Raw genomic sequence first — 57,947 nt, forward strand, 5'->3', positions numbered from 1 at the left:
CCCTACCCACCCCAGCAACATACACACCCCTTCTCCTCCGCACTTTTCGGATATTCCAAGCTGCCCCTTGTTGTAAAGGCCATGTATATGTACTAGTTGACTTCTTGGGGAAAGGGGGGGGGGGTGCTGTGATGAGCATTGGGAGAGGGGTGACAGGGGAAGGGGGATAGCTGAGGCGGCGGTTCGTGTAGATTGTAAAAGGTTCACTTGCAAATGGATATCTGTTTACAATTCCAATTCAGGCAAATGCATGTAGCAATCCAAATCTGAATTTGGTGGCAAGGGTAGGGGCGGGGCCTAGTTGGGTGGGGGGGGGGGCTGGGCATCTTTTAAGTAATGGATGCTCTTCAATCAGAAGCCAATGGATAGGGGCATTATTATTCATTGAGGCCTGCTAACACATTGTTTTTGCCGACCTTGATTTTACCGACAAAGCCAAGTTATTGGTGGGTGGTAACACCTCACCCTCAACCCCAAGCAATGCCCCGGGGGTGGGGGAAGGGGAGGCTGTGAAAAGGATGTATGTGTTATTTCGTAAGTGTTCACTTGCAAATTATTTATTTCCCTTTGTTTCGTTACGCAAATAACATTCACGATCTAAATTCGGTTGTAAGGCGGAATGGGCGGGGCCTAGCACTCATCCACTGGCCTAACAGTGATATCACATGTTTGTGAAGATGGGATAGATTCAGGAAAAACTTGTGCCAGTATATCGTAATGGTAATCATTATTTTGGAAATAGATTTTTCAGTTATATGATTTTAGGCTTTGCATGGTGGGGTATCGGTATCGTTTCGGTTTGCAGTAACTTTTTTAACTAACTTTTTCCTACCTCATGCCCCGATCCCCGGCGAGCTGGTTGCAAACAGCTATATCCTCACGATGGACGGGTCGGTTCACTGGGTTCTGGGTGCAAATTCAGACACAAATCCACCGATAATCATCAAAGAATAAGGTTTAGTTTTCAAATATAGCGTTGTCGTTGGGTGACTGTTAGTAGGGCCTGAGTTATGACTTCGGCTCTACTGTGTGGAATGATCGCGTAATGCCAGAAACGTCACCTGATGTTTGACGGGACTATTTGTCCGATCAAAAATAGTTCGCAAATCATATGGCGTATTGCATGTACGCGTATTGATATTGGCACTTGTCATGCTTACCGAACCTATCATTATGAAGTTAATATTAACAGGTAGAAATAAAGTTCAGCAGTGCATTATGGTTCACCCAGTTTGTGTCTCCTTTAGTTGTTTACTTCCTGGATATTGATATTGAGTACGGTATTGCTATCGGCTGTTTAGGGCAAACATTCCCCCCCCCCCTGTCATTATTATTCCGAGTTAACATGAAAGACCTTGAAATGGAAATGTTTATTTAATCATTAAAATGTAATTATATGTTCCATTTAACTTTATTTTTAGGGCTCTTTTGATGTCTCTACGTTTTTCCTGCTTTGCCAATAATTCTTAATTTACAATTTGTATATAGAGAAGCGTCCTAAGCTGAACAGTGCGTTCCTAAAGTTACACCACATTCTAACCGCATTCTAACCAATCCAAATATTTATATTTCAAGTACACCTTCCGATTTTTTTGCTCAAATTTCTTGAGCATCCTGGCGTATAACCATCATTTCCCTTTGTTGCGTAATCTCTACATTATACATGTATCAGTTTTTACATCCAAAATGACAATCCGTGTGATTTAAATCATTACGGATTTCAACAAAGTCTAGTATATTATTGGTAGGGGTACATTGCATTCCACGAAGATCCTCACAAACAAGAAGATTTACTCACTAATATACAATCAATATTGTTTATTAAAGTAAAAAAACGCTGGCCGATTTCAGCCCGATCAGCAGCTAGGTGTCGATAACGCCTGTAGAGTAGGCCTCTTTCAAATAACTAAGTTTAGATTTGTTTGCTCACGAAAGTCAATAAAAAAATAAATAAAACTATGTCTATCTTTATGTAAGACAGACGGCATTTTTGTTATCTTAGTCCCTTTGACCCGGGGAGAGATTTTCATGATTATTCGACTTATTTGGAGTTCATTGCTCTAAAGTATGCGCAGACCAAGGAGCGAAGTCTATCGTTATCAAGAGCTTGTTGTCGATGACGCCTTTGATGTATTTGAAAAGACCTATAGTTTGCTTACCGGTAAATGTCAATAAAAACTATCAAATAGAATTAAACGCGATGCTCGCTCATACAATCTGTAGGTATTGGGGAGGGGAGGGGGAGTAAAATACTAATTATGCATTTGTTTAGACGATTCAAAGACTTGAAGGGAAAGGGGGAGTGTAGTGGTTGACCATCAATGATAGGGGAGGCTTGAGGGAGGAATATTGTTTGAATTTTCCCTCAGATCAACGCATCCGTGAGCTCTGTCTTAGGCCTAACCCTAATAGTACCAGTTATTGTTCTCATCTTATTACAAGGAAGGCTCTGTTGGTCCTGGAAGTGCAATGACCGATGTTTGCCCTATGCCATGCTAGTAGGAATATTCAAACTAAGTTCGTATGTCAAATTGGAGCCAAGAAAGCGTTTTGTAATTATGGTCCTTTAGGTATTAGGCCGTGTCACTGTTAGCACCTCTGGATGTATTTGCACATCAAGATGGATGTATTCGCTAATAAAGGTTGAAATTTAAGCCGAAAGCAAATACTATCATTCATTTTAAATAATACAATCATATAAGCACCAAAATACACGATGAAACAATTATATCGATAGATTGAGGAGAACACCAGACCAATTACGAATGGGCAGCACCTTATCGACAATATCATCGGTAGTGGAGGAGTCAACAATTCCATTAATACAATGAATTATTTAAATAAAGAAACCAACTGATATTTTATCAACTTACAATCGTTCCCGGGGTAAGGAATCGTCAGCACACACAGTGAAGTAACGGGTTGAAACAGTTGGGTGAACAGGGGTTTACGGTGGCATTCTGGGGTGCTGTACAAATAGCAAATAAATAATCATACCACATTGATACATAGATCAACGATATAAATAACACCATAATATTACTATAACTGTATCCCAATAAGAATACATACTTTGTATTTCCATGAACCGGGGTGAAGGCCTATAAAATAAGGGCGTTGGCTCTAAGGAATGATAGACATTTCGGCGTAAACTAAAATACATGTATCCATGATTATCGAGCCAGACACTAGTAGTATAGAATACGGATGAATGCTTACGGTGAATTAAATGTTCAGAAATTAACATGATATAAATTCAAGTAGAAATACTTACAAATAGTTGGCTACAGAAACGTGTTGTGAGTTGATCGGGAGTGTGGAGGCAACTGATTCGAATCTCCCGCACGCCGTGGTGGCGCGAGCAAAGATATTACGTATTTGCATACCAGAGATGCCTAAGCAGGGTTGGTCGGGTACTGAGTAGATTGAACTTATGTACAAAGGGCCCCATTTAAAATAAGGGAAATAGTTACTCGAAGGGAGAAAATAAATGACGGAATAAAGACATAGCGGTGACGATAACAGGCTTATATTGCATGCTTCCGTCCGAGCAAGGTCGCGTGTACATAATCCATATCGTTTACAATCCTTAAACAATGTTTCGAAATTTGGTGAGAATGCCATGCCCTTTTTGTATTCATTTTTTTACAGGTTTTCCCATATGATTTAGTACATTTTGCTGCCTACTTTCAAAGATTAAACGCCTACGTGATTTGCGGGTTTGACGCAGTAAAAAAATGACCCTGGAGGACGGGCAAGAAATTGCAAGATGAATGACGAGATGAGAAGTCAGCCCTTCAAGGAATCCTTGCCACGAATCTTCTCCTGACACTTCAGCAGGTGGGTCAACTGCAAACAGCTCCTTGTAGTTCAACGCCTGATTGTTTCTAACCTGCGAAATATTTTGAATCGACCTCACGCGTAGAGGCCATCTTAGAGGGCGTCTTTTGTTCTGTAATCTAGTAGCAATGAATGCACGAAAGGTTGACTCATGCATATCCCAGCAAAACGAATGCATTGCCCTCCAAGATGGCTGCTGTGTATAATGTCTATAAAGAAGGAGCGATATACATGTAGTTCCAGTGATGGAATGGGGGCGCTCTTTTTGTAGTCTATTGCAAACTTTACACAGCAGCCAGCATTGTAGCAGCCAGCGATTAGTGTACTGCTGAATAAGGTAAAATGAAAAACAAACTGAAAACGCAATAATGTTGCAAAATAGTACCATACTGCACTAGTGGTAAGATGTAATGTACTAGAGATAATTTAGAATGTCACCATCATTGCCAGTTGTCAAACTGATCTTCGAGACAATGGAATTGACAAATCTTGACATCGTATTACTGGTAATAAACAGTAAACAAATAAAACATATTTCAAATAAGTCTTGAAGATGTTTAATAAAACAGGATACCAGACTAAATACACATTCACATTAAGCTCTTTACATACATGTCACATGACATGTCACATTCAGACCTAAAAAAACTCTTCTTGTTTCAATTGATTAATTATTCTTTCAGGAGGAGCATAGATTAACCTCTGACAATTGTGTTTCACAATACATGTAGTGGATATTTACGCAAAATGTTATTAATTTGTCATAAAGTTTCACTTGCTCAGAACAGCGCTGTGTGAGTCATTATAGTTATGACTGAAAAATGCAAATGACGAGTTGTTGAGCTGTACGCTGGAATTTTGAACAGATTCTTGGGACTAAGCCAACAAATGTTGAAATCTTCATGATATGTATTTCATGTGGTTGCCTTGGATGTGTTCAGGAATGTTCAGCGTTTTGTCTCTGGCAATCCTCAGGTGACTCGTTAGAGTTGAGAGAAAATGAGGAAGGAAATTCAAGTCTAAAAGCAAGAAAGGGATGAGAGAGAACAGTTCTTGGCAGAAACCACGTGATGCAGCTGTGGCATTTGCCCTTGACGGGAATCGAACCGAATGGTTGTGCGATGGGAGTACCCGGCCACCACCTCAAATGTCCAGACATATACATTTAATACAAACAGCCACGATTCAGAGTCATTAAGCCTCAAAGAAACCCTAGTTGGATGTGAACCCCGCCGAAACAGACAAGAAACAAGAAGAGGTCAAGCGGATAGAAAGATTGAGTAAAACGAGCATCGAAGGAAAACAACAAAGTAGCCATGGTTGGATTTGAACCCTGGCGAAGATGAAAGGAAAGGGAAGTACGTGGCACTATAAGGCTGAGTCATTCCACACTGCAAAGATGTGAACCGGGTACCGATTGTGTAGATGCAAGCAAGCACTGCAATGCCAAGCTACGTTCGTAGACATGCTGAGGTGGAAGGCAAGGGGCGTGAATTCACGAAGTCCTGGGATATGAACAAGGTACAAGAGGACAGTGGCAGACCATGAACCAAGTTACTAAGCTTACAGTCAATCTTGGATGACATACGTATTTTATCTTTCCCCTGTAAGTTTGTTTGGGTATTTTTTGCTCGGTATTTTTTGTTAGTGTTCCATCGTAATTAACACCAATACACTCAATATTGCGCCAAATCCGCTGAACAAAATGTCTGATACGTGATGTACTTCACTTAATGTTAGTTTGCAATACCTGTCAACAGGGGCGGATCCAGGTATATTTGCGGGTGGGGGGGTCATGCCCTTCACATTTTTTTTATGTCCGACTGTTGCAGATAGGCAGACATATATGTATTTGTAATTATATTACTATAATTGTTATATTTTTCTGTTTGTGTGTTAGAGCAGGGAGGGGTTTCAACCTCCCACCCCGGGATCCGCGCCTATCTCATCGTGTATTTAACGGAATTTGTGTCTTTTTATACTTCCCTATGTTGTGATTTACATAGAACTATAATGACGATGACGACATGTAATGATGAAGGCAACAATACTAATTTGGAGATTCGAGCGAAATAGTCCAAAGGCCCAATTGGCAATGTTGGTGATGTAACTGGTACGAAAATCAAAAACTTAATTTTATTTGTTTGTATCATTTAATTACAATAATTTGACATTTGGAAGATTTTCCTTGACCAGCTGCTTGACACGCTCTGCATCGTGACCTTTGAAGTTAAGCGATAACGCGTATATTTTAGGCAGATTCCTGAGATGAGCAGTTAGAGTCTGCACTCCAACCACACTGAATGCATTGTCACGAACATCAAGAAGCCCCAAACCATGCCCGGCAGGGAGTATGCTGATCAGGTCAGGGATGTCATCATCATTCAGTCCACATGAGGCTAATACCAACATCAGCAGGGATGGAGGAACAAGAGGGGCTACACAAGCCAGATGGCCGTGAAGGTTGGTATGGGACACACATACGTTTGTCAACCTATCACAACCAGCCAGTGCATTCACTAGTCTAATGACGTCATCATACGTTCTATCCCACAGTGCGACTCTCTTAATGATCTGCTTGCATACACGAGACAGGGATCCTAACACACGCTCACCAAGGTGAGAATCCTCATCAATCTGCATTTGAAGCATTATTTGATCACGAAGCCTATCGTCCACCACTACGGCTGTTTGCATCTCCTCGTCTTGTTTATCCGACACGTTGTACTCGACAGACACCCGAAATCTCCTGATTGACCTGATGTTATCAATCGGTAGTATCTCCCCCAGCAGCTTCAGACATTCAAGCAATCTGCAGGTGATCCTTAAATTAATGCATACTGTAGTGTTATCATGCAGTAGTCTATCAATACCCCTCATCGACGTCAATTCTTCATGCGATCTGCAGCGGACAGTTAAGTTATTAAGTTCTACTAGTGGCTGACAGAGACACTGCAAGTAATAGCGCATTGCTAACACATCCTCCTGACTATCACATTCCGCTTCAGTTGGTTGGTCTAGCTTATCAGCCAGTTTGCCACAACCAGACTCCATCAACATCAGGCGCGTCAGATTTTGCTGTTTTTCAACGTGCTCCAGCACTAAAAACTCGTCACGATATTTCCGCTCTATACGTTGTTTTTGTACGTGCTCCAGGATGATCCAAGTAGCCGGAGACTCCGATGATATGCCGCATGCAAACCGAAGCAGATATTCCATTGCACGGACATTGCCTGGATTAATCTGCTGCAACCTCTCATGAAACTCCTTTTTGTTTGCGTGATGCAAATTGGCAAAGTAGTATGCTGCGAAGTACTCTTGCATAGACTTGTGTACGAAAGCTACTACCTGCATCTTCAGCAAGCCACTCGTGAAACTTTCTTGTTGAAGGAAACCTAATCGACACCCATCCTTCAAGGATTTCTCATCAAATTCTTTTGAGGAGAAAACGAGCCTTTCCCCCTTGGGGTCTAGCAACCCAGCAAGAGCGACTGGTCCCAGTCCACGAACGGCTGATTTCATCAGTGCCACCTGATCCTCGCCTTCATTGCAACAGCGACTAACTAGAACATCAGCAAACTGTGTGTAAAGTGCCGTTAATTGATCAGGCAGTTTTGACAGGTTATCCCAAATTATGCACAGGAAGAGTACAAGGATTGGGATCTGGGCCAATGTGCGCATCAATGAGCTGGATGTCACATGTGAAATTAATAATTCACCATTTTTGGCGTCACCTTTTGAAGCAAAGTAGGATGTTATGTATTTCTTTGCAGTGTCGAGTGTGAAACCCAAAGTTTTAACGTGGGTGTAACGTGGGTATCCCTTGATGGCAAAGTCAATCATGTGTGGCCGAGTTGATACTAAGACAGTACTGCGTCTCAGCACCTTGTTATGCAAGATGTCCTTGACCCCATAGCCACCTTCCGGGGCCGGAGAATTGAGAACATGGGATGGAATCTCATCCAATCCGTCCAATATGAAAGCTGTATCCGCTTCGTTATCATCAATAACTTTCTTCAAAACTGCCTTCTCAATGCCAGGTAGAATCTGGACGATTATGGCCTCAAGGACGCAACTTGTCCTTTGCATTTGGCTCAACTTTATTGGAAACACAAGTTTGAACTTTGCCATCACGGAATTTGGATCAGTGCTCGCATTCGCAACTCTCAATAAAAGAGTAGACTTGCCAAATCCCGCCCTTCCTGAAAGAAGCACCTTGAGCTTTGTTATTATAACGTCAAGCATTTCTTCAAAAGAGTCAAGGGGCTTTGTTCTAGCTTTACCTAAATTCCGTGTCCCCTCCGGTAAATGAATGGGTTCTTGTGTTGTCTCATTACCTTCTACGTTTTGAGTGAGTTCTAGTTCAGAAATCTGGTCCATTTTCAAGGTTCTGGAAGGATCCAAGGGGTGTGCAGGGATGGTGCGTGTTTGGTCCTTGTTGTACTCCATAACAAGCTGCTTGATATTTGTCAGATCAGTACGCGGTGCGAATTCACCAGTAAGCCCTGCAACGAGTAAGAATGAACAGATAATGCAGAATGTACGTAGCCTGGCCAAATTTCTTACTTGAGAAGTCATTCTTCCCCAAACAGCGGTAACAGTTTAGCTGGGATTTGGATGATGATAATAAGTTGAACAGTGCTTACATGCTTTTTTGAGATGTTTGCAAAACAAGCACATTTTGGTGACCCTTTGGGCTCGTTTTTAGCAATACAAAAATATTTACTTTTCAACAAAACATCGAAAAAAATCCGTCAAACTTTGGATACGGCCGGACTAATCACGTTACAATTTTTTGTGCGGAACGACTATATGGTTCTCGCGGGTCAGGCCGGTTCTTTCCACCATATCAGAATGCAATAGGGATGTTTTATACGGGGTTCGTGAAGTCAATTTGCCGACTGTATTGCGATCAAAATATGTTTAATACGGGGAAAATTAAAGTTCAATGCAGTCCGTCTTGGCGCATCCAAAAGTGCCTTTTGTTTTATTCTCACAATTTTAAAAACAACAGTGCATTGAAATCGGACAACAATATTTGTCTCTATTACTTTTCTGTCAATTCAACAAATATAAAGGCATACAAATAAACAGATACAGAATTTGATGGACGGGACGCGAAAACGAAAATAAGATATACACAATTGACAATCAAACAACAATGAGGAAAAATTTCGATATCACGCAAAGGATAAAAAAACTGCTTCAAAAGAAAAGTTCAATAATAAACTAGAAGAGGTAAAAAGTGATGTGTAATTTCTTTTAACATGTAGCTTGAGGTTTCCCACTGTGTGAAGTTGATTGCAATAAACGAAGATGAAACCAAAACTGCACAAACTGCACGATGGACTGGATTTGAAAAATCGTTTACTACAGAAATACTTGACTGCCATTTTGTTGAAGAAAACTTAATATTTATATACCTATTATGAGTAAATTTCGTATTCCTACGGAAATTGAATTAGAATTTTCAATCAGTTCGTAGTACGTACGTTAATTAGTTCGTAAGTTTAGCAATCATGGTTGATATGATACAAACAAACCAGACTTACCTTGAAGGCACGTAACGATGTCATTTCTGTCGATCCTGGCCAATGCTGCAAACAACACGTCCATCTGACCTCCAATGGTGGGCTGCCTTCGTCGCCATGCTACGAGCATCAGGAATCTCTGATTGTAAACATTGCCTGGGCTGTCGGCCTCGAAAGTTGAGATGTCTGCGGATGTGAAGCCAAGGTGTATTGCAAGATCCTTCCAATCGTGACCAAGCCTCCGAGCGACATCGGAGAGAGTCGGCTCTGATACTTCCACTACAAGAACAAAAATATATTACTCCGAACTGTATTCATATTTGCGCGTGAAGAGCCCAAAATACAATGTACCCTAGACATAATTTCCCAGGTATGAAAAACGACACTATCTGTGTCGAAATGACCTAGCAAAATGTTATTTTTTTATCCGGAAAAGTGTTAGGTCAATTCGGATGCAGATAACGGGTCAGTCTAACCAGGGAGTTTTTAGAGTGTGAAAACAAAGATGACGGAATATTGATTACAATGAAACGAGTGAAGAATGACGAATTTTTAACGTACAACTTGTAGACGTCCTGGTGGAAGTACCAGCATCATCAGCAGGCTGAGTGCCAACCTCCTCCCTTGATGTAACTCCAGATATTTTGGGGATCTGACTTGTAGCCGGCCTGGTAGAAGTACCAGCATCATCAGCAGGCTGAGTGCCAACCTCCTCCCTTGATGTAACTCCAGATATTTTGGGGATCTGACTTGTAGACGGCCTGGTAGAAGTACCAGCATCATCAGCAGGCTGAGTGCCAACCTCCTCCCTTGATGTAACTCCAGATATTTTGGGGATCTGACTTGTAGACGGCCTGGTAGAAGTACCAGCATCATCAGCAGGCTGAGTGCCAACCTCCTCCCTTGATGTAACTCTAAATATTTTGGGGATCTGACTTGTAGACGGCCTGGTAGAAGTACCAGCGTCATCAGCAGGCTGAGTGCCAACGGCCTGTCGTGATGTTTTGACGGGCCTGTCAGAATCTTGTTGATGTGAAGACGTTCGCTTCATTTTGTGAAGTCAGTGTGACATTTCGCTCTTTATAATATGTGGCCCAATTCGACGATAATTATCTGGAAAACAACAAATATGCAATGGCTTTAGTTATCAGTGGACGCAGATTGTATTCGGAGAGTAATGGCTGGGCTGACACTGTTTTTTTCCATGTTCTTTGTATCCTTATTAGTTTAAAAAAAAACACCTGTTACTCCCATTCACGTTTGTAATTGGCCAGGCACGACTCAGGAAGGGATCACGATAAGATTGACAGTCTCCCCTTAACCCACATCTCTGCGAAACTACCTGATAAGAACAATCACAATGTATCGACGGGCATGTGTTTCTGTTTTATTCCATGATCATTAGAAAACGATCGTCAAATGTGGTTTCTTATGTACCATCTAGTTTGTTTCGTAAGGAGGGATACGAAAAGGGTTGGGAATTTATGCTTCCCTAACTTCTTAACTTTATAAAAGATCATAACAGTAGTTATGACGTGATGTTCATCTAGACCCGTTCCTAATGTTCTGTCTTTACAAGTTTGATAGTCCGTTCGGCTGGAGGCCAAAAACTCTCTAGTTTTCGAGATAGGCGATCTGGTTCGCCGAATTTTATAAAACGTTCCAGACATGTGGATTATGATGTACCGTATTAAAAACAAAACAAAAAACGTTGCTCCCCGATCAACAGTTTGTTTGGAAATGATAAAATCTTGGATAAAAACGCCAAAATTCTGAATGGAAAAAAACCCTTTTAGCACGTAACGAGTCTTTCCTTGATGATACTTCTTGCATATTGCATGCATTTTCTAGATTTGGGTTAATATTTCTCATCAGGATACCAAAATATTGTCATTACAGTTTTGTCCAACTTGCAATTATCAAGTTTTAAGATCGAGGTTATCTATTGTCTACATTAAGATGTATACGTAAGGTTAAACCACAGATCAGAATACTTGTGTGAACTCTTATCTCAGGGTAACATCTTTCATTTCTGCTCCCACTTTTTTATCTGATAAATTGTAGCGTGTTATTACAAAACCACTCAAAAAGGACAATTTTCAAGAGTTCTCATACATATTCTTAAGTTGATTTTTTTGGACTACACTTTATAAAAAAAGTAACTCATAAAATTAAAGACGGCAAATACTGTTTTGGTATGTTTCATATTCCAAGCACATTGTGCTTCATAGTAATCACCAAAGTAGTCACCAAACATGTCAAAAGTATCATCAAATTGAAGGACCACCTTTCTGTTTGCAACTATTTTAAGAAGAGACAATTAATTTCTATTTCCCTACTTTAAAGCTTTTAGTGGCATCATTACAACTGTAATCTGTTTCAGCTGTGCATGCAAGCATTGGGTTCAAGTTCCTGAAAACATCTCACCGTTTTTATTATTTTGAATATTGTTTTAAGAATCGATTAATGTTTTGTTGTAGCTTCATCCATTCCGTGAAAACAACCAATAAACCCTAACGGCCCATCCCCTGTTTTTTGTTTCAGGCATAACATTATTTAAAGATGTTTCAGAAGTTCAGATGATTTATCAGATGCCACGCACTTCTATATGTATTGTTGAAAAGATGTTACCCTGAGATAAGAGTTCACTAAAAAATTTGATTTAGGGTTCAACCATACCAATCGACTTTTATGTAGATAAATACATAGCATTCGATCTTAAAACTTGATCATTTCAAGTTGAAAAATCTGTAACATAGATATTTTGGCATTGTGATGGGAAATAATAGCACAAATCTAGAATATAATATGACAGAATTACCTAGCAAGCACTCATTGGCCGAGTTCGGACGGTTTTGTTCTTGACACGAGTATAATTGCAAAACCTCGACGGGTAGGCTAGGCGGTGTGTGATCCTGTTCCGAGTGCAGCGTTCGTGGATCGTGTTTCCGCCGTTTGAGCGCGAGAACAATAAAAACGCCCGAACTCGGACGGCCATTGCGTGCGAAAAGGTTTCTGGCTATGTCAACAGAAGGCGCTGTTTCTTAGGGTTTTTTTCTCATGCAGAATTTTTGGCGTTTTATCCCAGAATTTCTCATTCCCAAACCAACATTGGATCAGGGAACAATTTTTTTTAATATGGTACATCTTGAAATCATGTCTGTGAAGTTTCATGAAATTTGGCGAACCAGACCGCCTGACAAGCAAAATAAAAAGGCCTCGTACCACGGACTTTTAGTTCAACAAAAGTTCTTCAGTGCATACAATAACAGGCGAGTTGGAACCCACATGTACAATCATCTGTAGCAAATACTGTACCATTGCATGCATAGCAGCTGAGGTCAACTTACAGGTCAAAATTGTGAATTATTAACCACGGCAGTATGTCAATGAGTTGGATCAAAGCTAATTAAGTTTGTCTGTTAAGTGTTGTTCACACTGGTATGAAAGTCCATTTGAACGCTACAGCAACGCAGTCCTGCAGTATATACAGCGGGCCAAGTGCGCTAGGCCCGCGTACGCAACGCCACCCCATTCAACAGGATTAGTATTTCGCTATTGTATTTAGCAGTGTAATAAGCCTCTTATATACTTCACGTAACCAAAAGATTTATATTACCTAAAACACATCTTTACAAAACGTAACACACATATGTACGAACAAACAATATTTATTGTAAAAAACGGTGTGAGATTAAAATTCACGAGTATAATACTAAGGTAATAAATATGAACTTGGCTTGTTTTAAACAAGTACGTTTAAACCCAGCTTGTGTCGGGACGCTGATAATGGTCCCTGCCGGTTCCATTCATAAATATCTCTGGGTCAAAATGTCCCATCATATTTACTTTTTGGTCATAAAGCCAAAAACAAGTATTTATTTTTTTTTTTTTAGATTTTCCAAAGATGTTGTTGAACACTTTTCCTTCATGTCTTTTGAAACTCCCTCTAGCTATGTTATACGTGCCTCTCAATGTCAGTAGTCCAAATTTGTTTAAAACCAACTCGCCGGTGTTTAATCAACCGTTTAAACCACCCACGTGACGAGCTCTTTGCCAATAGGAATGTGTTAACTGTCTAAGGTATTTATGAATGAATATGAAATGTTCGTAAATCAAACGATCGTACACAAAAAATGCCCCCCCCCCAAAAAAAAAAAAAAAAACAACAACACACACACACACACGCACACACACCCACACTTGTTTCACATGACTAGTGTGGACTTTCCATCGCTTTCGTGTAGTTAAGAAAAACCAGTGAAAAAACTCATTTTTCTCAAACTGTGAAAACTCTTTCAACCCAATTTTTTTTCTATGATTCCCTTTAGTGTTTCTCTTCATTCTGCTACGGATAAACCTAACCCAAAAATGCCTCTAAACCTGTTTTCCAGAAATGGGGAAACACTGTGTGGACGTGGGGTAAGTCCACACAACGTCGGTGCTACCTACATTATGTGGACGTCTTTTGTTCGGAAGTCCACACTGCGTATGTAAGACAAACTCACTCCTTTTGTTGTCTGTCCTCAGGCGTAATGCCATGCAGGAACACACCCACACACCCCCACACACACAGACTTGTTTCACATACCTAGTGTGGACTTTCCTTTCTTTTCGTGTAGTTAAGGAACACCAGTGGAAAAACTCATTTTTCTCAAACTGTGAAAACTCTTACAACCCAATTTGTTTTCAATGATTCCCTTTAGTGTTTCTCTTCATTCTGCTACGGATAAACCTAACCCCAAAATGCCTCTAAACCTGTTTTCCAGAAATGGGGAAACACTGTGTGGACGTGGCCAAGTCCACACTTCGTCGCTGCTACCTACATTATGTGGACGTCTTTTGTTCGGAAGTCCACACTGCGTATGTAAGACAAGCTCATTCCTACCTACCTACCCTATTTTCGAATGCCATGTAATCGGAAGCAGCATTCTGTCATTATGTTTAAGGGAATAAATGTGTGTTCAGGAGGTATTAAAACACTCTGTTTAATACCGGTGGGACTCTGGTGACAATTACCTGAGGCGAAAATAAATACCTTTTCGGTCAAAAAAATCCAAATCTGTTCGGTCCAAAAATCAAAACCAGTCAGAAATTAGACGTTGCCAACCATTTTGTTCAACAATTTTACTTCATCTTTTACGAAACACCCCTCTGACTATAATATGGAATGCCTCTCTACAACTCGTTACCTTATAAGAACATTGGCGTGCGCGTCGCGCGTACTGCGCGATGTCGCGCAAAACCATAGATATAGAATAAAAAGACGCAGCTGGACTGGTGTAGTGTAACTTTCGGATTATGAAATACTGATTCACTGGTATTATTGCGCATACATATACGTGAGGAATGTGAACATTCAACCAATGAAACCATAAAAGGCACCAGATTTTATGGGGTTTCAAATTTCATGTGAAACTGGAAAAGTGTTTAAGACCAGCAGCTAGCCATGACTTTATCATCCGATTAAGACCGGCCACGTGACGGGCTCTCGACCAATAGGAATGCGTAAACTGTCTTAGGTATGTATGAATCCGAGTTAATCATTATAGTCCAGCGGATATGTGACAAAATATCGATGAATTGTGCACCGATGTTTATATTCATGCGAGAAAATGTTTTAGATGTGGAGCCATCGCAAATTAGACCGACTATTATTTTTGGCCTAAAAATCATTAGTTAACCCCCAAACACATTGAAAGGGAAAATGAAAGATGATGTGTAAATAAGCTTTAATTTGATGTGTGTCTCGAGTATTTTCCTGAATTCCTGAAATGGGAGATTTATGATTGGGGCTTATGACACTTTTTTACTGGTCTGCAACCTGACGTGTGACTTGTGCGGAAGGGGGGGGGGGGTCGTCAAGACTGGCAATTGTCTTCACAAGAACATTTGTCAAAAACGGGCCTTCAGAACACAAAAATCTCAGTCTTTACCATCGTGAAGACGATTATAAAGCAATGAATTAAACGTTGATTAGGACAAACAAACCTTGTTTCGTAAAAAGGGCCACATTTCACACTGCTAAAAGTGATTGTTCTTATAATTTATTGTGTCATTCCTTGGAAAATCCACTGAGTGGAAAGCCAAGTTCAGGTTTCTTTATTTTTTCTCCTGGAAAAAACGTCGCTTTAAAAAAAAACATTTTTGGCAGTGTATTACTTTCAGCATGCATTAGTACTTTCGTTTCTCTACACACAAAATTTAATATGTACGATCTGTGACTTTCATTTCGTTTCAGAAGTGTACACTAGAGATTTAGTAGTTCGGTTTGAATGGCAATCGAGGTTTGTGCATAAAATAGCCACACAGACACACACAAACGAACAGTGTTTGTCGAGGGAATATCATTTCTAAAGCTCAAGCCCAAAGGCATTGCCATGCTATTGAGTCAAGGCGTAGTGCAGCAACAATGATTCTTTTCTTATGTTAAGAGCCTGTATAGGAAATCATTGATACGTGTCAAACGACAACTTCCATACGGTTAAGGCAATGGTACAGTCTGGAGTTGCCGTGAAGCCGCCATTTTGAAAGCTTGCATGGCCATATTTTAAACTACATTAGGCCTACGGGTGGTGTACACCAGTAAATAAATAGGCCCAAAATGGCCTATGCCGACCAAATCACGATTTTAGGGTTGGTGGAAATGAAAGGCCTTAGCTCTGAAATGATCTTGGAACTTGTATTTCTGGAAAAATTGGGATGAATTTGGACACAAATTAAAGTATCTCTAATTTGCAAGAAAGTGTCGGAATATTTTTCCTTCAAAATGGCGATACTGGTTTCAGGACTTCTTATCCACGAGGCGACGTTAGTTTGAAGTGGAAAATCAGCCCAAATGAAGTCATTGTTTACCCCCAAATGGAAAAGAAAGTGAAAGATGGTAAACAAGCTTTAATTTGATGCACTACCTTGATCACCAGTGATAGTAATGAGCATTTCCTCGATCTAGTTTGAGGTGTAGGCATTTTTCATTGGTGCCTATATTTACTAGTCTGCACACCCATATACAGACGAGTACATGATATAGAATCAGGGCTTTGCTTACGTGGTCACCCTGAAAGCCTTAAATAAGTAATACTTTTAGGGGATGTGGAATAAATAATTTCTTTGAACTTATTTAAGCACGAGAAGACCAGGCTCGTAGGAAGCTCAAAATCATTGGCCAGACTCATCGGAGTATTTGGCGAAATCTCTCCCATATGAAACGGTACTTCAGCCACTATCTCAAGGGCGACCTAGTCCGAAAATGTTGGTCTCAATACTGTGTATGAGAGTCCCAAAGCTACTGACAACATGCAATGCAAGAAAATATACTGGCATCTGAAACAACCAGGCCAATAACTCTTCAGTACTACATCAATCAACTGTGCCAAACAAATATATAGGATGTGAGGTACTAGTCTCTATTTCTACACATTTCACCATAGTCAGTCACCGGACTATATATAACAACGAATGAAAAAGTCAGTCTTTTTTTTTAAACAGTTGGACCATGGATGGACATAGATAAGTCTAGTCTTTAGCCTCATTTTGAAATCCCTTGACTTCCCTCTCATGTGCAAAATATTGAAGAAAACTCTCCTTTGAAATTGAGTTGAGTTTTCTAACTTGGTTGGTGAACTGCTGAGGACCTTTTCTTTGCCCAGTGAAAATTTCGGAGAATTGTGCTGGCTAAAGAGTGAGTAAATACGTTGCATTGCTTTTATTTTGCATGTTTTTGAGCACTCAAATTCCCAGTCTGGGTGCATCCCCTGAACATTAAACATACTCGTACAACAGACGTGTGCAGGTACAGGGGTAATTTGATTGATCGTACAACTGTGTACTTTGCTTTATGCTCAGATAAATACATTACCGACTCGGATAAATACATTACCGAAGAAAAACAGTTGACGGAATACAGTCAGCTCCACACGAAGTACAAATGTACCTTGTGAGAAAAGTCCATGTACCTGGCGGATTTCAGGAACTTTCTCTCCAGATTACAATATGCGTGCTAAGAAGTGATGTGCTAGATCTGGAATCGGGATCAGGGTAGATACAAAAAGAAAACATCTGTGACATGGTCCGGCTTGAAGATTGTTTGTGAGTACTGTACCGGGTTCCTACGCCGATTATTCCGTTCCGTTGTTATAGCCAGTACGAACCAATATGCAACACTGGCCCGAGTTTGGCAGGCAGGCAAGCAACTTGTGACGGTGTGCCAACGCCCAGCGGCCCACGCATGCGCAATACACCAGTTCACAATGAAGTCAATTCCATACCCGCCTGCGCATTGATTGGCACATGCTGATTTCCCTTGACCTCGTGCGCACGGCACGAAATCAATTTTATACATGTTTATTGTTTGCCCCCTAAAACCACTAAGAGCACAAAACATACATATCACGAGTTCAGGGACTTTTCAAAAGACAGATGGTACAAATTTTGGAGAAATTGTGAGAAAATGACAACACTGTTTGGACCCCAGTGCTTCGCTTTTTTCCCCTTGGGCCAATTGATGCGCATGCGTGCATGAATTTGAATGTATGAAGGAAGATATCTATTGACAGTGTAGTACTCGTACCCGTGCTGAGCTTATGTCGAAAAAGCGCACTCGTTGTTTGGGGCAATAACCCAAGAAAGACCAGTATTAATTAACATTTCTTATAAACTCAATTTGATGAAAAACCGCCAAACAATTAAAATGCAATGGCAAAAACAATATCGTGTTTTAAACGCGAAAAAACCCACCAAATCCTAATGAAATTCAATTTTCCAGGAACGAAAGCTTCACATTTTTCTTGCAACGAAAGAAATGGCTGTTTTACTGAATAGGTTGTTCGTTTGTTACAGTACTTTGCAAGAGCGTTTTACTCGCATACTGCTTTCATCGAAAATGGGCGCGTCGGACCAAAATATTGGTGGCGCACTGCCGGAGACAATCCGGCCTAACGGTCTTCTTCAATTTTCTGTCAATAGAGGGCGCCCCACATCAATAGTGTTGCAAACAACAGTACTGACGAAACATCATTCCGGATGCATCACTCGGAGAAGAAAAACAGACAGAAAACGAGTTGTGAAGTCAAACTTGCTATTTTTAATACACATTATTTTAACAAAATGTCAAAAGGGGTTGGGTGGCAAATGTCTTCCACACATCCTCAAAAAATGATAAATTGAGAATATGCTAGAGAAAGGATGGGGGGATGTGCTTTGTCCCCCCGAAAAAAAAAAAAAAATAAATAAATACTGGCGACACCATTGCATGGCCTCGCTATTGAACAGAAAGAACACGTTTGTTTGGGCAATAACTCAACATACAGCAAATGTATTGAAATTGAGAATTCGTCCATTAATGTGTCATGATGTGTTACATTGGGATTTAATGTCATGAGAAACTGCAAAACGAAAATAGTGTTTAAAAAGCGAAAATACAATCTGAATGCAAGTTAACGTTCAGGGAACAATAACACATTCGTTTTGGCAAAAACCCGATATACACCAGTTGTATTAAGTTGAAATATCTTGCAGTTATCGGTTGATGTGTTAGGAGATTCAATTTCGTTAGAAACGTTTTCAAATACAATGACCAAAACATTTTTTTTTTGAGTCACCTTAATAGAAGGGAGGAGGGGTCGTTATTTCCAACCTGGAAGTGCAATGACCGATGTTGTCCATATTCCATGCTAGTAGGAATATTCAAACCAAGTTCGTATGTCAAATTGGAGCAAAGAAAGCATTTTGTAATTATGGTCATGTAGTTATTAAGCTATGAAGGTTAAAGCTAAAGCAGAAGGCAAATACAAACATTCATATTAAATAATACAATCATATCAGCTCCAATATACATGATGAAACAATTATATCGATAGATTTAGAGGGAACATCAGACCAATTACGAATGGGCAGCACCTTATCGACAATATCTTCGGTAGTGCAGGAGTCAACTATTCATTTAATACAATTAATCTAATGAATTATTTAAATAAAGAAACCAACTGGTATCACATCAACTTACAATTGTTCCCGGGGTAAGGAATCGTCAGCACACACAGTCAGGTAACGGGTTGAAACAGTTGGGTGTACAGGGGTTTACGGCGGCATTCTGGGGTGCTGTACAAATGATATAAATCAATATACATACAACATTTATACATAGTTCAACGATATAAATAACACCATAATATTACTATACTGTATCCCAAATAAGAATTTGTACTTTGTATGTCCATATACCGGGGTGAAGGCCAATAAAATAAGGGTATTGGCTCTAAGGAATGATAGACATTTCGGCGTAAACTAAAATCCATGTATCCATGATTATCGAGCCAGACACTAGTAGTATAGAATACGGATGAATGCTTACGGTGAATTAAATGTTCAGAAATCAACGTGATATAAAATAAAGTAAAAATACTTACAAATAGTTGGCTACAGAAATGTGTAGTGAGTTGATCGGGAGCGTGGAGGCAACTGATTCGAATCTCCCGCACGCCGGGGTGGCGCGAGCAAAGATATTACGTAACTGCATACCAGAGATGCCTAAGCGGGGTTGGTCGGGGGACTGACTAGATTAAACTTATGTAATAAGGGCTCTATTTAAAATAAGGAAAATAGTTACTCGAAGGGAGATGATAAATAACGGAATAAATACACAGCGGTGACGATAACAGGCCTAAATTGCATGCTTCCGTCCGAGCAAGGTCGCGTGTACATAATCCATATCGTTTACAATCCTTAAACAATGTTTCGAAATTTGTCGAGAATGTCATGCCCTTTTTTTATTCATTTTTTTTTTACAGGTTTTCCCCAATGATTTAGTACATTTTGCAGCCTACTTTCACAAATTTAACGCCTAAGTTATTTGCGGGCCGGACGCAGTAAAAAAATGACCCTGTAGGAGGAAAAAGAAATTGCAAGATGAATGACGAGATGAGAAGTCAGCCCTTCAAGGAATTCTCGCCACGAATCTTCTCCTGACACTTCAGCAGGTGGTTCAACTGCAAACAGCTCCTCGTAGTTAAAAGCCCGATTGTTTCTAGACCGTGAAATATTTTGAATCGACCTCACGCGTAGCGGCCATCTTAGAGGGCGTCTTTTGCTCTGTAATCTAGTAGCAATGAATGCATGAAAGGTTGACTCATGCATATCCCAGCAAAACAAATGCATTGCCCTCCAAGATGGCTGCTGTGTATAATGTCTATAAAGAAGGAGCGATATACATGTAGTTCCAGTGCTGAAATGGGGGCGCTCTTATTGTAGCCTATTGCAAGCATTGTGTTCAAGGCCTACTGTAGGGCAGCAGTGCAAGGTTAACTACTAACGCTTAGTATTCTGTACACAAAGGGGCGGGGACATCGCTCCAGTGGGGGTTGCAGGAGATATACGGTCAAACTTCACAGAAGGCAATGGATTTACTAGAGAAAGAATTGACCTGAACTTGCACCGACTGATCATGCAGGAACTGCCGTATTAGGCAGGTTTAAAGAGATTTCAGCATGGGTTAGAGCCCACCACACAACAATACAAAGGAAATGCGTCAAAACAAGCTGTGGTGTAAAACAGAATATTTGACGATCAAAACTTTGGCTTGATATTATAAGTCTTTTATTTTAACAAAGAAAATATTACAAACCAAGATATACAATATCTCTGATATCATTTATTTTTGTTCACTATGTCCGAAATAATCCAGCTGCAAGTTTATACAAAAGTTACCAAAATAGAGAAGTCCATAGGTTAAATTTCAGGGTAAACATTACAAGAAACTAACCGTTTTGATATGTAAATATGTATTGCCTATTTGCTAGTGTTTTACTTTCACTGAAGCCAGACATTTGTGGTTTTTTTCTTGCAGGTAAACATAAACCAAAAACAAGATGTCAAATCCTGGAAATCAACAAGTGATTAGAAATACTATGAAAAATTGTCTGGTTTAGTTTTACTAAAGAAAGGGTGAAAACTGCAACGACCCAAAATTGGGTTGTTCTATAACCAATTGTTTAGGTAAAAGAATTTCTGTTAAATTCAACCAAAAGTTGTAGGCATAGACTTTGCAAAAGTAACATGGAAGAGATTATGACCTTGCATCATTAACTACATGTATCCAGGTCAGAATGAATAGCAGACAATTTGGAAAAAACTTCATTTTATATTAATGATTTACATCAAACTCTAAAAAAAGAAGCGTGCAATAAATGAATCCAGGACGCACAGACATTCGAATGATTACCAAAACGGACAGTTAGATTAGTGGAGCGTCTCACACAAAAGTTGTGGAAACCTTGGTTTCATTTTTTGATTCAAATACAAAAGAAACAGTTACAAAAACAAACCTTGCTCTGGAATCCATGAAAATACTTTCGACTATAACTTTGCATTAGCTGATATATACATTAAATATACATAGTGTACAATTTTCTTACATAAACTATCTTTGCGATATCACACTATTATTAAATGTGTAGATTATTAGAGGTATTATAGTAGGAATCTAGAGTTTACTGTAGATTCGTTACGAATTCACAGTAAACTGAGATTCGTAACGAATCACAGATAAGGCCAAAACAAATAATCGGTCTCTGGTCAGACCGAAGCTACGGAATTGAAGCAGCGACACGGTTTTTTTTTTTTTTTTTTTTTTAAGCTTGAATTTTACAGACAAGGTGGGTACTATTTTGCTTTTTTGTGTCCTCATTATACATTGGTGTCCTTCATACTTTGCCTTGGTGCCCTTTATCATTTGCCTTGGTGCAATTTCCCCATTCCTTGGTGTTCCTTGGTACAAAAATCTGAGGAGGTGCGGCAATAGAGGGCGCTGTTGTAGCTTCCGTGTTAATTTGAGGGGAAAAAAGGTTGACGCGCATGGTTAAAATCAACGTGCGCGCTGACCAGAGACCGAGTACTTTTTTTTGGCCTAACATGGATTCCGGACGTTTGTAAATTTACGATTAATGTACTGCTGACATGAGGTAAAATGAGAAACAAACTGAAAAAGCGATAATGTTGCAAAATAGTACCATATTGTACGTTGGTAAGATTTAATGCACCAGAAATTATTTAGAATGTCAAATTCATTGCCAGTTGTCAAACTGATTTTCGAGACAATGGAATTGATACATTTTGACATCGTATTAGTAAGAATGAACAGTCAACAAATAAAACAGGATAATATTTAATCTAGAAAACGTTTCATAAAACAGGTTAACAGACTACATACACATTCATATTAAGTTCTGTACATGCATGTCACATGACACGTCACATGACATGGCACATTGAGAGCTCAAGAAAACTCTTCTTGTTTCAAGTGATTAATTATTCTTTCAGGCGGAGCATAGATTAATCTCTGAAAACTGTTTTTCCCAATACATGTAGTGGATATTTACGTAATATATTTTATTTTGTTTCACTTGCACAGAGCTGCGCGGCCGTGTGAGTCACTATTATGACGGCAGCACAATTGAAGGTCTGACCGAGAAAGGCAGATGACAAGTTGTCAAGCTGGACGCTGGCATTTAACATATTTTTTGGAATTAAGCCACAAAATGTTGAAATCTTCGTTCTATGAATTTTTCATGTGGTTGCCTTGGATGTGTTCAGGAATGTTCAAGTCTAAGGAAGGAAATTCAAGTCTAAGAAGCAAGAAAGGGATGAGAAAGAACAGTTCTTGGCAGAAACCACGTGGTGCAGCTGTGGCATTTGCCCTTGACGGGAATCGAACCGAATGGTTGTGCAATGGGAGTACTCGGCCACCACCTCAAGTGTCCAGACAACACATCTAATACAAACAGCCACGATTCAGAGTCAATAAGCCTCAAAGAAACCCTAGTTGGATATGAACCTCGCCAAAACAGACAAGAAACAAAAAGGGGTCAAGCGGATATAGAAAGATTGAGCAAAACGAGCATCCAAGGAAATCAACAAAGTAGCCATGGTTGGATTCGAACCCTGGAGAAGATAAAAGGAAAGGGAAGTACGTAGCACTATAAGGATGAATCATTCCACATTTGCAAAGATGTGAACCGGGTACCGATTGTGTAGAGGCAAGCAAGCACTGTAATGCCAAGCTACGTTCGTAGACATGCTGAGGTGGAAGGCAAGGGGCGTGAATTCACGAAGTCCTGGGATATGAACAAGGTACAAGAGGACAGAGGCAGACCATGAACCAAGTTACTAAGCTTACAGTCAATCTTGGATGACATACGTATTTTATCATTCCTCTTTAATTTTGTTTCGGTATTTTTAGCTCTCTATTTTTTGTGAGTGTTCCATCGTACTTAACACCAATACATTAAATATTACGCCAAATCCGGTGAAAAAATGTCTAATACGCGATGTACTTCACTTAATGTTAGCTTGTAATACTCAACAGGGGCGGATCCAGGTATATTTGCGGGGGGGGGGGTCATGCCCTTCACATTTTTTTATGTCCGATTTTTGCAGATAGGAAGACATACATGTATTTGTAATTATTTGACTATAATTGTTATATTTTTCTGTTTGTGTGTTAGAGCAGGGAGGGGATTTCAACCTCCACCCCCGGGATCCGCGCCTATCTCATTGTATACTTAACGGAATTTGTGTCTTTTTATACTTCCCAACGTGGTGATTTACATAGAAACATAATGATGATGACGACATGTAATGATGACGGCAACAATACTAATTTGGAGATTCGAGCGAAATAGTCCAAAGGCCCAATTGGCAATGTTGGTGATGTAACTGGTACGAAAATCAAAAAGTTAATTTTATTTGTTTGTATCATTTAATTAAATAATTTGACATTTGGAAGATTTTGCTTGACCAGCTGCTTGACACGCTCTGCATCGTGACCTTTGTATTTAAGCAAAAACTTGCCTAGTTTAGGCATATTCCTGAGATGAGCAGTAAGAGTCTGCACTCCAACCACACTGAATGCATTGTCACCAACATCAAGCCACCTCAAACCATGCCCGGCAGGGAGGATGCTGATCAGGTCAGGGACGTCATCATCATTCAGTCCACATGAGCGTAATGTCAATGACACCAGGGATGGAGGAACAAGAGGGGCTAGACCAGCCAGATGGCCGTGAAGGTTGGTATGGGACACATCTACGCGATTCAACCTATCACAACCAGCCAGTGCATTCGCTAGTCTAATGACGTCATCATACGTTCTCCGCCGCAGCCTGACTTCCTTAATGATCTGCTTGCATACACGAGACAGGGATCCTAACACACGTTCATCAACGTGAAATTTCTCACCAATGTCCAGTGTCAGCTCTATTTGATCACGAAGCCTCTCGTCCACCACTACGGCTGTCTGCATCTCCTCGTCTGGTTTGTCCCCCACGGTGTACTCGACATACACCCGAAATCTCCTGATTGACCTGATGTTATCAATCGGTAGTATCTCACCCAGCAGCTTCAGGCATTCATACAATCTACCGATGATCCATAAATCAATGCGTACCTTTGTGTCATCATGCAGTAGGCTATCAATTCCCCTCAACGGCGCCAATTCTTCATGCGATATGCAGCGGACAGTTAAGTCTTTAAGTTCTACTAGTGGCTGACGGAGACACTGCAAGTAATAGCGCATTGCTAACAGATCCTCCTGACTATCACATTTCGCTTTAGTTGGTCGGTCTAGCTTATCAGCCAGTTTGCCACAACCAGACTCCAATAAACACAGGTGCGTCAGTTGCTGCAGTTTAATCTCGGGAAAGAATTCTGCCTTGCTACGTTGTTTTTGTACGTGCTCGAGGATGAGCGCAGTAGCCAGAGACCCTGATGATATACCGCATGCAAACCGAAGCAGATATTCCATTGCATGGACATTGCCTGGATTGATCTGCTGCAACTTCTCATGAAACTCATCTTCGTTTGCGTGATGCAAATTGGCAAAGTAGTATGCTGCGAAGTATTCTTGCATAGACTTGTGTACGAAAGATACTACCTTCATCTTCTTCAAGCCACTCGTGAAACTTTCTTGTTGAAGGAAACCAAATCGACACCCATCCTCCAGGGCCTTCTCTTCAAATTCCTCTGAGGAGAACACCAGCCTTTCCCCCTTGGGGTCTAGCAAGCCAGTAAGAGCGACTGGTCCCAGTCCACGCACGATTGATTTCATCAGTGCCACCTGATCCTCGCCTTCATTGCAACGGCGACTGACCAGAACATCAGCAAACTGTGTGTAAAGTGCCGTTAATTGATCAGGCAATTTTGACAGGTTATCCCAAACTATGCACATAAAGAGTACAAGGATTGGAATATGGGTCAGTGTGCGCATCAATGAGCTGGATGTCACATGTGAAATTAATAACTCACCATTTTTGGCGTCACCTTTTGTAGCAAAGTAGGATGTTATGTATTTCTTTGCAGTGTCGAGTGTGAAACCAAGAGTTTTTAATCGGGTGTAGTGCGGGTATTCCTTGGTAGCAAAGTCAATCATGTGTGGCCGAGTTGATACTAAGACAGTACTGCGTCTCAACACCTTGTTATACAAGATGTCCTTGATCCCATAGCCACCTTCCGGGGCCGGAGAATTGAGAACATGGGATGGAATCTCATCCAATCCGTCCAATAGGAAAGCTGTATCCGCTTCGTTATCATTAATAACTTTCTTCAAAACTGCCTTCTCAATGTCAGGTAAAATCTGGTCGCGTATGGCTTCAAGGACGCAGCTTGTCTTTTGCATTTGGCTCAACTTTAATGGGAACACAAGTTTGAACTTTGCCATCACGGATTTTGGATCAGTGCTCGCATTTGCAACTCTCAATAAAAGAGTAGACTTGCCAAATCCCGCCCTTCCTGAAAGAAGGACCCTGAGCTTTGTTACTAAAACGTCAAGCATACCTTCACACGAATATAGGGGCTTTGTTCTAGGTTTATCTAAATTCCGTTTCCCCTCCGGTAAATCAATGGGTTCCTGTGTCGTCTCATTACCTTCTACTTTCTGAGTGAGCTCTAGTTCAGAAAACTGGTCAATATCCAAAGTCCTGGAAGGATCCAAGGGATGTGCAGGGATGGTGCTTGTTGTATCCTTGTTGTACTCCATAACAAGCTGCTGGATATTTGTCTGATCAGTACGGGGTGCAAATCCACCAGTAGGACCTGAAACGAATCAGAATTTTCAGAAAATGCAACATTTAGCGCAGGCAAATTTTATCATTTTAGAAGCCAATCTTCTGAAAACAGCGTTAATCTATTAAGCTGGAATTTAGATGATAATAAAAGTTGAACAGTACTATACATGCTATTTTGAGAGGTTTGCGAAACAATCACAGTTTGTTGTGACCTTTGGACTACTTTTTAGCAATTCGGGGGGGGGGGGAGTGGAGTATGAGGATCTCATGGATTTTGAAAAACAAACAAAATGAAAGCCTTATTCGAGGAAACACACTGCCAAAATAGAAAAATAATCATAGTTTTCCGTAAAAATGAATCATACAAGTTAGACAATCGTTATAGGAGAAAAAAAAACGAGTTCAACGAAAACCATGGATAATACCTCTTACAAACTTTCTATCACGATCTATTTACGTTTTTCTTCATCAAAGATCAAGTCAATGCGTCTTGGAACATCCAAAAATGCCTTCTTCTTTTTTCTCACAATGTCAAAAACAAAAGTGCATTGAAATCAGACAACATTTTTGTTGTAGTGAATTCAAATATTTGTGTATATTAATTACTTTTCTATCAGTTCGACAAATATAAAGGCATACAAGTAAACAGTTACAGATTTTGATGGACGCAACGAGAAAACGAAGGTAAAATATACAATATTGACAATCACACAACTATATAATGAGGGAAAATGTCAATATCATGCAAAGGACACAAATAAACTGCTACAAAAGGAACAGTTAAAACAATAAACTAGAAAAAGTAAACAGTGATGTTCAATTTCTTTTAACAAGTAACTTGAGGTGTCATACTATGTGAACATGATTGCAATAAACGAAGATGAAACCAAAACTGCACAAACTGCTCGATGGACTGGATTTGAAAAATCGTTTAATACAGACACACTTGACTGCCATTTTGATGAAAAAAACTTGATTTTCATACGCTTGTTACGAGTACATTTCGTAGTCCTACGGAAATTGAATTATAATTTTCAATCAGTTCCTACGTTAATCAGAACGTACGTTAATTAATTCGTGCTTTAAGCAATCATGGTTGATGAACGCAAACCAGACTTACCTTGAAGGGACATGACGATGTCATTTCTGTCGATCTTGGTCAATGCTGCACACAACATGTCCATCTGACCTCCAATGGTGGGTTGCCGTCGTCGCCATGCTACGAGCATCTGGAATTTCTGATCGTAGACATTGCCTGGGTTGTCGGCCACGAAGGTCAATATGTCTGTGTATGTCAAGCCAAGATGTGTTGCAAGTCGCTTCCAATCGTGACCAAGCCTCCGAGCGACATCGGAGAGAGTCGGTTCTGATATTTCCGCTACAAGATCAAAAAGGATATTACTTCAAATTATCCTCAAAAATGCGTTGGAAGAAAAAGTTGATGCATTTCTCATGTCAGGTTTACCCGGATTCCAAATTAGCCTTTTTTTTTTTTCTCGGCTAAAAATCGATATTTTCTGGGTCAAAAAGCTCTGAGCTGGCAAAACGTTATTTTTTAAAGAGAAAAAAGTGTCATTTTGAACTGGAAAAGTGTCTTTTTTGACCCGGAAAAGTGTTACGCCAATTGGGACGGACTACGGGTCAGTCTAACTAGGAAGATTTAAGATTGTGAAAACAAATAGGACAAAATATATGAGTAAAAGTGAAGAGTTACTGCTCGGTACGTACAACTTGAGGTGTCGTCTGATACGCCAACGCCATGGCTAGTAGACGGCCTGGTGGAAGTACCAGCATCATCAGCAGGCTGAGTGCCAACGGGCTGCCTTGATTTCTTATGACGTCCTAGTAAATTGTAGTACACAATATCTTCATTAACAACCCTGGCTAGGCAAACAATATGATTTATTAATCCGTTTTTTTAAGACGGGCCTCCAAAAAAACTTTGTTTAATTTTGTTTTGTTTTTTACTTTTAAAGAAAAGATTTTTAACTTTGAAGAAAAACCGTTTATGAGATAATCGCAAGAGAAGTTTTTCCGTTTATAAAACTGCAAAAACTACTACTTTGCAACAACGGTATGCAATGAGAAAACCTTGACGTAATTCTTTGATAGGTAAACGTTGATTTGAACCCAGTATAGTGGTTAAAAAGCCAACATTATTTAGTTAAGATGCCAGTCCTTTCGTGAAAAGGAAAATGTCACATTTCCACATTAATTAATAACGCCCTTCTTTTTCAACGTATTTTCCCCATTGGAATAAAACAGACTAAATCGGCAGTGCGTACAGACGCGCGTTCTTCCATGGGCGGCGCCATTTTTCAGCTCGTGGGGCAAAAGTTGCGTCATGCGCACCTTTATTTTTTGTAGGTTTACATGGACAGATAAATTGTTATGTCCGTAAAAGTAATATTTTTGACCTGTAGTAGTTATTTCTCCAACAAAATTCAAAATGGGTAATCAAGCTGCATGTTCATTTCGAAGTTTGGTCCATTTTATTTCTGGTATTTATTTCCCGTCTTAAAATGCTGTTGCGCGTTGCTAAAAAAAAACACCTTGCATCCAGTTGTTTAAGTGCTTTTTTCTTTAATTTTAAGGGACAACACCGAGAACATTATTTTCCCCATTGTCCCTCCTCAGGACATTACATACGCCGTTATCAGATACACTTTTGTACTGTACGATACTGGGGGGATTCACGCCCCTCCCCCAGCCCTTCACCAAAAAATAGAACAAATACATTTCTGTTATTGTGCACTCCTCTAGTGGAGTATCCAGCATCTCAAAATCTTCAAGAAGGCACAAGAATCTCACATCGTTGAACAAAGTAATGGGTAGAGCTCATGAAATAAACTTGAGGAGTTAATTAGATTTTTTTTAAAAATTGTTCGTACGGTTTACCCATCTCGTTAGCCTGTGAGTAGCAGTGGTTTTGTTTATTGCTCGTTGCAAATTTTACCGTCCCGATTTCGCTTCTATATCAGCTTTCCCGATTTCGCTTTAAGATCGTCATGATGTTGCAATCTTCCAATGCCCCCCTCCCAGCCTGGTCAGGCCACCACATAAGTCCGACGCCTCACAGGTCCGACGCCTCATAAGTCCGACGCCTCCTTGGTCCGACGCCTCATAGCTCCGACACATCGTAGGTCCGACAAATTTAACACCTCGTTTTGCCGATGTCGGAATTATGAAGCTTCGGACTTATGAGGTGTCAGACCTGGTCGAAATAAAACAACTTTATGCTTCATAAATCCGACGCCTCATAAGTCTGAAATTGCGGAAGCAAAATAGTGAAAAAAATCGAAATCGAAAAAAATGAAATTGACATGCCCGTCCCTTCGTGAAACCGGTGATGAATTGTTGCGACGATTCTTAAAATCGCATTTTTGGACGAAAGAGGTTCTAGGGTCATTGTGTTTCAAAGGTGATATATTCTTTGAACGGATTAAGCAATTTCAGTTTTTTCTTTATTTCGAAATAGTTTATGCAATTGGCTTTCCAGTCATTATTATTTGTGGCGCTATATATATTTTCTTTTAATATAAAATATAATTTTTGGGGGTTTGGTTGCGTGAACAGTGATTAACATTGTGTACATACAGCTTGAGGTTTCATACTATGTGAACTTGATTGCAATAAACGAAAAGCAAAGTGCACGAACCGCACGATGGACTGGATTTGAAAATCGCTAAATACAGATTTCTGCGTTTGATGTAGTTACACACTTGACTGTCATTTTGTGTTGGAAAACATAATTTATGTACCAGTTATATGTACATTTAGTAGTCATATGGAAATTTAATTAAAATTTTTCAATCACTTCTGTTTATCATGCAACACGTATGGTTCATTAAAACATTGCGCATTGATGGTTACAACACTTAATCAGACTTACCTTGAAGGAACGTGACGATGTCAGTTCTGTCGATCCTGGTCAATGCTGCACACAACACGTCCATCTGACCTCCAATGGTGGGCTGCCTTTGTCGCCATGCTACGAGCATCTGGAATTTCTGATAGTAGACTTTGCCTGGGTTGTCAGCCTCGAAGGTTGAGATGTCTGCGGATGTGAAGCCAAGATGTGTTGCAAGTTCCTTCCAATCGTGACCAAGCCTCCGAACAACATCGGAGAGAGTCAGCTCTGATATTTCCGCTACAAGAACAACAAGGATATTACTCCAAACTGTATTCATAAATGCGTGGGAAGAGTCCGAAATACAATGTAGCTTACACTAGACATATTTCTCGGGTAAAAATCCGACACTTTCTGGGTGAAAATGACTACCTGGCAAAACGGCATTGTATTTCCAGAAAATGGTCAGTCAAATTAGAACCCGGATAACAGGTCAGTCTAGCCAGGAAGTTTCAATAATGTGAAAACAAAGATGACGAAGCATCTGTTATAACATGAGAAGAGTGAAGAACTAAGACTCTGTACGTACAACTTGCGGCGTTATATTAATCTAAAACTTGGTATTTTTGTTAATCAGGGGATCTTCCTGAAACCTGTCACCTGTTGGACGCCTTAAGGCAAAATGTCAAGGTTGTAATGATTAAAACATAGATATATTGTTTTGAGCATACACATGCACTCATGAACAACTTGGCATCAAGTTGAGACTGTTAGTACATGTATGGGCAGCTACGTGGGTTGTTCTTATGATTGTTAGTCACTTTCGGACCCCACACGCCAAATGTCAAACAGAACATCACTCCATCCAAGTAACATTAAAATCCATCAAATTTAGTTGACAATAAAAGTTTGAAATATATATAAACAATGACCTCTAATGACCAATACATGACCTTTGACCTCAGTAATCCGATGGAGAATTGTGTCTTCCCACCCAAGTGTCACTGCATCCAAGTTTCATCCAAATCAAACTTAACTTACACTCTATCGTACATAGAGTCCTAAATTCTGTGTGACCGTAGGGTCATACAGAACTTAGGACTAGTTAGTGTCTCCCAAAACTTCGTCCAGGCGACACAAATACGTATGTGCTCAAGCATGAATATAGTTTGATAGGCGGATGTGGCATCGCAAGATATATTATTTTACTTTACCTTTTGGTCCACCGCCCAGTAGGCCATCAGTACACAGGCGGAGTGAGATATTCTCGTCATGTTGTATTCCATAGTCATAAAGTGTCAGCAAGTTACAAAGCTGAAACAAATCATTTTGTTTAAATTTAAGATCTTCACAAAATACTCTCTTAAACGGAGGTTTTTTTTTTTATAGACGAAAGTCTGGTGGTTAGGATTAAAACATAATTAAGGAATTTTTTTTCAGTGGTGATATTTTTTTAATTTAGACTATTAAATTGGTTGGTTCAAAGCAACCATTTCCCCCAGTAATCATTTATTTATTGTTTCCTGAACTTTAGTGCAACAACATAATTGTACCGATAACAGAGCAACGTCTGTACGCAAATGATAGTGCTGCTTCTGATCCACGGCCTCTTTTAAATTGAAATATTGATTGATACTTTACAACATGGCAATGTTGAAAAATGTGGAGGCATTTTTACCTCAAAGTTGCGAGAGTTTCTTCGGATGAACAATCGTTGTTGTTGAGGATGGACACTGATGATCTCGTTTAATATCTGTTTTAAGCACCAGACAGATGTCTCTGGATCCAATTGGAAACAAAGCGTTCTGGGCTTTTGTGTCAGGTTACACCGGATGAAGACTTGCACATAACTGAAACTGTCAGAAAAAAAATGTATTGCTTATTAAGGCACTATTAATAGGTTGTATTGGCAATTAGAGTATAGTAATGAAGGTAAAGATCATGGACTATTACTGTAACCATTTGCACACCATTGTTGAAGTGAGAAAACATTGTTTTCCAAAATAAAGTTAAGTTATCTACACAACAAAAGGTAATGTCTAGGTATTTTTTCCAACACAATGTGCAGTACAAATAGTTTGTCTAGAGGTTTGTCTAGAGGTTTGTCGAGGTTTGTCTAGATCAAAAATGTCTTACCTTTTCTGTGTCTTTTCCTTGGTTGATGTCACCTTGCTTTCTTTGTTCTCCTCGTCAACTCCTGAATCATGACGCCTGTCTGGCACGGGTCTAGCTGCTTCGTCTCTTGATTCATTCGTTACTAATACAAGCAGGAAAACAGAGTGCATCACATCATTTATAATTTTGTTTTTAAAGTAGCAGGTTTTTTAATGGTCTATTTGCTGTCAAATGCGTGAGGTGTGATTTAAATAATTGGTCCTCACTTCTAGCGTACCTGGTACATTTTGGGCCAAATCAGTCAACCCAATGGCCTCCAATGCTCGTCTCAGCTTCTGAGCTGCTTCGTCGCGATCTGCCGTCTTTTCCCACCAAGTGAGTAGCATGTGACGGCCAGCTTCATTGCTGCCTTCGTTGCTGGATTGGATGTCTGCAATTTCCGCTTCTGCATATCCTAGATGTTCAGCTAGTTCCTTCCATGATAATTCACTTTTCGACGACAAGTCCTTGAGGTACTCATCTTCAATGTTGGCTTTGTCTATCAACATAATGGGTAACTTTAGTGACACATTCTCAAATGAGTTTACCACCGTGTAAGTTACCAACGTAAATACATTATATTATTGCCTAAAGCTAAAACAAAAAAATCACCTTTCTTCTGTATTAACCCTAAAAGGGCCGGGTTATTTTGACCATCTCTCAGCCGGGGGGGGGGCGGATTCGCCCCCCCCCCTAAGATCTCGGCCATCGAGTGACGAAAAATTTTGAAACTCAATACATGCATAGAGCAACTCTTCCTTGACATACCCAAGAAATTTCATGACTATAGGTCAAAGGGTTTTGTAATTATGGCTAATTAATTATTCATATGTACGAATGGCAATTCTGCTCTGTGTACACGACGTATATGCGAAAATTCAGTTTTCACGGCGCGTAGCGGCGGAAAATTTTTCGCTACGCGGCAACCCGTGGTCCGATTTTTATGTTTTTGGTATCAAAAGATGCGCAAAGCTCGAGGCTAAAAAGTCATAACAGCTCGGGTTGTGAAAAAATTTTTTTTAGAGGCTATCACGGAAAATGTTGAGGGGGGGGGGCGGATTCCGCCCCCCGGCCCTTTTAGGGTTAATATATCAAATAAAGATACAGTTTATTTACATGAAAATTCTATTCCCACATTTTGTAGTTTACCTTTTGCTACACTGTCATCATTTGGGCCATCTACTGAAAGATGGAGAGAGATGATTTCATCCTTGCCGACACCATTTTCCTCAAGTGTGAGTAGGTCACACAGCTACCAAAGTGAATAATGTTTGAAAATAAGTTAAGCGATCATAGGGAAACACAGTGGATTTTCGTTATTTGTGAATTGAAATTATGTTCGTTTAACCTTTAGTATTTTAGTGTGTTTGTGTATTTACCGTGTGTGAATCATCAATTAAAAAAAAATGATTAAAAGATGAAAATGTGCGATTTTACGTTTTATATTACGTTTTTACGTTTTATATTACCATTTGGAAAATCGGAATTATCTGTATTGATATTAAAGTATACCTACCTGGAAGTTTCTCCTGATGTACAGACGCTGATATCGTGCCTCAACACCGATTCTCTTCTGGATTGTTTCCTTAAGAGATGAGGCCAATGTCTCGGGATGGAGTTCAAAGTAAAGTGTCTTGGGTTTTTTTGAAAGGGAAGTCCGGACAAAGAGATGCAGTTTCTGTTTTACGTCTTCGGTATTACTGTGAAAATATGGGGAAAACACTGTGTAGTTTTAGAAATAAATCATTAGACAATAGAACGAGATCAACGAAGAATTAATTTTGAAACTACAATTGTCACTGACATTATTCTAATAAAGGTGTTGCATTTAATTGTACAATTTTTAAAAGCTTTTAAACAAATATTTGGAAAGAATCAAACATCAAACAAATCCTTCAAAATAAAGTTACAATTCTCATAAAGCTTCCATTTGTTTCAATGTATGACTGTGTAAATGCCATTGCTGTTTACCTCTGACTTTGGTGAGTGCCTCTCGATTCTCGTCGAATCCATCGTTTCAATGGTCTCCTCTTTGCATAGTAATCATCAGAAGACGTTTTTCTGAAATGCAGTCCAGACAGGAAAGCTTGTTTCCTCCTTGGTTTGACTTTAGTCTTCCTGCTGATGAGTTTGGTGTTGGAGTGATTGTACACGACGGCTGTTGCCTTAATGTATGCATCCAAATGCTGAACTGTCTTTTGCGGCATCTTGGTAGTAATTAGGAAGAAGTACTCTCACTGAACGAATATGAAGGAAACGTTTGTTATAGAGTGCAAGACTGCACATTGACCACATGTGGGCGTTGTATTGCAATCATAGGAACCCGCGTCCCTTAAAGGGCATGTTAAATACTATGCGATCTCATAGGAGACCTTACGGCGACCAAAAATATTTTGATCTCAAGTGGCCAGAAAGCAGCTCAAGCTACGCTAGTCGCTGCCGCTGCGCTGTCACTGCGCTCATGCTGCGCTCATCCTGCGCTTACGATGCGCTCAACTCGCTCTCTATGCGCTTCTGTCAAGCCCAATTACTCGATCTAGTCGCTGCCGCTGCGCTGTCACTGCGCTCACACTACGCTCTGCTCGCTGTTGATACGTACTAGTAGCTCACGTTGCGCTCTCTATCCAACCAAAATACGCTCACGTGACGTCACTTGCGCTGTATAAATACCACGACAAAACGGTCAGTCCGCAGTCCAGTTTCAAATGTATTGGACAAGTTTATCGTAGTCGAGTTACTTTCTGCTTTGCGCCAAAGCTGCGTCAATGCCAGGTCAAGGTTGCACGATTCACGCTCGCACAGCGCCCGAGATGCGTCATTACGGCGTCCTGGCCAGAGCGCAGAGGTGTTGCAATTGTTTTGAGCATGTTCGAAAACTTTGGCGCTCATCGGAGACCATTAAGACCCTCCGGCACCCATCAGGCGACCTATGTAGTTTTCGTTGCGATCGTGTAGTTGTTGTTGCACACCAGCCATTTTCCAAGGACGCAGTGAGAGCACATACATGATCGAAGACAGTCTGACATTGCCCTAAAGGTGCAATAAATCAGCCTCGATAGGCCTACATTTTGCCTGCTTGCGCATAGTTTGGCCCTTGCTTAATTCTCTTGACCTCGTGCGCACGAGACGAAATAAAACTTGCCAGCTAGCTCTATCTACCTTCACGATTCAATGAAACGTGACGACTAAACTTGTTTATAGCAAGGTGGAAAACGAATGAGAAGATGTATTCAATTCAATTCAATTCAATTCAATTCAAGAAAACATTTATTCCATACTCCTTTAGAGAATACATCCATCAATAAAAAAGAAATCTGGTAAATAACAAGATAACAAAATCAATAAAAATGTCTCAAAAAAGAAAAGAAAATTAATACCAGTAAGATAGGTAATACCAGTAAGATATAAAAATGTGAAGTAACCTTACACCTGACGATGACACGATCACGAATTTCCTCTAGGACCATCTGTGGGTGGTAGTCTAAGTGTGTACGAAGTCTAACGTTGATCGGATTTACAAAAGTGCCAAAGTAGAATGTTTTAAAACGTGTACAAACCCTATGAGGAAAAATGCATCTTTAATGTGACGTAACCCAACACCTGATGACGTCTTGATCACAAATTTCTTCTAGGACCAGCTGTGGGTGATGGTCTAAGTGTGTGACAAGTCTTAAGTACATCGAATTTACGAAAGTGCCAAAGTGGAGTGTTTTAAAACGTGTACAAACCCTATGGGGGAAATGCATCTTTAATGTGAAGTTACCTGACACCTAATGACATCACGATGACGAATTTCTTCGAGGAACATCTGTGGGTGATGGTCTAAGTATGTATCAAGTCGGAGGTCGATCGGATTTACTAAGAGGCCAACGTGGAGTGTTTTAAAACGTGTACAAAACATATGGGGAAAAATGAATCTTTAATGTGACGTAACCCGACACCTGATGACGTCACGGTCACGAATTTCCTCTAGGACCATCTGTGGGTAGTGGTCTAAGTATGTACCAAGTCTGAAATCGGTCGGATTTAAAAAAGTGGCAAAGTGGATTGGTGGAAGAAACGTGTGTTTAACCTATGGAGAAAAAGTCTGAAAAAGAAGAAAAAAAATAGAAATGTGTTTGTGGACAAACACAAGCTGTTTCGGATATTTGAAATACTCTGTGCACGTGATGAACACTTGATGAAGTCACTTCGAATGTCATCTGCCAAGTGCAAAATCAATCAGACATATAGTGCCAAAGTATGATTTGAAGAAATACGTGTACAAAACCTATGGGGAAAATGCATCTTTAATGTGAAGTAACCTTACACCTGATGATGTTACGATCACGAAACTATTCTAGGACCATCTATGGGTAGTGGTCTAAGTGTGTACCAAGTATAAAGTCGATCAAATTTACGAAAGTGCTAAAGTGGAGCGTTTTAAAATGTGTACAAAACCTATGGGGAAAATGTGCATCTTTAATGTGAAGTAACGTGACACCTGATAACGTCACAATCACGAATTTCTTCAAGGACCATCTGTGGGTGATGGTCTAAGTGTGTACCAAGTGTAACTTCGATCAGAGTTACGAAAGTGCCGAAATGGAGCGTTTTAAAACGTGTACAAACCCTAAGGGGAAAATGCATCTTTAATGTGAAGTAACCTGACACTTGATGATGTCAAGATCACGAATTTTGTCTAGGACCATCTGTGGGTGGTGGTCTAAGTATGAATTAAGTTTAAAGTCGATCGGATTTACGAAGATGCCAAAACGTGTACAAAACATATGGGGAAAAATGCATCTTTAATGTGACGTAACCCGACACCTGATGACGTCACGGTCCCGAATTTCTTCTAGGACCATCTGTGGGTGGTGGTCTAAGTATGTATCAAGGCTGAGGTCGATCTGATTTACGAAGAGGCCAGAATGGAGTGTTTTAAAACGTGTACAAAACACATGGGGAAAAATGCATCTTTAATGTGACGTAACCCAACACCTGATGACGTCACGATCACACATTTCTTCTTGGACCATCTGTGGGTGGTGGTCTAAGTATGTATTAAGTCTGAGGTCGATCGCATTTATGAAGGTGCCAAGGTGGAGTGTTTTAAAACGTGAACAAAACATATGGGGAAAATGTGCATCTTTAATGTAATGTAACGTGACACCTGATGACGTCACAATCACGAATTTCTTCAAGGACCATCTGTGGGTATTGGTCTAAGTGTATACCAAGTGTAACGTCGATCGGATTTACAAAAGTGCCGAAATGGAGCGTTTTAACACATGTACAAACCCTATGGGGAAAAATGCATCTTTAATGTGACGTAACCTGACACTTGATGACGTCACGATCACGAATTTCGTCTAGAACCATCTGTGGGTGGTGGTCTAAGTATGAATTAAGTTTAAAGTCGATCGGATTTACGAAGATGCCAAACTGGAGTGTTTTAAAACGTGTACAAAACATATGGGGAAAAATGCATCTTTAGTGTGACGTAACCTGACACCTGATGACGTCACGATCACAAATTTCTTCTAGGACCATCTGTGGGTGGTGTTCTAAGTATGTACCAAGTCTCAAATCAATCTGATTTAAAATAGTGGCAAAGTGGACTGGTGGAAGAAACGTGTGTTAAACCTATGGAGAAAAAGTCTGAAAAAGGAGAAAAAAAAAAACTAGAGATGTGTTTGTGGACAAACACAAGCTGTTTCGGATATTCGATATACTCTATGCAAGTGATGAACAATCAGTGACGTCACTAAAAATGTCATCTTTAACAGCACATTATACGTACATGTCAAGTTATAACCAAATCGAACATATAGGTCTGTAACTATAGGCCTATAAAGAACAAAATGCCCCTTTAAGGGACGTCACATGACATTTGATGATGGCATCACATGAATTTTCATCTATAACCTATCTCGGCATTGGTACGATCACGAATTTCTTCTAGGACCATCTGTGGGTGGTATAGTCTAAGTGTGTACCAGCTCTAACGTCGATCGCATAATTTACAAAAGTGCAAATGTAGAGTGCTTTAAAACGTGTACAAACCCTATGGGAAAAATGCATCTTTAATGTGACGTAACCCAACACCTGATGACGCCACGATCACACATTTCTTCTTGGACCATCTGTGGGTGGTGGTCTAAGTATGTATTAAGTCTGAGGTCGATCGCATTTATGAAGGTGCCAAGGTGGAGTGTTTTAAAACGTGAACAAAACATATGGGGAAAATGTGCATCTTTAATGTGAAGTAACGTGACACCTGATGACGTCACAATCACGAATTTCTTCAAGGACCATCTGTGGGTATTGGTCTAAGTGTATACCAAGTGTAACGTCGATCGGATTTACGAAGATGCCAAACTGGAGTGTTTTAAAACGTGTACAAAACATATGGGGAAAAATGCATCTTTAGTGTGACGTAACCTGACACCTGATGACGTCACGATCACAAATTTCTTCTAGGACCATCTGTGGGTGGTGTTCTAAGTATGTACCAAGTCTCAAATCAATCTGATTTAAAATAGTGGCAAAGTGGACTGGTGGAAGAAACGTGTGTTAAACCTATGGAGAAAAAGTCTGAAAAAGGAGAAAAAAAAAAAACTAGAGATGTGTTTGTGGACAAACACAAGCTGTTTCGGATATTCGATATACTCTATGCAAGTGATGAACAATCAGTGACGTCACTAAAAATGTCATCTTTAACAGCACATTATACGTACATGTCAAGTTATAACCAAATCGAACATATAGGTCTGTAACTATAGGCCTATAAAGAACAAAATGCCCCTTTAAGGGACGTCACATGACATTTGATGATGGCATCACATGAATTTTCATCTATAACCTATCTCGGCATTGGTACGATCACGAATTTCTTCTAGGACCATCTGTGGGTGGTATAGTCTAAGTGTGTACCAGCTCTAACGTCGATCGCATAATTTACAAAAGTGCAAATGTAGAGTGCTTTAAAACGTGTACAAACCCTATGGGAAAAATGCATCTTTAATGTGACGTAACCCAACACCTGATGACGCCACGATCACACATTTCTTCTTGGACCATCTGTGGGTGGTGGTCTAAGTATGTATTAAGTCTGAGGTCGATCGCATTTATGAAGGTGCCAAGGTGGAGTGTTTTAAAACGTGAACAAAACATATGGGGAAAATGTGCATCTTTAATGTGAAGTAACGTGACACCTGATGACGTCACAATCACGAATTTCTTCAAGGACCATCTGTGGGTATTGGTCTAAGTGTATACCAAGTGTAACGTCGATCGGATTTACGAAGATGCCAAACTGGAGTGTTTTAAAACGTGTACAAAACATATGGGGAAAAATGCATCTTTAGTGTGACGTAACCTGACACCTGATGACGTCACGATCACAAATTTCTTCTAGGACCATCTGTGGGTGGTGTTCTAAGTATGTACCAAGTCTCAAATCAATCTGATTTAAAATAGTGGCAAAGTGGACTGGTGGAAGAAACGTGTGTTAAACCTATGGAGAAAAAGTCTGAAAAAGGAGAAAAAAAAAAAAACTAGAAATGTGTTTGTGGACAAACACAAGCTGTTTCGGATATTTAAAATACTCTGTGCACGTGATGAACACTTGATGAAGTCACTTCGAATGTCATCTGCCAAGTGAAAAGTCAATCAGACATATAGTGCCAAAGTATGATTTGAAGAAAAACGTGTACAAACCCTACGGGGAAAAATGCATCTTTAATGTGAAGTAACCTTACACCTGATGATGTATCGATCACGAATTTCTTCTAGGACCATCTGTGGGTGGTAGTTTAAGTGTGTACCAAGTCTAACGTGGATCGGATTTACAAAAGTGACAAAGTAGAATGTTTTAAAACGTGTACAAACCCTATGGGGAAAAATGCATCTTTAATGTGACGTAACCCAACACCTGATGACGTCACGATCACAAATTTCTTCTAGGACCATCTGTCGGTGGTGGTCTAAGTATGTATCAAGTCTGAGGTCGATCGGATTTACGAAGAGGCCAAAGTGGAGTGTTTTAAAACGTGTACAAACTCTATGGGGAAAAATGCATCTTTAATGTTACGTAACCCGACACCTGATGACGTCACGGTCACGAATTTCTTCTAGGACCATCTGTGGGTGGTGGTCTAAGTATGTATCAAGTCTGAAATCAATCGTATTTGAAAAAGTGGCAAAGTGGACTGGTGGAAGAAACGTGTGTTAAACCTATGGAGAAAAAGTCTGAAAAAGGAGAAAAAAAAAAACTAGAAATGTGTTTGTGGACAAACACAAGCTGTTTCGTATATTTGAAATACTCTGTGCTTGTGATGAACACCTGATGAAGTCAATTCGAATGTAATCTGCCAAGTGAAAAGTCAATCAGACATATAGTGCCAAAGTATGATTTGAAGAAAAACGTGTACAAACTTGATGATGTCACGATCACGAATTTCGTCTAGGACCATCTGTGGGTGGTGGTCTAAGTATGAATTAAGTTTAAAATTGATCGGAGAAATGCGTTTTAAAACTGGAGTGTTTTAAAACGTGTACAAAACATATGGGGAAAATGCATCTTTAATGTGAAGTAACCTTACACCTGATGATGTCACAATCACGAATTTCTTCTAGGACCATCTGTAGGTGGTAATCTAAGTGTGTACCAAGTCTAACGTCGATCGGATTTACGAAAGTGCCAAAGTAGCATGTGTTAAAACGTGTACAAACCCTATGGGGAAAAATGCATCTTTAATGTAACGTAACCCAACACCTGATGACGTCACGATCACAAATTTCGTCTAGGACCATCTGTGGGTGGTAGTCTAAGTGTGTACCAAGTCTGACGTCGATTGGATTTACAAAAGTGCCAAAGTGGAGTGTTTTATAACGTGTACAAACCCTATGGGGAAAAATGCATCTTTAATGTGACGTAACCCAACACCAGATAACGCCATGATCACAAATTTCTTCTAGGACCATCTGTGGGTGATGCTCTAAGTATGTATCAAGTCTGAGGTCGATCGGATTGACGAAGAGGCCAAAGTGGAGTGTTTTAAAACGTGTACAAAACATATGGGGAAAAATGCATCTTTAATGTGACGTAACCCGACACCTGATGACGTCACGGTCACGAATTTCTTCTAGGACCATCTGTGGGTGGTGGTCTAAGTATGTATCAAGTCTGAAATCAATCGGGTTTGAAAAAGTGGTAAAGTGGACTGGTGGAAGAAACGTGTGTTAAACCTATGGAGAAAAAGTCTGAAAAAGGAGAAAAAAAAAAAAAAGAAAAAAAAAAATCTTAACGAAAACAAGAGCTGTTTCGGTGTGTCACCGAAACAGCTAAAAAAAAAAATCTTAATGAAAACAAGAGCTGTTTCGGTGTGTAACCGAAACAGCTAAAAAAAAAAAAAAAGAAAAAAAAAAATCTTAACGAAAACAATAGCTGTTTCGGTGAGTCACCGAAACAGCTAAAAAAAAAAAAAAAAAAAAAAAAAAAATCTTAACGAAAACAATAGCTGTTTCGGTGAGTCACCGAAACAGCTAACTAGAGATGTGTTTGTGGACAAACACAAGCTGTTTCGGATATTCGAAATACTCTGTGCATGTGATGAACAATCAGTGACGTCACTAAAAATGTCATCTATAACAGCACATTATACGTACATGTCAAGTTATAACCAAATCGAACATAAAGGTCTGTAAATATAGGCCAATGAAGAACAAAATGCCCCTTTAAGGGACGTCACATGACATTTGATGATGACATCACATGAATGTTCATCTATAACCCATCTTGGCATTGGTACGATCACGAATTTCTTCTAGGACCATCTGTGGGTGGTAGTCTAAGTGTATACCAGGTTTAACGTCGATCGCATAATTTACAAAAGTGCCAAAGTAGAGTGTTTTAAAACGTGTACAAACCCTATGGGGAAAAATGAATCTTTAATGTGATGTAACCCAACACATGATGACGTCACGATCACGAATTTCTTCTAGGACCATCTGTGGGTGGTGGTCTAAGTATGTATTAAGTCTGAGGTCGATCGCATTTATGAAGGTGCCAAGGTGGAGTGTTTTAAAACGTGTACAAAGCATACATGTATACGGAAAATGTGCAACTTTAATGTGAGATAGTGTAACAACTGATGACGTCACGATCACGAATTTCTTCTTGGACCATCTGTGGATGGTGGTCTAAGTATGTATTAAGTCTGAGGTCGATCGCATTTTTGAAGGTGCCAAGGTGGAGTGTTTTAAAACGTGTACAAAGCATATAGGGAAAATGTGCATCTTTAATGTGAAGTAGCGTGACAACTGATGACGTCACGATCACGAATTTCTTTAAGGACCATCTGTGGGTGATGGTCTCAGTGTGTACCAAGTGTAACGTCGATTGTATTTACGAAAGTGCCGAAATGGAGCGTTTTAATACATGTACAAACCCTATGGGAAAAATGCATCTTTAATGTGACGTAACCTGACATTTGATGACGTCACACTCACGAATTTCGTCTAGAACCATCTGTGGGTGGTGGTCTAAGTATGAATTAAGTTTAAAGTCGATCAGATTTACGAAGATGCCAAACTGGAGTGTTTTAAAACGTGTACAAAACATATGGAGGAAAATGCATCTTTAATGTGACGTAACCAGACACTTGATGACGTCACGATCACGAATTTCGTCTAGAACCATCTGTGAGTGGTGGTCTAAGTATGAATTAAGTTTAAAGTCGATCAGATTTACGAAGATGCCAAACTGGAGTGTTTTAAAACGTGTACAAAACATATGGGGGAAAATGCATCTTTAATGTGACGTTACCAGACACTTGATGACGTCACGATCACGAATTTCGTCTAGAACCATCTGTGGGTGGTGGTCTAAGTATGAATTAAGTTTAAAGTCGATCGGATTTACGAAAATGCCAAACTGGAGTGTTTTAAAACGTGTACAAAACATATGGGGAAAAATGAATCTTTAATTTGATGTAACCTGACACCTGATGACGTCATGATCACAAATTTCTTCTAGGACCATCTCTGGGTGGTGGTCTAAGTAGGTACCAAGTCTGAAATCAATCGGATTTAAAAAAGTGGCAAAGTGGACTGGTGGAAGAAACGTGTGTTAAACCTATGGGGAAAAAGTCTGAAAAAGGAGAAAAACATAAATAAAATAGAGATGAGTTTGTGGACAAACACAAGCTGTTTCGGATATTCGAAATACTCTGTGCACGTCATGAACAATCAGTGACGTCACTAAAAATGTCATCTATAACAGCACATTATACGTACATGTCAAGTTATAACCAAATCGAAAATGTAAGTCTGTAAATATAGGCCTATAAAGAACAAAATGCCCCTTTAAGGGACGTCACATGACATTTGATGATGACATCACATGAATTTGTCTATAACCCATCTCGGCATTGGTACGATCGCGAATTTCTTCTAGGACCATCTGTGGGTGATAGTCTAAGTGTGTACCAGGTCTAACGTCGATCGCATAATTTACAAAAGTGCCAAAGTAGAGTGTTTTTAAACGTGTACAAACCCTATGGGGAAAAATGCATCTTTAATGTGATGTAACCCAACACCTGATGACGTCACGATCACGAATTTCTTCTAGGACCATCTGTGGGTGGTGGTCTAAGTATGTATCAAGACTGAGGTCGATCGGATTTACGAAGGTGCCAAAGTGGATTGTTTTAAAACGTGTACAAAACATATGGGGAAAAACGCATCTTTAATGTGACGTAACCCAACACCTGATGACGCCACGATCACATATTTCTTCTTGGACCATCTGTAGGTGGTGGTCTAAGTATGTATTAAGTCTGAGGTCGATCGCATTTATGAAGGTGCCAAGGTGGAGCGTTTTAAAACGTGTACAAAACATATAGGGAAAATGTGCATCTTTAATGTGAAGTAACGTGACACCTGATGACGTCACGATCTCGAATTTCTTCAAGAACCATCTGTGGGTGATGGTCTAAGTGTGTACCAAGTGTAACGTCCATCGGATTTACAAAAGTGCCGAAATGGAGCGTTTTAATACATGTACAAACCCTATGGGGAAAAATGCATCTTTAATGTGACGTAACCTGACACTTGATGACGTCACGATCACGAATTTCGTCTAGAACCATCTGTGGGTGGTGGTCTAAGTATGAATTAAGTTTAAAGTTGATCGGATTTACGAAAATGCCAAACTGGAGTGTTTTAAAACGTGTACAAAACATATAGGGAAAAATGCATCTTTAATGTGACGTAACCTGACACCAGATGACGTCACGATCACAAATTTCTTCTAGGACCATCTGTGGGTGGTGGTCTAGGTGTGTGACAAGTCTAAAGTACATCGAATTTACGAAAGTGCCAAAGTGGAGTGTTTTAAAACGTGTACAAAACATATAGGGAAAAATGCATCTTTAATGTGACGTAACCTGACACCAGATGACGTCACGATCACAAATTTCTTCTAGGACCATCTGTGGGTGGTGGTCTAGGTGTGTGACAAGTCTAAAGTACATCGAATTTACGAAAGTGCCAAAGTGGAGTGTTTTAAAACGTGTACAAACCCTATGGGGGAAATGCTTCTGGGCAATTCCACACCAAAGTGGACATGACACCAAAAAATTCAAATACATGTGACTTAAACAAATTTGGCATCAAATGAAAGCTAAAAGTCTATATTTTCAAGATTTGAAGTCAGAATTCTATTTTTGATACATTTCAGTACAAAAAAATAGGATTACGTAATAATCCTGTTTTAATCCTAAAAATGTGATTAAAAGTGATATGAAAGTATTCTACCAATACACACACAAAAATAGGAACTAATGCCATCAGTTTCTGTCATGAGAAAGTATTGGCCTTGAAAAACTGACTGAAACTTGTTTTTAATGTTTTGCGTAATTTGTTTCGCTTCAGTGACTTCTAATATTTCAGCCTTCGAAAATGTCCTTCCGTTACCGAAAAAATACATATTTTTAATTTATTTTTAAAACTTGCAGTATGAATGCATTGAAAGTTATTGTGCAAAGCAAGTTTAGGTAGGCCTTCAATATGACATTATAACTGACACTGCTGCACTTCTCGTTTTTTAATTACAATTAATTAAATCACGTCCTTCCGTTACCAAATTGGTAACGGAAGGACGGTAACGGAAGGACAAATCGTATTTTTATCAAATGTTACGACATTTGTGCTCATGTTTGAAAAATGAAAATCACTGCAAATACATGCATGTATAATGAGCATTGAAAGGACATTCATGTGACCCACCTTCACAAAAGCGGGATAAACAGGGCAAGGTGTTTGTTACAAAGGATGGCACAGGCATGTACTACATGTACAATGTACATACATGTATGTACATATATGTATGCCGACGTACCAGTACTTGTACATGTATGGAGTTGTTGCAGAAAATCAAGTCATAAAGTTGCTGCCATCAGGATTCATGGACAATAGAGAAAGATACAATTTCTGTGAAGCCATTCCAGAAACAAATTAAGTCAAAAATGAGATGGAAGAAAGTACCGGTACTTTGGGGCACTTTCATTCAATTTACATGTGTAAGACATGTGAGGTGCAATCTTTGACAAATTATGCCCAAGTTAACAATTTCAGTTTGGATGTTTATAAGTTAATTGTTACTACTCTAAATCATTGTAATTTGATTTCAAACATTGAATTTAGAGTTCAATTAAAAGCAACACCTAAAAGCATAATGATTCTGAAGCCATCAGTTCTACCAGTAGATGTTTTTACCTTGTCCATGTAGGCTGGTCGCCCCCCCCCCCACCCTTTAGGTAAACCACTGAACCTACCGGTATTATTATTAAAAGCTGTTGGTGAACATGTAACCAATATACTCACGTGTTCAAATACTGTGTATTTAAACTTTTAAGGATTGAGGTGATGGGTTTGAAGTTCATTTCTGTAGTTGTCTTGTGTTCGTGAATGATGTGTTTTTGGTTGTTTTCATTTTTCTTTTGTTATCATTAATTAGCAGGCTTCTATCTTTATCTCAATAGATTTGGGTATAATTATTTATGCCAGGTCTACATATTGTTGATTTCACATTCAGTTACACATTTCAGCAATTTGTTTCACTTGTATAATTAGTGTAAATTCACATTTTGTTCATGCTATAATTGAGTAAACCTTTTGGCCTTCCGTTACCAAATTATAATCCACTTAAAACGTTGTAATTATATTACCGAAACACTTAAAGTCAAATAAAAGGTGGTATAGTATAGATAAAGCTTCAGGGATTCCATTTCCTACCTTTAAAATATAATTGCCCCATAAAATTCACAGAGTTTACGCAAAACGTGAGTAAGTTGGAAAACCCTTGTCCGTTTTACCGTCCTTCCGTTACCGACCTCATTAATATTCATAATTCAAAAACGGGAGGCATTCATGCCCCCCAAAAGTGTTGAAATTGAAGGTAGCATTATAGCAATACAATTGTGACATTTGTTTGCTGTAACTATTAACAGTGTCTGTGATACACACATTTGAAATTTTGTTTAATGAGTCTGAGGTCGATCTGATTTACGAAGAGGCCAGAATGGAGTGTTTTAAAACGTGTACAAAAAATATGGGGAAAAATGCATCTTTAATGTGACGTAACCCGACACCTGATGACGTCACGGTCACGAATTTCTTCTAGGACCATCTGTGGGTGGTGGTCTAAGTATGTATCAAGCCTGAAATCGATCGGATTTAAAAAAGTGGCAAAGTGGATTGGTGGAAGAAACGTGTGTTAAACCTATGGAGAAAAAGTCTGAAAAAGGAGAAGAAAAAGAAAAAAAAAAAAAAAAATCTTAACGAAAACAAGAGCTGTTTCGGTGTGTCACCGAAACAGCTAAAAAAAAAAAAATCTTAACGAAAACAAGAGCTGTTTCGGTGTGTCGACGAAACAGCTAAAAAAAGAAAAAAAAAAGAAAAAAAAAAATCTTAACGAAAACAAGAGCTGTTTCGGTGTGTCACCGAAACAGCTAATAAACAAGGAGAGAAATAAAGGAGAGATATAAAGGAGAGAAATAAAACTATGTTAAATAATGTATCATTTAAACGTCTGGCATGTTAATTAATAAAACGATGAAATGCACTTCAATGTATTATAATTTGTTGACATATTCCTAGCCTTTTGAGCTATGTCACACCAAGCCTCACACAAGTTGGCAAACTTCCAAACTTCAAACTGCAGTCATTATGTTGTCCAATGACTACCCAATTCCTCAACTTTTGCTATCGTGAAGACGATTAAGCAATGAATAAAATGTTGATTAAGACAAACATGGCCACATATTACACTGGCAACATTGACTTTGCCCATAAAGAATCTCATTCCTTAGAAAATTTATCGAGGGGTAAGACAGTTCAGTTTTCTGGAACAACATTTTTTTTCTTGAAAAAGTCGCTTATTTTAAAGAAATCCATCTTTGGATGTGTTTTACATACAGTGACTATTATAGTAATTTCCTTTCTTCAAGGCTTTTAAGAATATGTATGGTTTGAGACTTCCATTTCGTATCAGAATTATCAACTAGAGACTTATACCAGTTCGGTTTGAATGGTGAGCTTGTGCATGAAATAAGCACACACATAATAGATACACACACAAAAACAGTTTTTATTGAAGAAAAATAATCTATAAAGCTCAAGCCCAAAGGCATTGCAATGCAATTGAGTCAAGGCCTGGTGGGACAACAATGATTCTTTTCTTACGTTAACTCTTTCAGTGCCAAACTCGTACATGTACGAGGTATATTTGTTAGTCCAATAGCGCCAACCTCGTACATGTACGAGGTAATGTTCGTAAATGTTCGTACTTAAAATTGCCAAACCTCGTACATGTACGAGGTAGAGTAAATATGTTATCAAAAGGGGGCGCTCTTGCTCTTTCTAATGGTACCATTTTCATGCATGTACGACCTGTATTTATTTTTTCATTCGAGTTCTTGCGAGAGGGCGCAGTACTAAATCTCGTATTTTCTGCAAAAAGTGCGGAATCTCCCTGTGTTCAGGCCAGTGTTTCAGGGTGTATCACTATGTTTGTGACTACTTTTGACTTACCAATATATCAAGGATATACCAGAGAGTAACAACAACAAATTTAGTGAGTAAAACCTATTTACTTTTTTTTTTTACAGAATTTTGAACAATTAACAAAAACGCTCGAAGTTGGGCGCTTTAGGGTTAAACTTTTCAAATTTCGCGGGCACTGAAAGAGTTAAAAGCCCTATAGAAAATCATTGGTACATGTCAAACAACAATTTCCATGCGGTAAGGCAATGGTACTGTCGGGGTTTGCCGTGAAGCCGCCATTTTGAAAGCTCGGCCATATTTTAATCTACATTAGGCCTACAAGTGGTGTACACCAGTAATTAAATAGGCCCAAAATGGCCTATGCCGGCAAATCACGATATGGGGGTTGGTGGAAATGAAGGGCCCTAGCTTTGAAATGGTCTTCGAACTTGTATTTCTGGAAAATTAGGGATGAACACAAAGTATCTCTAATTTGCACTAGAGTGGCAGGACATTTTTCTTCTTCAAAATGGCGATATGGGCTTCAGGACTGCTTATCTGTGAGGCGACAAGTCAGCCCAAATTAAGTCACTGTTCATCCCAAAGGGAAAGATAGAGAGGGTAAACAAGCTTTGATTTGATTTACATGTTTGAGTCTCAAACAGCAGTTGGAGCCATGAGCATTTCCGCGATCTATTTAGTGCGCATGCGTGACTGAGCAGACGTACATTTTGTTTCGCGGGATATCTGAAATTTTCTTGCCATAACTATCTCTTTATTGACCGGTGCATCGTCACATTTTAACCTTTTTAAGTTGTTTTTATTGATTCTTATTGCGATTTTCAATTTCGACAACGATTTTGGATGTTTTTAAAGACTTGTCTTTTTTGTGATATTGACGACTTGTGACGCAGTACTTTTTTTAACCACATGCTAGCATAGTACTGTCGCGGCGCACGGCCGCATAGTGGCGTATTCACCAAGCTGGAAATTGGGGGTGAAGCCACTTTCCGCGCGCGCCCTATCTGAGTACCTGGGAATCCAGGCACGACAGTGCACGCGCGCGTTTTATAGTCGTACATGGGCCAAAAATAAGCAGAAATTGCGTTCGCGCTCTTTTCAGTTAAGTTCTGATCTGAAGCTGGTTGAAGTAAAACGTACGAAAATACTAGAGAAAAACCCTTTGTTAGATAAAACGATAATAATAATTTAGCGGAACATTGAAGAGAATCAGAAAAGACAGAAAGAGAGAAGTTCATTCTACTTACGTTACTTTTATTCTAATAATCCCCACGAAAATAGCCCTCATACCGTTTCCTCACTTAAACATACCGTGACGTCACTTGCGCCCTATAAATACCACGACAAAACGGTCAGTCCGCAGTCCAGTTTCAAATGTATTCGACAAGTTTGCGTGTACTGTACCGGGTTCGTACGCCGATATCCTTCAATTAATAAGGTTCTGTTTCGTTGGTATCGCCAGTATGAATCAATATGCAACACTGGCCTGAGTTTGGCAGGCTAGGAAAGCAACATATGTGACCGTGCACCAATGCCCAGCGGCCCACGCATGCACACAAAAAAACAGTTCACAATATAGTCAAAATCATACACGCATGCGCATTGATTGGCCCATGCTGATTTCCCTCGAGCGCACGGCACGAAGTCAAACTTGTTTCCGCTAGATAGCTTCATCTTCCTTCACGATTCAATGAAACGTGACGACTGAACTTTTTATACCAAGGTGGTAAACAAAATTGGAAGATGTTGTAACCAGGTCGGGTTTCAGTTCTTTTACCCGACAGGTTCCTTACTCCAGCATTGATTTCATAACTTTTGTAACTCCGTGGTTGTGTCATTTCACATGTAAGCAGCCATTGTGATCATGCTTTTTGCCTAGCGCCCTCTCGCGGCCAACCACACGGTTTTTTTTTAGCACAGCGTGCGCCACCTAGAATTTTGCCCGCTACTTTTTAAACTATGCAAGGGGCGTAGCAGGCAGGCGAGTTTAACATTCCACGCGCTTTGTTTAAATTAGATAGCTGACATTCCGGACGTTTCGGTGTAGTTTTCTTGTAGGGCTAGCTGCGAAATAACTTTGATTTCGATCCAACACCTCGTTGCAGCCAGGGCACAATTTTCAGCACTTACACTCTCGACTAACTACACATTTTTGGTGCGGCTCCCCGTCATAGCAGCAAAATAATTTTATATTCGGCGTTGCCGGAACTGCAGTTTTCTGCACTATTTTCTGCCGATCTTTGATTTTGACATCGAGCACGGAGAGGAAGGCATGAACGTAGATCATCCCAAGTGGTGAGTAAATCCCTTGTCTGATATTTAACTTTTTTTTATGCCGGAATCTTTTTATGCCGGAATCTTTTTATGCCGGAATCTTTTTATGCCATCATTTTTATGCAACATTCTGGTCAGTTGTATGTTTCATTTATTGCCAGAAATTATGGCCAACAAAACAGAAACGGCCGGAAATTTGCCTTGTGATCACGACTGATTAATAACTTTTGAAATAAATCTGTTTGTCGTGATTTGCAAGTATTTTTTGAATCAGCTTTTTCCATATGATTTTCTATTAAATTTGTGCATGAGTGGCATGGCAAAAAGGATTTTCAGTTGGCTTTGAAGATTTCGTGTAAACACCGTCGATTTATTTAAACACATTATGTCCTACTATTTAAAAAAAAAATTCGGCAATTCCGGAAAACAATGTTATCAGGTACTTTATTTTTGTGAATCTCCATTTTTCCTTTTGAAACAAATTTGTGACATTTGCGCAACACGAGCACGCAAACTTTAATTGAAATCTTAGCGTTGCTATAATATTCATTTTCACAATTATTATTTGAAATAGACTTTCCCATTTCCCCCAAACTATCGGTTTTCTTTAAAGTGTTATGATCATTCAGAAATTTGTTATTAGGGCATGGTAAATATTCTTACTTCATAATTTTATAACATTATTTGGTGTATAATTCATTTCTAATTTCGGATTTAAAATTGCACTACATGTATATAAAATAGTCATATTCTTGCATAATTGCCATTTGAATAATTCTTCTAACAGAAAACTTCGCTCCACCCAAATTATTTTTTTAGTGGAACCACTCGGTTGTAAGGAGAGTGCCACATCTTAAAACTAATATATCCCACTCTCCCGGTTACACTGTATATTACAGAAACTTCTGACATATTAATCAAACGATGAAATTCAGTACATGTACAAAGATTTATAATCCGTTGACATACCTTAGCTTTTTGACTTATCTCATTAAGTTGGCAAACTTCTAAACTTCAAACAACAGTCATTATCATGACCACCACATACTCAGTCTTTACCATCGTGGAGACAAATATTAAGCAAATTGATTGAAATGTTGATTAAGACAAACAGTTCTTGTTTCGTAAAAGGGCCACATATCACACTGCTCAAAGTGTGTTTTTTTGTCTTTCTAAGAAATATTTTATTGTGTCTTTCCTTGGAAAAATACTGAGGGGCAAGACAGGTTCAAGTTTCTTTAATATTCCCCCCCCCCCCGGAAAAAAAAGCTTATTTTAAAGAAAACCATCTTTGGCAGTGTATTGCAACCAGTATGCATTAGTACTTTCGTTTCTCTACACACTTTAACAAATATGTACGGTCTGTGACTTTCATTGCGTTTCAGAAGTGCACACTAGAGATTTAGCAGTTCGGTTTGAATGGCAAGGTTTGTGCATAAAATGGCCACACGGACAGATTTACACAAAAATATTGTTCGTCGAGGGAATATAATTTCTAAAGCTCAAGCCCGAAGGCATTGCCATACTATTGAGTCAAGGCCTAGTGCGGCAACAATGACTCTTTTCTTATGTTAAGAGCCTGTATAGGAAATCATTGATACGTGTCAAACGACAACTTCCATACGGTAAGGCAATGGTACAGTCAGGATTTGCCGTGAAGCCGCCATTTTGAAAGCTGGGCCATATTCTAAACTATATTAGGCCTACGGGTGGTGTACACCAGTAATTAAATAGGCCCAAAATGGCATATGCCGGCCAAATCACGATTTGATACACAAAGAAAACACCAGTGACATGGCCCGGCATGCAGATTGTTTGTGTGTACTGCACCGGGTTCCTACGCCGATAAAGAAACATATGACGGTGTGCCAACGCCCAGCGGCCCAGGCATGCGCAGTAGACCAGTTCACAATGAAGTCAAATTCATACACGCATGCGCATTGATGGCCCATGCTGATTTCCCTTAACCTCGAGCGCACGGCACGAAACCAAACTTGTTTCAGCTAGATAGCTTCTTCTACCTTCACGATTCAATGAAACGTGACGACTGAACTGTTTTATAGCAAGGTGGTAAACAAAATGGGAAGATGTATATTACAGAAATTTCTGACATATTAATCAAACGATGAAATGCGGTACATGTACAACGATTTATAATCTGTTGACATACCTTAGCTTTTTGAGTTATCTCATTAAGATGGCAAACTTCTAAACTTCAAACAACAGTCATTATCATGACCACGAAATACTCAGTCTTCACCATCGTGAAGACGAATATTAAGCAAATTGATTGAAATGTTAATTAAGACAAACAGGTCTTGTTTCGTAAAAGGGCCACATATCACACTGCTCAAAGTGTGTTTTTTTTTTCTAAGAAATATTTTATTGTGTCTTTCCTTGGAAAAATACTGAGGGGCAAGACAGGTTCAAGTTTCTTTAATATCCCCCCCCCCCCCGGAAAAAAAAGCTTATTTTAAAGAAAACCATCTTTGGCAGTGTATTGCAACCAGTGTGCATTAGTACTTTCGTTTCTTCACACACTTTAACAAATATGCACGGTCTGTGACTTTCATTTCGTTTCAGAAGTTCACACTAGAGATTTAGCAGTTCGGTTTCAATGGCAAGGTTTGTACATAAAATGGCCACACGGACAGATTTACACAAAAATATTGTTCGTCGAGGGAATATAATTTCTAAAGCTCAAGCCCGAAGGCATTGCCATACTATTGAGTCAAGGCCTAGTGCGGCAACAATGACTCTTTTCTCATGTTAAGAGCCTGTATAGAAAAATCATTGAAACGTGTCAAACAACAACTTCTATACGGTTAAGGTAATGGTACAGTCAGGATTTGCCGTGAAGCCGCCATTTTGAAAGCTTGGCCGTATTATTAACTACATTAGGCCTACGGGTGGTGTACACTAGTGATTAAATAGGCCCAGAATGGCCAGTGCCGGCCAAATCACGATTTGAGGGTTGGTGGAAATGAAGGGCCCTAGCTCTGAAATGGTGTTGGAACTTGTATTTCTGGAAAATTTGGGATGTATTTGGACACAAAGAAGCTCTAATTTGTCGGGATATTTTTTTTTCAAAATGGCGATATGGGCTTCAGGACTGCTTATCCGCGAGGCGACATTTTTGTAGTGAAAAGTCAGCCCATATTAAGTCATTGTTTAACCCCGAATTGAAAAGTAAGTAAAAGAGGGTAATCAAGCTTTCATTCGATTAACATGTAAGTGTCTCGATCAGCAGTTGGAGCAATGAGCATTTTCTTGATCTATTTTGAGGTTGCGCATTTCTCATTGGTGCCTATAGTCTGCACCTATACAACACACGTACAGGGTATGGAATCTGGACTTCGGTTGCGCGGCCATCCTGAAACCTTAAATAAATGATACTGTTAAGGGTGTGGATTAAATAATTTCTTTGAACTTATTTAAGCACGAGAACACGAGAACTGTGCCAAACAAATAATAGGATGTCAGGTACTAGTCTCTATTTCTACACATTTCTCCACAGCCAGCCACCAGACTAATGAGAATGATGGAAGATTTCAGTCTTTTTAAACAGTTGGACCATGGTTGGACATGTACAAGTCTATTCTGTAGTCTCGTTTTGAAATCACTTGACTTCCCTCTCATGTGCAAAATATTGAAGAAAAGTATGCTTAGAAAATTGAGCTGAGTTTTTAAACTTGGTTGGTGACATGCCGTAGACCTTTTTTTTATGCATAATGACAATTTTTGAGAATTTTGCTGGCTACACTAGCTAGAGTGAGTAAAGTTGGCCTGATTTTGTTTTGATGGTTTTTGAGCAATCCAATTCCCAGTATGGGTGCGCCCCTGAACATTACACTTACTTGTACAAAAGACGTGTGCATGTACTTAGGGAATTTGATTCTTCGTACAACTGTGTACTTTTCTTTATGCACAGATAATTAAAATACCGAAGACAAATAGTTGACGCAATACAGTCAGCACCACACGAAGTACCTTGTGAGAAAAGAAATACCAGGCAAGGCAAGATCGAGGAAGACACCATTTTGAAACAGTAGGGGCGAGGGTTCAAAATTCAATATAAACAAAATGAAGAGTCAAGCATGCAATTACAAGAGACTTGAATGCCGTGATCAAGAATTCATGTTGAAAACGCAACTCTACCGCGAGCACGGATGTCACAGAGGCCAAAGGAACTGATCACAGATCCAAGATCGTTCAAATTTTACTCTCCACACAGTGCCTGCAGTATACGTACCTGTTTGACTCTGGCCTTGTCTTTGCTTTGGCTGATCTCCGGACATGTACCTGGCGGATTTCAGGAACTTTCTCCTCAGATTGCAGTATACGTGCCAAGAAGTGATGTGTTAGATCTTGAATCGGGATCAGTGTAGATACAAATAGAGAAGATCTGTGACATGGTCCGGCTTGTAGATTGTTTGTGAGTACTGTACCGGGTTCCTACGCCGATTATTCCGTTCCGTTGTTATAGCCAGTATAAATCAATATGCAACACTGGCCTGAGTTTGGCAGGCAGGCAAGAAACTTGTGACGGTTTGCCAACGCCCAGCGGCTCACGCATGCGCAATACACCAGTTCACAATGAAGTCAAATTCATACATGCATGCGCATTGATTGGCCTATGCTGATTTCCCTTGACCTCGTGCGCACGGCACGAAACCAAACTTGATTCAGCTAGCTTCATCTACCTTCACGATTCAATGAAACGTGACGACTGAACTTGTTTTATAGCCAGGTGGTAAACAAATTGGAAGATGTGTCATTACAACTTCCGACATGTTAATCAAACAATCAAATACAGTGCAAAGAATTATAATCTGTGGACATACCCTAGCCTTTTGAGTTTTCACATACCAAGTTGGCAAACTTCTAAACTTCAAACTGCAGTCAATAAGTTGGCAATAACTACCAAATCCTCACTCTTTACCATCATGAACACGATTATTAAGCAATGGCTGAAACGTTGATTAAGACAAACAAATGTTGTTTTGTAAAAGGTCAACATAATTATTATACTGCTAAACATGTTTTTTTTTCACTAAGAAATTTGTTCTTGTCTCATTTCTTGGAACAAAAATATCAATTTTATCAATTTTATCCTGTACAATAAAACCACTTAGACCAAAAAGTGATACTCAAGACGATATGTTTTTTTCCGAAGACAGATGGCACAAATCCTGGAGAAATTGAAAGCAAATTGCAAAACTGTTTGGACCCAAGTTTGCATTTTCAATGGACCGCTTCGCTGTTTCCCTGTGGGCAAATTGATACGCATGCGTGCATAAATTTGAATTTATGAGGAAGTGTTCTTAAACAATAATGTGTGCCGATAGACTTGACAAGGAGTCGTCACTTCCATACAGTACAAGTACCGAAATTGAACACTGATGGACAACAAGCACCGTACGACTACCACCATAAATCACAGACTGGAATTCAGTCTACGGAACACATGTAGTAAGAATTTATATGTCCGCTGCATACGTAGACGTGCATAGTACACTGCTGAATACAGCGCCCCACGCTATGTGTAAATCGAATCACTGTATTTCTTGGCAAATTCTCCCTAGTCGTGTACTTTGACATATGCTTCCTTTTGAACTCTGATATCGGTCCCAATCAATGTTTCGTTGCTCAGTCAGTGAAGTACGCACAGTATTTCGCACGTTCTGCAGTCTGGGAACGAGCAGTTAAACAATTCTCTTTGTGAAACTTCAGGAACCTGCTTTTATCGGCCATTATATGCCTATAAAGTTGCATGGGGATGAATCTGACTTGTTCCCTCAACTAACAAAATTTACATTGGCTCAGAAAATAGGGGCGGTCAGGTGGCCCGAATCAAATGTAAATTTGTGTTTGTCTTTAAAAAAACACCTTTCATGTGACGCATCACAAATCAGGATAATGTCAGCATTCGTTGGTTGCAAAACAACTCAAGAAATACCAAATGTAATGATTAGAACTGAATTTTTGTCTATTAGTTGTTCATGATGTATAACATTAAGAGGTTTCATATCATGATACACTGTCAAAAATAAAAATGACATGACGGAAAACAAAATTAGTTCTTATATACGAACAAAATACAATTTGAATGAAAGTCAAAAGGTATGGAAAAAATGACACACTCGTTGTTTGGCACCAATCCCAAATATACCACCTGAATTAAGTTAAATATCGTCGTAATCGGTCTATAAAAATGACACTATATTTTTTGAAACAGAAAATACTACATTTTGCTAAAATTATATTAACCGTTGGCTAAGCGTTACATCGTGCATGGGCCTGTCCTGCCGTTTGCGTCATTGGGTTAATTTCACTAAGTTTCCTGTAAATTGCCTGGTCTGACAAAATCCTCCAAATAATAGGACGAAATAGTTTCTTGACCCATACAGATTCTAGATATATAGACTTTGTACCCAAAATACAGTCACAATACTTGCAGGGCAGAGGGCTATATTTTTGGAATATGCCCCTGTGCAAAGTACGCATAGCGCTACATATGTAGTATAAGGTTGATTATAGCCTTTATTGAGCAGAGCACAGTGAGGTGTCATACTCCATTATAGCAGACGACAGCCGTGCAAAACTCCCAGCTTTTGATGCTAGCCCATCGCCAAAGGTAAATGTAATTGTACTTCTCAGTAACAAGAATAGCTTCACATATTTCAAAAGTAATCAGCATTTGCATTTGCAGTAATGTTTACACTGACGTGGTTAAGGTTTTGTATTTGGGGGGAAAAGTGAGAAAGAAAACAATGCCGTGCTTGTATTCTGGTTCCCTAAACCTACTTTAATCGAAACGGATCAATTTATAAACATCGGGCACATGTCGAGGTCAGTGAACCAGACTAGCTGGCTAATTGCACACGTTCACGGATGTGTAACCAATTGCAAACAACATTTAGACCAACTAAGTTTGGCAAATTGGGGGGGGGGGGGGGCAGTACACGAGGGAAAAAAAATCAGCTTTTTTCCTATGATGGTCGGTTGACCATCATGGAAAATCGATACACAAATTTTACTTTTCTTGAATATGACAGCACACCAGGTGCCATGATTTCACAGGATACTTAAGACTATTATTCACGTACAGTCAAGTAAAGTTGGTTGTTTTGTTTTTTGATGTTTGGAAGTGTCGTTAAAGATAATTGCACCATTTACTCCTTGTACATTTCT

The 57,947-nt window shown here is 39.5% G+C and overlaps 1 protein-coding gene and 1 long non-coding RNA gene across 2 annotated transcripts in view; both read right to left on the reverse strand.

Moving 5' to 3' along the window:
• LOC119725788 overlaps positions 1-2,962 on the reverse strand; it is a 9,953-nt gene extending 6,991 nt beyond the window's left edge. Inside the window, exons 1-2 of the long non-coding RNA XR_005270735.1 lie at positions 2,874-2,962; positions 833-906 (exon numbers count right to left, since the gene is read on the reverse strand). This is a non-coding gene — a long non-coding RNA (uncharacterized LOC119725788). The remainder of the gene's footprint in view (positions 1-832; positions 907-2,873) is intronic.
• Positions 2,963-23,354: 20,392 nt separating this feature from the next.
• Positions 23,355-55,282, reverse strand: LOC119725418. Its single transcript, XM_038196823.1, has 14 exons — positions 55,006-55,282; positions 34,401-34,666; positions 33,946-34,129; positions 33,579-33,681; positions 32,668-32,928; positions 32,412-32,532; positions 31,954-32,131; positions 31,490-31,589; positions 30,318-30,575; positions 28,154-28,267; positions 27,546-27,803; positions 26,286-26,453; positions 24,216-25,580; positions 23,355-23,479 (listed from the first exon to the last, which is right to left on the reverse strand). Exons 2-14 carry the CDS (start codon positions 34,634-34,636, stop codon positions 23,355-23,357), a joined length of 3,471 nt encoding a protein of 1,156 aa, XP_038052751.1. The 5' UTR covers positions 34,637-34,666; positions 55,006-55,282.
• Positions 55,283-57,947: the final 2,665 nt, after the last annotated feature.

This window comes from Patiria miniata, unplaced genomic scaffold, assembly GCF_015706575.1.
Source record: "Patiria miniata isolate m_02_andy unplaced genomic scaffold, ASM1570657v1 HiC_scaffold_19, whole genome shotgun sequence".
Taxonomy (NCBI): Eukaryota; Metazoa; Echinodermata; class Asteroidea; order Valvatida; family Asterinidae; genus Patiria; species Patiria miniata.

Bases quoted from the DNA above. Each gene is read 5' to 3' on its own strand.
- LOC119725418 (XM_038196823.1), bottom strand. From the start codon at position 34,636: ATGCCGCAAAAGACAGTTCAGCATTTGGATGCATACATTAAGGCAACA. The intron at 27,804-28,153 runs GTACGTACCGAG...TTGATCTTGTAG, and splicing joins ATCAGACGACACCTCAAGTT to CGGAAATATCAGAACCGACT. The intron at 23,480-24,215 runs GCAAGTTTTTGC...TTCATATCCCAG, and splicing joins CAGGAATATGCCTAAACTAG to GACTTCGTGAATTCACGCCC.